Genomic DNA, 72,089 nt, shown 5'->3' on the forward strand with positions numbered 1-72,089 from the left:
AAAACTTTCTAGTTCGGTTCATCCTCTTTTAGGATAATTATATCCTAACAAATTAGATGAAGCAATTGTAATAGTAACCTCTTACCCAATATCAAATATTTAAGATATCTCATAGCCAATAAACCTTCTCAATTATTACTTAACGAGTAATCTAGAGAAAAAGTCTGAGGTTAAGAATTAGAAAAGCAATATGAAAAGTTATCACAAATATGTTCAGAGCAATTGAATAGACCTTTTTTTTTGGTGTCAATTGATAACAACCAAAATATTTTAATTTATTGAATCAAAACTTAAAACTACCTTTGTTCAAGTTTCCACGTAAATGAAATAGATATGATAGAGCAGCATGGACAAATAGAGGAAATGGTTTCTCGACGAATAATTCAGTCCATTATGAACGTCAAAAGACTTCAAGTTATGGTCAATAAGCTGAATACTCAAATAAAAACTATGGACCTTGAACAGAGTTAAAGTGACTAGAATCGCATAATTGGAAAATAAAACTGCTTCCATTACCAATAATAAGAAAACTAATAACAATTTCAAGAGCTTATTAAAAAAGAAGGATTTTCGATTCCATAACATGAATTAAATAATTCTAAAGAATTGTTTAATGCATATTAAGAGAAAGATGCTTTAGCATTGGAAAATCATAAGTTGAAAGGATTCATCTTCCCATATGTTAAAAAAATTGAATATTTGAAACAAGAGAAATACAAGGTTAAAAAGAGTATTTACTTGCAACGACAAAATTACAACAAGAGCTTAATGAAAAAACTTCATTCTGAAATTTATTATATATTTTCAATCTTTCACTATAAACAATGGTCTAAATATCTCAAAAAAAAGAATAATGTTGATATAATAATAAACATACTATCTACATTCAAATCTCAAATAACGGATTTGCAAAAATAGATTCATCATAAGAATATATTTTTATGAAAAACTTAACTCATTTGGAAAAATTGAATAAAAAGAAAACTCTTCATATTAGTAGTTTACGAACAAAGATAGATAAAAACAAAGCTAAGATTAATTCCCTGAAGAGAAAATCTAGAAAAAAATGCTTCAAGACGCATTAATTCAAGCTATTAGAAAGAAATATTTAATTGATTCCAAACAACAAATTTGATATCAAATTATAGTGAAAATAGATCGGTTGAGAATTTATTTTAAATTATTCCATTATTGTGAAATAATGACCATTATTAATTCTAAAATTAATATAGGGAAAATATTCCCTAAAATTATATATATATGCCAAGTGGATATTCAATTCTTGAATTCAAGTACAAGAAGTGACTTGAATCATCCGTTAAAGTTAAGGATAGAAGGGAGCTAATATTAAAAATAAAGAATTAATTCAAAGAAGAATTTTTTCGATAATTTCGTAAAGATTGGCCAAATTCATGGTTCACCATTTGCTTGGGTAAAATCGAACAACCGATGGTTACATTTAAAAAAATGATTATAAAAATGCCCCAATAGCGTGGAGAGATGATATTGATTTTATTAAGGAAATGTGGTAAGTTATGGAAGGGTTATTATTAAATCATTGGGGAAAGATTTCTCTATTTTGTTTTCTCTCACAAAGTTAATTAATGTACATGCATCTGTATCTTACCATTATTAAAATGAAATTGAAGTTTTATATAGAATAATGTTAGGGATATTTTATATGAGAAGACAGGGATGGAAGGATGTACATAATTGAATTCAACATTGTCACAATCAAAGATCACAATGGATAGCAACACAAGGAGTTGATACTCAACAGGAAAGTGAAGAAGTTGATACAGAGATGGTATATTAAAAAAAAAGTGATCATTTAAAAGTATGTTTCACTAATAATAAAAGAAATTTAGTTATTTAATATAGTTGTTATTTAATAATATTTGTTTTTAATAAATTAATATCATAATTTAAATATTATTGTTTAAATATAATTGTTTTTGAAATTATGATCTTTACACTATTTTTATTTAAATTTTTGTTTTGATCTGTCTTTTCATCTAGTTTTGATAATAAACCACATTTATTAATTCTACCCAATTTTTTTTAACAAAATAAATTAACACATTTTGAAAACTAAAAAGTCTACACCTAACCCAAAGCGAAGACAAGAAATGCATCATCAAATGAGAGTCATCGGTATATATTGTAAAGTTAGTTATAAAGCGGTTAATATGGAAAATGGGTATCACTGAAAAGAGCATATTAAGGAGGCTAGAACATTTATTTTTTAAAGACTATTACTATAGGATTTAATTTCAAGAACATTTTCAACACTAATTTTGAGTAGTCTATCTAATATTACTGTTCGATTTTGTTTCCATAATGTATTTTTATGTATCAATGAATGCAATTATAGATGATAGTTAAAAAGTTGAAGACAAGATATTCCAACAATTTTGATCTTTGTCATTGTTAAAAAATCCATGTTTTTAAGTCTAGGTCGATATATATTATTTCCCAAGTTGATATTCTAATGATATATTGTAATTCATTCCAATTATAGTTGCAATATTTAATATACACTATTATTCTCTAGTGTATTGGATAAGCCACGTGTACCTCGTTCATAGTTTATTTATAGTTCATATTTTCCTTTTAGTGAGTTTATATGTGAAGTTATCTTTATTTAAACAAATCCAATTTCTTGCCATTGGGATAACGTGTTTTAAGTTTTTTTTATTCATCTTAAAGTAAGAAGGTGTAAAAAAACTTTTATAGAGTGTTTTGACATTGTTTTAAATTAGGGAATAATTTTACGAACAATAAGTACACATGTAATATATGTGTAAATTAGTTAAACAAACATACTTGGTGCATATAAGTAGTACAATTATTTCATATATTAGTTATTAAAAATAGGTAATTAGTTATTTAAGTAATGATTTAATGATTGTGGAAATTAAATTGCATATACATAAATGTCGAGTAGGTTCTTATAATTCTCTTTCTCGATAGAGAGAAAAAGAAGACGGCATGCGCAAAGGAGCTTAGGGTTTGCTCGTTAAATTTCTAAAATTCGACTACCGCAACTCAGTGTGGCCTGGCGTACTCTTCCTTGGGCAAGCTGAACAAGGGGGATTCGATTTTATGGTCTCAGTATGGTTTTGGAAGAAAGGGGTAGCAGGTCATACATAAGGGGGTTTGGGTCGTCTGTCACTACGTTAGTGCTAGGAGAAGGCCCAAGAACCTAAATGCAGAACACCAGGTAGGGGATTTCGTCATTTCAGGCCCATTGCTATTAGAGCGAACTACGAGGTATGGATTTGAGCCCGTGATTTTCTCCAATTCTTTTAAAGAATCACGTTATGTCTCTTGGGATGTGTGTTAAAGGCATCTTCCAATTTTGTGCCCAAATGTTTTCATTCCTGTGAGAATGCTCTGCCCCGCTCTCTAGGGTGTACATAGAAAGAGAAATGGGCAGCTTTGGATTTGGAAAATTTTCAGATTTTCTTAAAAAACTTGGATGGAAAATCCTGCAGTCTATGGACGAGTAAAGACTACTTTGTTTATTCTTTGAAACAATTCATAGAAACAAAATGGTGTTTTCCTATGCATTATCAAGTTCTTTAATATGATAGGAAGGTCCTGAACGACACTTGCCAGATTCAAGACTATAATATTAGCATAAATTCAACCTTGATTCTAAACACAATGCTAAGAGGAGGGCCATCAGGACCTGGGGTTTCAGGATCCAGGAATCCAAATCCCAAAATACCAATATGAGCAACCCCATCCTTTAAAGATGCAGTAAATGGGAAATATTCTTCCTCAGCAAAATAGACTCAAACTACTCCAGGCCCATGCATTGTTGAACAAATGGAGTTTCCTCCAACCATGGAAGTTAATATTCCAGAGGTAGAACCCCTCTTTACTACTCTAAAATCAAAGTTGTTAATATGTAGGTTTAATGGCTTTTGGCAAAAACCAAAAGCATTACACCAATGGATCTTCTCTACTTGGACTACCAACTGTGATTTATTCTTATGTTCCAAAGCCTTCTTTATTATCGACTTTGATACTTAGATAGATTATGATTTTGTTTTAAATGAAGGACCTTAGTTCTAGGGGAATGTTGGGCTATTCATTACTCCATGGTTTCCATATCTTGATCCAATAGATATGGTGGTTTCAAAAATGTTGGTTTGGGTGAAACTCCCAAATCTTCCTCTACCCTTTTGGCACCATAAGGTCCTAGAGGATATTGAGAACACCCTGGGCAAATTTAAAAAGAGGGACTCAGAAAGAACGGAAAAAGGTATTTTCACTTTTGCTAGAATATATGTGGAGATTGACCCCATTAAAGAGTTATTAGATCACATTATGCTTAAGCACAAAGGGTTTCAGTGGTCACAACCTCTAGACTATGAGAACACAACATTCACATGTAGGAAGTGTTTTCAAACAAGACATTTGAAGAACACTTGCCCACTAATAAAAAAAAGCACCCAAACAAGAAAGTGACTCACAAGCCACGTGGGTGGTAGTTTTCACATTCATCTTTGGTGGAAGAAGAATAAATTATGGAGAGTTCAAACAAAGAGGAAGGTGGCATTCACGAGCCTAATGCCACTATCCACAATCAATGTGGGACAGTTACAGTTCTGATCCAGGTGACAAAGTTACAGTTAGAAAAGAATCAGATGGAAGAAGAAAAAGGGGGCACAAAGAGGGCCCATGTATCAGAAAGTTTACAGTCAAACAAAGATGACCATTTTGGGTCATCGATGGGAATTTTGGCCCTAGTTCCAGTGGTTCCCAAGTTCGGGGTTTGGCAGAAGATCTAGAAGAAGAAGGGGAAGACTAGTGATGTCCACATCATTGGTACTTCCTAATTCTATTATATTTATTTTTTTATATTTTTCATTTTGTTTGGAGATTGCAAGCTTACTTATGATAATATTTTATTTACTATTTTCTGCCACACAAAGATTTGGGCAAATCCTTAAGGAATGCACACAACATGTGTGTATATGAAAAATGTATTTTCACCTCTTTATGAATGAAAGTACAAGTTTCTTTTCGCAGGGAAAAAATGTCAAGTAGCATTAAATACCCTCATTGGATTTAATTATTGGTTGGTATGATGAACTAAATGGTTTTGGTGGGCTACCATAAATTTTGAAGAAAAAGGTCAAAATACATTAATGAGTTAGCATGACAAGAATTTGCATTATATTGTTATTATTATATTTCGACATTCATTAATTTTTATCCAATCATATTTTTCCTTAAAAATGGAAAGGGAGGTTGACAGCCTTATTAATGAGGGTGACTAAGAATATGTGAAGGGATGTGTACAAAAATTTGATAAACATAGAGGGGGGTGTTTTTTTAGAGGTTGGAGCTTGTGGATAATTTGGAGAATGATTCAAAGAAATATTTTCTTATGGAAAATTTTGCTAGAGTTGTATCATGCATTATTGTCCTTAAAGTCTTGGGTGTGGGAGCTAGAAAATCGAAAGGTTCACTGGAGCTAGGAAGCTAGCTAGGATCATAGTTGGCAACGTAGCTTAATCTCAACCTGCGCATTAGAAGAAGGATAAGATGGATATTTGTTACTACTAATTGCATATTCATTCTTGGACAAATTGGACATTCAAATAGGTAATTTTTAGCGAATGACTACTTAATGGATGTTAAACTCTAGCTATTTTATTTATTGATTATTGTTATAAGCATGTGAAAACATAGGTGTTGGAATTATAATCATCAAAAAAGTTATCAATTTATCATGCCTAAATCAAAGTAATTGCCCATATATACAAGCAATGACTAGTTCCATGTTTGTATTCTTATTCATATGGAATTTATGGTATATATTAAAAAAGTAAGGTTTAAGGAGCCTTGCAACATTAATGTTTAAAGAGTGTATTTCAATAAACCACAATTTATGTTTTTGATGTAAAGTTTCTTCACATGATGTTTTTGGAAAAGTAAAAGCTCATTCCTATGACTCTAGCAATCTTCCACTCAAATTGTACCTTGCATTCCAAAATCTCTCAACAAATGGTTATTAACCTATCAAATATGTCTAGTAATTGTGTAATTGATTTATTCATAGTGAGGAGCATTGAGGGCATTCTCAATGATGAACAACCATTTAGCTTAGGTTCCCTTTCACCTAAGAGAGCCACCCAAGTGGGACCTAACAATTGTCACTATGTTACCACTTTATGAATATGTACAAAGGGTTACCTTACCTCAAACAATTGCATAAAATTTATGATCTTGAACTTGTTTGGTGATCCAATTAAAACTTTACATTGATTTAAGCATTCACACTCAAAAGAGACTACATCCTTTTCCAAATGGGTTTTGAACCATATTTGGTAAAAATGATTTCAAGCTTCCTAGGAAAACAATTATGCTTTAGATGAGCAATAATTGTGGAGAGTTTTTTAGATGCATATCCTCACAAGCCTAGTAGACTATAATTTGTCTTATGACCTCAAATGGAGGAATTAAGATTGTTCAATTATTATGTTATATGTTTTTAAGGGTTTAATTTGGTCATGAACCAATAGAGTTGATGGAAGGTGTGTTGAAGGAGGTATTATAGCCTTATAACCTTTTCTCATTCACCAAGTCGTTTTATGTGTGCAAAGGAAATAGCATATATGGGATGAGAGAGTTTTAAAGTCCTTTGTTTGTGTGAGAGTGATAACATAAATGATCAAATTAGAAGTGAATGTTGAATTGAAAGAAATTGTTTAAAACAAAATGACTACAAGCAATGAAAGACTAATCATGGTATTTATTTCCTCGCCTAGCTATCTCATTTAACTTAGCTGAGAAATTTAACTAAAATTGATTGACAAATGATGTGTGGAAACTGATGAAATGGCAAGCTAAGAATTTAAGTGAATTGTAAATAAATAAATCACCCATGTAGCAAGTACTAGGAAGTATAATTTCATCCCTAGCCCACTAGATGTGTTGATTATGTTGAAGAATGTAACTAGTGTCGATTTCCATAATTGTATTTGATGAAAAGAATGAAAAAGAACTTTTGTTGTAAAAGAAATTGATTTATTAAAACATTGGTTTCATGTTGGGGTCAACTATTTTTAGCTAAAAACCTCCAATTAAGGCTTCTAGGTTTTGTCTTGAGTCAATAGATTCATTGTCATTTTTATTAGACCCTTTTTGGGCTTTTGTATCATGTAAAAATAATTACTTTTTGAGTCAAAAGAGTCATTTGTCACCTCCACACCAAGTCAGCCTTATCCTCATGAAGTTGGCCTAGATTAGGGTTATTCAACCCATTAGAAAGGCTATATATAGAGGCAGCTCAACTCATTTGAAGCACACGCACAACAAGTTCAATCTACAAGAGAAAGAGGCGGAAAAGAAGAGTGAAGTAGTAGGAGAAGGAGGGAAGAAGTTGGGAAGAATAAAATTGAGTTCTTATGCATCTCTTATTATTTTTTGTAGCATCGAATGTGTTCTACATTTGAAATTTTGTGGAGAAGCTAGAATACATGAGATCTCCAAAACACAGAAATCGTTTCTCGAAATTCCACCTAGAAATGACTTAATTAGATTATTAGTGAGTTTTTAAATATTTCCTAAGTCTAAACGTAGGGAATATGACTAATTAATCATAATTAATTAATTAATGGTGTGAATGTTCTAGAGACTCACACGGATCGACTTCAAGTTAATCCTAACCATCGATTAAGATCTAACCTTGGTCGTTGAAGTCTCAACAATGGATTATAAGAAGAAGTCGATGGGGCTTGGAGAAATAACTTGAGAGGTTCGATTTCATGAGCAAATCAATTTCCAGAGTAGCAATAGTGAGTTGTCGGAGAAAGAGCCAATGAGATCGAAGTAGTGATAGAGGGGAAAGGACAGTGAATCGAGAGGAAGGATTCCAGTTTTGGAGAATACATTTACAGAGAGGCAGAGAAGCCACAGTGAGGCTGACGCAGAACAGCGCAGTAGCCTCTAGAGGCAAAGTCGAATTGTTGGGGAGAAGCAAAATTTCAATTCCAAAAGATGGGCAGAGGTTCCAAAGGCTAGGAGATATATTTTATTAGACAGCAGTTGGTCATATGGCTTGAGGACAATTTGATCCAAGCCGAGAGGAACAACAACTACACTAAGGTGACATAGTGACTGCGCAGAGCAAGTTTGGACGGCTCAATTTGAGTTGAGGTTAGTGTCAGGATTTTCCTGTGGAGAGATGAATTTCTCCTCACTAGATTTTCTTGCAAGTATTTCTCTATAGGCTTTTCCATTTTGGCATCTAGTTGTACTTAGTTTATTTCACTACTACATAATAATAAAACCCTCAGTTGTTACACCGGTTTTCTCGAGTTGGGTTTTTCCAAGGACATTGGTCCAGAAATAATAATGTTATTTTATGTGTGTGTGCTAGCATTTCTTCCAGTATTTATTTATTCCGCAGTTTATTTGTGTAGGTTTTATTGTGATTGATTCAGTATTTGTTGTAGCAAATAGTAAATAAATTGTTAAGAATTAATTTAACAATTAGGAGAATTATTTCCAGTTTCTGCAATAAGAATCGAGTTTCTAATTTTTCACATGGTATCAAAGCACATATAATCATTGGGAGAGCTCAGTAGCAAAGGAAGAGGGAGTTGCTCTATTCATTGAGGGGAAACAGATCGAAACCCTAGAGGCAGCGCAATCACCTTGGCCAAGAGGTCGAGTTATTGAGGAGAAACGATTTTTCCAAGAGAGGGGCAGAAAAAATCGATCTCTTCAGATCGAGGGTTTCCAGAGGCAGAGGGAGCAACTAGTATTTTTCACACAGTAGATATCTAGCTGGATGAAACAGTTTTGCAGCATTTTTCTAAAGCAGAACTAGCATCGAGAGGAATAAGATCACACACTGAGGGAAACTTTTCCTCAGGGAACTTCTAGTCTCAAGAAGTTTGAATTCCCTTGCAGATTAGTAGTCGTTGTGAGCAGTTTTTCTCACTCTAGAAGGGAGTGTGAATAGCCTAGTAGCAGCTGAGTAGAAAAGGAAGAGGAGGTTTTCGACATCATTTTAGATGGCCACTGTTGGACTACAAGATCAAGATAGGTTGGATGGTGCTTCCAACTATGTCATTTGGAAGGCAAGGATGTCCTTCCTTCTAGATGAATATGGCCTAAATCCAATCATAGACGCAGTGGTAGTTATCCTCATGGATGCAGATCAGCTAAAGGAGTACAAGAAGGAGATGGCGAGGGAAAAGAGGTTGATTCTTGATGGTGTTCGAGATCACATTGTGTCACACATAGTGGGCCAGGGAACAACCAAGGAGATGTGGGATACACTTTCCACGTTGTACCAAGGCACTTCCAAGCAATGGAAGATGTACTTAGATGAGAAGCTTAGATGCACCAAGATGCATAAAGGGGAACGCATAGACCCCTTCCTCACCAGGATTCAGGAGATCTAGGATCAGTTGTTGGATATTGGGGCAACACCTCAAGCCACGGAGCTAGTATGATTGGCACTCAATAATGTCTCCAGGAAGTGATAGGTGTTCATCCAAAGCATTTTGGGTAGAGAAACCTTGTCAAGGTGGGACATGATGTGGGTCGATTTGCAGCAAGAGGAGTTGAGGCTAGACTTAGTAAAGAGATCCATCAATGGCAACAGCGGCGGATCGAAGCAGGTGAAGGAAGAGGAGAATGTGGCCCTCGCATCGAAGGGTCCCAGTCAAGGACATGGGGAGCAACGAAAGAAGAAGAAGGACCTTTCAAAGGTCAAGTAATTCAAATGTGGTGAGATTGGTCACTACAGTACCCAGTGTTCTCTCAGGAAGAAGGACAAGGAGGAGAAGTAGGATCATCAGGCAGCATCAACAGAGGTCGATATACTATCCTCCAGGCTAGAGGAAGACTTCACCATGTTTGCTGACATACCCCCAAGAGTGAAGTGGGGTGACTTGGTGTTGTATCCCAACAGTGCTATAGTTTGAAAGGATTCTTGAGGAGGTCCACCTCTTGAATCAGTAGCTAGCTACAGGGGGTCCACAATATTTCAGTAGCAAGATGGACCAGTGGCAGTAGATGCAATCAGATGCCAAAGTGACAGATACAAAGTCTAGTTGTAGCCAGATGTTGGGGAGCGTAGTGCAGAGTTGGTAGCATTATAGATGGCACAATACAGAGTCAGCAATAGTGTAGATGCCTCAGTGACAGCGTAGATACTCGTAGCAGTTAGAGAATCGGGTGACAGATGTATCATACTGATCACAGTTGATTCAATATTTAGGATTCTTTTTAGTTGCGGATGTTGCAAGTGCAGTAATAGCAAATGAAGAGGGAGTTGCAGTGTTGGAAGCAGTTAAGCAGAGTCAACAGCAGCACAGATGCATCACATATCAGAGTTGCGTAGTGGTTGGTGGGAAGAAGTAGCCAGACATCAGTAGTGTAATAAGAGGTGATGTAGAGACAGGGTGTCGTTACAGGAGGCAACAGCACCATAACACATTCCTCGCTAAGAGGGAGTGTTAGTTTTTGTAGCATCAGATTTGTTCTAGATTTTAAATTTTGTGGAGAAGCTAAAATACATGAGATCTCAAAAACCCAGAAATAGTTTCTGGAAATTTCGCCTAGAAATGAATTAATTAGATTATTAGTAAGTGTTTAAATATTTCCTAAGTCTAAACTTAGGGAATATGACTAATTAATCAGAACTAATTAAGTTATGGTGTGAATGTTCTAGAAACTCACACAGATCAAATTCAAGTTAAACCTAGCCAATGATTAAGATATAATCTTGGTCGGTGAAGTCTCAACAGAGGATTATAAGAAGAAGTCGATGGGGCTTGGAGAAATAACTTATGAGGTTCGATTTCATGAGCAGGTTGATTTCTAGAGTAGCAGAAGCCAGTTGTCCCAAAAAGAGCCAGTGAGATCGAAGCAGTGAGATAGGGGTAGGGATAGTGAAGTTGGAGGAAGGATTCCAGTTCTGGAGAGTACATTTGCAGAGAGGCAAAGAAGCCATAGTGAGGTTGACACTAAGTAGCGCAGTAGCCTCTAGATGAAAAGTCAAATTTCTGGAGAGAAGTGGAATTGCAGTGCCAAAAGTTGAGTAGAGGTTCTAGAGGCCAGGAAAGACATTTTCCCATACACCAGTTGGTCATATGGCTTGAGGATAATTTGTTCAAAGTCAAGAGCAGTAACAACTACGCTAGGGTGACGCAGTGACTGCACAGAGGCAGTTTCGACGACTCAATTTGAGCTGAGGTCAGTGTTTGCATTTGCCTGTGGAGTGAGGAATTTCTCATCACTAGATTTTCTTACCAGTATTTCTCTGTAGGATTTCCATTTTCAGCATCCAATTGTACTCAGTTTATTTCACTGTTACATAATAATAAAACCCTCAACTACTACACTAGTTTTCTTGAGTTAGGTTTTTTTGGGGACATTGGTATAAAAATAGCAATGTTATTTTATGTGTGTGTGTTATCATTTCTTCCAATGTTTATTTCTTCCATAGTTTATTTGTGTAGGTTGCAGTGTGATTGATTCAGTATTTGTTGTAGAAAACAATAAATAAATTGTTAAGAATTAATTTAACAATTAGGAGAATTATTTCTAGTTGTTGCAAAAGGAATCAGGTTTCCGAATTTTCACATCTCCCACTCACACATGCGAATTTTTTGTGCTGAAGTTGGGGCCAGAATTTCTAAAGTTACTATAGGTCCTAAATTCTAAAGTTGGGTGCCGAAATTCTGTAACTAGGGACCGAAATTTTGGATTGAAGTTGCATTTGAGAAGTTGACACTTGGAAGCTTTGGTAGGGATCATCTACTGGAAGGAAGGGCTAACTTGGGGACTAGAGGAGGTATTTGACTAGGTGTAAAGGGTCTTGTATTCTATCATCTTGATTTTAATCTATTAGTGGAAGAGTTGGACTGGGTTTCCCCTCGGGAGGAATTTTCCCTAGCTAAGTGCCTACATCTTATGTCTCTTGTCCTTGTGATCTTCATATACATTTTAATTTGGAAACTTCTTGATGAAAGATAAACTAAAAAAGAATTAAAAGAAACCGACATAAATCACAAGTAATTATCAAGAAAAAGGAATCAAACCCTAAGCATTGATTTCTCAAAATATTACTCATAACAAAAGGTGAGATCAAATATTAGAGATATAGTAGCTATTAGTTTTTTTTTTCAAACTAGGACCTACTAACAAGACTTCATGGGAACTACTTATTACCAAAAAACTATTTTTGGACAAATTTGCACAAGCTACCATAGAGATAGATTTGTTGGGTCCGTCATTATGAATTTTGAAGACAACCATGTTGCAACAAAAAGGACTAAGTGGCACAAAATCAACAAATAGAATAAATGAGATTTACCTCATGCATAACAAAGACTATTAGGAGCATTAAGTGGCCTCAACATTGAAAGGGGACTAGAAATAGAATGATAGTTGGAATGGTAAGAATAGAGAGAAAAATTTAAATGAAAAAGAATAATTATTGTATTGTTAAACCTAGTTTATCCATTAAATGAATGGTATTGTCTCCCGACTATGTTATTTGAATATTGTTATATCAAACCTATGCATATTTATATCATTGTGTACATTATGGTTCTTAACATAGTTGAGAGTCTATATGATAGAAACAATTTAGCAAAAGGACTTAATTGTGATCACCTAAAGAATTTATTAGAACTCTTTGCAAGCTAAAGTTAGTAGAATCACTACTTTTTGTAAACTATAGTTCAACCAAGTTGACCTTGGCCTAAAACCAAGATTTATGAAAACCTCAATGGTGTTGCATCTGAGTGGGCTCAGATGGTGGTTAATATAAACATGTATTGGTGGGGTTGTTAATTTGTTTACGAGAAAACTCCATCAATTGGACCAACATAAGCCTTATTTCCTTTATGTTATTTCATTTCCCCAATTGCCCGATGGTTTAGCACTCAATTAACATATGAAAATCAATCGATTTGTGGTTCCTAAGTTAAAATTCCATCAAGTAAAATGACATAAGGTGAAAAGGTCAAAATCTTCATTCCCCCATTGGCTGGGGGGGCCGATACCTAGCTAAAAGAACAAAAGGTTGATAGACAAATTCCTATTAACCAATTTCTATCAACATGAATGAATAGAAGAAATGAGTTCAAAGTTTTGGTATAGGCCAGTGGACAGATGACCCAGTTAATAATCACATTAACTAATGGGAAGTTATGTCATGATAATTAATGGTCTGTCAACTAGATTGAATTGAAAAGAAAAATAGAAGGTTTTCTAGATGACGAAAAAATAATATGGGAATAAGAACACTAATAGATAGTAAAGTCAATTGATGGGGATGTGAGAATGTGGCCCATGAAGACAAAAATGGGAAATTTGAGTAAGTGACTAAATTTGGGTCTGGTTGCACCATTTTTGGTATAAAAACAAGAGTATTACTTAAAATAAATGAAGATGGCACATCAGGTAAGATGAGCAGGAATCAGATCAGGAATACATAAAGCAAATGCAATTTTGCTAGAAGAGATAAGGTATATTCATAATAGGCTAGAAGCCATGGAAACCATCTAGAGGAGTGGTGTTGAGACAAGAGTGCAAGAAAGAAAAATCTTCTGAAAAGAAGTGGAAGAAGAACTCGCAGAGGAAAAATTGCTCAAGATGTTCGCAAGATTCAATGTCAGATTGAAAGTGGAGGTTCCAATGAATGAGGTAAACCTAACTGTTGAAGAAATTATTGGCTATATTAATACAGTGTGATGGGTTCCCAAATTGACATATTTTTAGCACCCGTCCAATATCATTTTGCACAAATTTTTCCATTTCCATGCCACCTCTTCACCCTTTTTTCCCGCAAGAATGCATTTTTTATTAAGGTATAACTATCTTTCAACTATGCCAATTTGATGTTTATTCTTTTGTATTTAGGAAAGAATTTTCCTCTTTATATTAACTTGTAGAAAATCATGAGAACATACTTCAGGCAAGATGTGCAAGTACAATTGTTGTAATACTCCTAGTGTTGGTGCAACACCTTCATGTTGCAGCATCACCCTCATATCGTTATAATGCAAAGTGCTACAAAACCGATGTGCTACTGCAATTCCCACAAGTTTCCATGACATCACTAAGAACCATTGTTGAAACTCCCTCAAGTACACTGTTGTGACATTGTTGTGAACTTATTGTTGGAACATGATGGAGTCTAGGGGCCTTGTTGCAACGCAAAGTTGCAACATGTTTAAGGCTACAACACCTGTGCTATAACATGCTTTTGCTTGGCATTACAGAATACTCATCTTGCACTACAACTTGTCTAAGGTTTGATGTTTCAACTTGTCTGAGGTTCATTGTTGCAACTCACCTAGAAATCATTGTTGCAACACACTGACAATTAGTTGTTAGAAAAAACTGTTGCATTTCTCGAGCAACTGACACAGTTGATCATCCTCTAGTTATTAATGGCCAATTTCCCAACAACTTGTGTACCCAATGAAGGAAAGTGATATAGATTGAGGATCATCTAGAAAATAAAAACTAACCACATCAGGAAAGTGACCCATCTGCCATCTATTGCACAAATGAGAGAGTCAACATTGTTTGGTATCTTATATATTTTTGGAGAAATAATTGTAAGACAACCTGAAAATCTAAAGATTTTCATTGTTGTCCCCCTATTTCGTGGATAATTCAATATATAAAGTAATATGTATAAAACCCAACTCCACTCGAGCCAAGGGATATAGAGAGAAGCTCTTGATTTTAATCTGCATTTTGAATTCTTAATATAAGCTTATGTTCCATTTCCATTTTATCTGCTTGAATGGTGTGTTGATTAATTAACATTATGCTACTCTTGTAACTAGCACCTCGCCTAAGAATGTAAGGCCCCCTCCTTAGTCAAGTATTATTTCTAACTACATAATTTAGTTTCCAATATTTCTTTATATTTCAAATTATCTCAATAGATGTTTTATTTTTCAATATTTACATTGTTGCAACTCACTAATAAAAAAAGTATAATACTATGTTTTTAGGATTAAGTTGTTTTATTTGTTTCTAGTTTACTCTGTTTTATAGGAATTCCAATTATTTCCAACTATAATTAGATTCCTTACATCGTAGTTATAGTTTGAATCTTCTACATCACATCTTTTGGTTTAATTCCTTTATGTTGCAACTTGCTAGCATTGCATCTCATGTGCAATTTTGTTATAGAATTCAAGATCATCTAAACCTTGAGAAAGTCACCTCCTTGATGCCTTGTGATTTACTTCCTACATGTGTGTTATGTTCTACCTATGTTGGTGGTTACAACAATAATCTTCCTATGCCCACCAAGTAGAGGAGTGATATTTTCTTTCCTGCAACTTAGATTAGTAATTCTACCTGTGTGGGGGGTTACATCAATAAGCTTCCTCAGTCCACTAGGTAGAAGTGTGTCATCTAAATTCCGCAAGTGTGGTTTTTATTTCAAGTGTGGTTTGGTTTTCTCAGTGACTTATGAAATATATTTATATCTTTCTCTCTGAAATTCATTTGGAATACTACAACCTCATTAGCAATTAGCAATATTATACTAGGATATGCAGTGCATGACAATTTGTAAGTTCAAATGAACACCGAATTAGAAACTAAATTAATAGTTCCTCGGTTATCTGATAAATAATTAAAAGGCAATTAAAGAGCACGTCATTTTTGGCATTGCTGTCGGGGAACTTCCAGTAGTAATTGTTGTTTTGTTATTTGATTTGTCAATAAGATCATTTTTGTTTTGTTGCTTGAAATGTCAATAATATAATTGTTGTTTTTCTATTTGAACTGTCAATAGTATATTTCTTGTTTTGTTGTCTGATTTAACTAACATATTTTTTTGCAATAATTTGTGTGATATCCTCCTTTAGAGTCTTTATTTCCACCAATTCTTTTTAGAAAATATGTCCTTTTAATTTTTTTCATGCACCAAGTTAGAGGTCGCAGGGTAGATTAGTTAGTTCCAAAAAAAACCCCCCATTAAACTAATAATGCAGTTCAATTTCAAGAGGAAAAAGGGAACAACCAGCCAAATTACTTGACTCCCATAGAAAGTTTCCTTGCCAAGAAGAAACCTGAAATTGTACAACCTTCATCCTCTGCACAAACAAAAATTATGTTCCCTCAAGGTACTAAAAGTGATAAGTTCCACCCTAGAGAGCTAATTTTTCCCTACTTTCTTAAGGAACCTTCAAAAGAGGAGAACAAATCTCAAGAGGACATGGCCCATGAAATTAAAGAAAATACATCCATCTTTGGATTCCCTATTGGAGAACATATGAGGAGACCAAAATGAAGAATATTTCTTCCTTAGCCCTACAAAAATTTCATGGTCTATCCAAGAAAGACCTTGAAAACTTCCTCTTTGAAATTAATTTACTCTACAAGAGCTATGATTATGTGTTGAATACCCAGAAATTGAAGATTTTCCCTGCTAAACTTAAGAATGTTGCACTACGCTAGTTCATGGACCTTGTAAAGGACAAGGTCTGCATTTTGAATCAATTGAAACAGAAATTCATGGAGAAATACCAAGATTATTGTAAGGACAAAGAAAGGGGGAAGGAATTCTTCATAATTATGCAAAATGAAGACGAAATTCTTGAAGATTATGTTGAAAGATTTAACTATAATTTGCATAGAGTAATGCAGGAAAATTTGACTCCTGATACACTAGATGTCTTGTTATTGAGAGGAATTCGAGATTACTATATTCAATTTATCAACATGAAGTGTGGATGAGATGTCTCTCAACAATCATATGATCATTGAGTTGTGTTGAAGATAGTCTACATGTACTTTAAAAACCAACAGAGGACCCAAAGATGTATTGACAAGAGTTAGGAAGACTGATAGAAAGGGGATTACAAGAGCATAAATTGAGAATACATTAAAATATCTTAAATATTATATACTTAAATAATTGAGATCCCAATTAAACACATTGCACTTGGATAAAAACAAAGGGGAAGAAGAATTAACTTTGACAATTTTCTATCGAAAGTGTAGAAGAAAGAAATCATTGAAGAAATGTTTGTTGGACCATATTAGGGCATGTGCAATATGTAGTGAGGACCATGCTACTAGCATGTGCTCTTCCCTTCTGAGATTGAAAGTTTTCTACCAAGAAGCTAAGGAACCAGAGTGGTTATATTTCATCTTGCAAAAACAACCATGGCAACCAAAACCTCAAGGTATGGTACAAGATCTATAAAAATATTTTAATTCATGTTGGACTAACCCTTCAATGAAATATTCTTCTCCAACATGATCCTTTCCTACTCAACCATAGATGGCTCCTCCTCGCTCAAGTAAGCTTTGGAAACAAGGGTGGAGAAATCCCACTTTTAGAGGCCCTCAATAGGTTGTAATGCAACCACCCATGCAATGTCTTCCCTCTCCACAAATGGAATCATCCGAATCAACCCCTACTCAACCCTAACTTCCTATTTCCTATTCCTAACCCCAATAATGATAAGGTAGATCAACCAACCCAAGCTTCTGAGCTCACTACTTACCCAACTTACTCCATCTCTTCCCTGGATTGTCATGATATCCACTTAAGATCAGGGAAGACCTTAATTAAAGAACATTTGTTAAGCCCTATAAAATCCACGTGTTAACCAAAAAAACCCTTATTAAGCCATAGATATTGAGTGATTACATTTATATTGTTATAGTTTTATGTAAACTAGAACCCCTCATGGTTCCATGTTATTATAATTGTATCCTTTGTCTCCTATATATATATATATATATATATATATATATATATATATATATATATATATATATATATATATATATATATATATATATATATATATATATATATATATATAGATATATATATATATATATATATATATATATACACCTAATCTTAGGATCATCAAATATTGTCTGATTCATTATATTTAATGCATAAGTAGGTTTCCCCCTTGAAGTAACAAGTAATTGACATAACAATTGGAGAAATATTAATAAGGGGAATCACCGATCAATCAAGAAAATGTGTCAGAAACATGGAGTAAGAAATAAATTTGCATCTTTTAAATAGTATAGCTCAAAAGAATATGGATCGATATCAAGATTAAAATGAAAGAAGCAAAGATTGATGAGAAAAATTTACAAATCATTATAACAAAATAAGTTGACTCGATAGGTAGATATAAGGAAAAAATTTGCAGTCTAATTGACACTATAAAAAACCCACTCGATGTTACATGGTCAGGAGTAGCACTTCAACAGGAAAAATGATCGAGAAAAGAGCACCGACTCGACATCAAAAAGTAATATCAGAAGGAAGCTAGAAATAAATTTTATTCACACGAGGTTTATTTAACAGGCCATAAAATGCAAAAATTAAAAATCAAGGCAATCAAATGCAACAGTCTAGTCACCACATTCCACGTAACCAAAAATTCACATCATCATCAAAAACACATCCTCCATCACCTCGAATCATAGCGAAATCAATTAACATCATGCAAAGCAAGTGGTTGATTTGAACTAAAACAGGAATGCTACAATTGATATATATGATCATAAACACAGAGATGCAGTAGAAAAACACTTCATTTAATTCATAGAAAAATATTGAACTATGCTTACAAACAGAATGGAAATAAGATAGCTCGGGCGATGGTAGCTTATTTATGAGAAGAGATGTGGCGGATACATGCCTCTGAACTAAGTTACAATGAGGCTCAAGGGCCTTTGAATTATTGAACAATAAGAGAAAACCCTAAACAACCAAAACCCTAACCCGAGGAGATGTAACACCAAGAGTTTATGGGCTTCGTTGGGGTTAGTTGGGTAGCCAACTTCTCGGGGTCGTAAGTTGGTCATATTATCTCTGTTTGACGCGTATGATACCTCATTGGAAAGCTCTCTCTCAGGAATACAACTTTTGAAGTGATTATTGAACAATAAGAGAAAACCCTAAACAACCAAAACCCTAACCTGAGGAGATGTAACACCAAGAGTTTATGGGCCCCGTTGGGGTTAGTTGAGCAGCCAACTTCCCGGGGTCGTAACTTGGTCATAGTATCTCTATTTGACACATATGATACCTCATTGGAAAGATCAATAAAGGAATTTTTCCAAAAAAAAAGGTCGTTTAGGGCCTCAAAATAGCTCCGGAAGTTCAAGACCTGAAAAACTGCCAAAAGTAGTAAATTGTGCTACAATTAAGGAAACTGAAAGAAACAATGGTGAGGGTCCAAGTGGAATAGGTGGGTGGCCACCAATATCCACCTGGATTAGTCCTCCCCCCTTAGGAAGCAATGGTCTCCATTGCGTTGAGTTCTTCCCTGAGATGAGGAAACTTCTGCTGAACTTGGTCCCTGGTGAGCCATTTTCCTTAGTGAAGGAGTTGGCCTGCTTTGACGACTCGATATAGTTGTATCCTCTCTTGCCAAGTGTTCTTGATCTGTGTGCCCATGATTTGATCAGTTGTGGTATGTTCCATGCAGTCCGGGTTGAACTCTATTGGTGTGAGTTGTTCTGCAATGTCAGATGTGTCCAACAATGGTGGAAAGTATGGTCGAAGGCGATCTACATTGAACACTGGCTGCATACCAAGGAATGGTGGGATGTTGAGCTTGAAGTCATTATCACCGACCACATTGGTTATGGTGTATGGCCCATATCGAAGCGGGCAAAGCTTGTGGTGGGGTCCAGCAAGGTGGTCCTTCTGCAAATGTAGCCAAAATGTGTCACCCACTTGGAACCTGTGTGACACTCGATGTTGATCATGTCATTTCTTGTACTTAGAATTATCTCTGTCCAATATATCATGGACCTATTGGTGGATGTGTTGAAAGCGCTCAATGAAGTTGGTATCCCTTTCAGCTTCGGACTGCACGTGAGCCAAATCTACCTGAGTGGCTGCAAATGGTATGGCCACATCAATGGGGCATAATGGCTGAAATCCTAGCCCTACCTGAAAGGGGTTGTGGCCTGTTGAGCTATGGAGAGCTCTGTTGTAACTGTGTTGCACATAGGGGAGACTATCATCCAATGTGCGTGGATTATTTGAGTTGTACATGTGAAAAATGTGTACGATCATCCTGTTGACAACCTATGTTTGGCCATCAATTTGGGGATGGAAAGTCTTGGACTTAGTAAGTTTTGTATCCAGCATCAACTAGAGACTTGACCAAAATGCACTCAGGAATCTGTTGTCTCAATCTAATATAATGGACTGTGGGATTCCAAAGTGTACCCACACTCGCTAAAAGAAGAGCTTATCATTGGCCTTTGTTGTGATACTCTTCTTGCAGGCTGCCATGATGGCCATCTTAGAGAATTTATAGATGACCACGAAAATGAAATCATTGTCGTTCTTAGTAGAAGGAAGGCCCAACATATAATCCATGGAGACAGATTCCCAAGTCCGACTAGGAGTAGGTGAAGGAGTGTACAGGCCTTGCTTCTTGATGGTTGGTTTGGAAATGGCGCAAGCAGTGCAAGATCTAATTTACTTCCCAACATCCTGAAGAAGTTTCGACTAATAAAAATAGTTCTGCAATATCACCATTGTTTTCTCTACTCTGAAATATCCAACGACCCGATTATAGTGCCCCTCCAAAATAATCTTGGCGCGCTCACTTGAATGAACACATATGTGTCCCAAGTGTCATAACAGTGCATCCAGAAGGTGAAAATTTGGAACTTTCTTCCCTTCCAGGAGTGTTTGATAAATGTTGTCGAATTCTGGATCGCTCTTATAAAGATGTGGCCACACCGATGTCTCGTGCCCACAAGAGTCGAGCATAGTGACTAGCACCATGACCGGTGGTCGACTGAGGCCATCAGTGACATTATTGGTGATCCCTAACTTTTGCAGATCGGTGGACCATTTTTTATGGTGATCATTGTGCAACTTCCCTTGTGTCTATATGAACTGTAGAGGCCAATGGTCTATGTGGATGATCACTTCCTTCCCCATAATATAATGCTTCCATTAATGGTAGGCCTACACAATGGAATAAATTTCTTTGTCGTAAGTGGGGGTACTTTCGAACTGTATCTGAAAGTGTCTCACTGTGGTAAGCCATTGGATGCCCATACTAGGTAAGAACCACACCAATAGCATAGTCGGAGGCATTTGTCACTATCTCAAAGATTGTTACAGGTCTGGTAATGTGAGAAATGGTGCAGAACAGAGGTGATTCTTCAACTCGGAGAATGCTCGTTGTTGGCCTTCCAACCAAAAGAACTTTTCTTTCACTCCGCCCTTGGTGACTTGACTTAAAGTGCAAGTGATATGAGAGAACCCCAACATGAACCTGCGGTAGAAATTGGTAAGACCCAAAAAGTTGTGGAGCTCTGTTAGAGTAGTTTGGGCTGACCAATCCAAAATGACTTGTATCTTGGATGGGTCCACATGTACACCTTACTCATCAATGATGTACCCCAGATATTGAACCTGGGTCAGACCAAAGGTGCATTTCTCCAAGTTAGCACATAGCTTGTGTTGTCGAAGGGTTTGAAGGACCTGTCGAATATGGTGGAGGTGCTCTTCCCAACTCTGGCTAAAGATTAAGATGTCATCTAAATACACCACCACGAATGCATTGGTGAAGGGTCACAAGATCTTTTCCATCAGTCTCATGAAGGTTGCAAGGGTATTCGTCAATCCGAATGGTATGGCCAACCATTTAAAAAGGCCCTCCTTGGATTTGAAGGAAGTCTTCCACACATCAGAGGGTTCGATAGGCACCTGGTGATAACCTGACTTCAAGTCAATCTTGCTGAAATATTTTCACCCCTTAAGCTAGTCCAGAAGGTCATCAATTCATGGGATTGGGTACCTATTCTGGACAGTGATCTTGTTCAATGCCTGATATTCAATACAGAGTCTCCAGGTCCCATCCTTCTTCTATACCAATACAATTGGGCTCCCACGGGGTGATGAGCTTGGAATGATGTGCCCTTTCTGCAGTAGTTCCTGAATCTGCCTCTTGATCTCATCGTTCTCTAGAACAGAGCATCGATAGATCGGTCCATTGGGCAGTGACGCGCCTGGGGTCAAATCAATGGAGTGCTTGACCTGACAGTGCAAAGGTACCCCTATGGGTGAGGAAATAATATCGTTGTACTCCTCCACGACCTTGTCCATATGTTGTTGTTGTGCAGAGGAGCCCTTCCTGCAAGCCATGGCCACAACATTCTTCTTTCCTCGGGGGTGAATCATAAGAAGAAGAAAATTCCTCATCTGGGAAATGATCTTACTGCATTGCTTTGCAATGATCAAATAGATGGTGGTGTAGGTTTTATCCTCGTACAGAAATTACATGCATACGAATTCTAAAACACAAAAAATAAACAACAGCAAGAGCATAACACATAAAATAAATATACACAGAGATTTTCCCCTGGATTCCAAAACAGGGACTACCAGATTGATTTTTCATTATGTTCTTTTCAATGTTACAATACATATATATGCATGCCGAAGCATCCAATACCATGGACCGAAAACCATCGCGCCCAAAACCATGTGCGAAAACCATGCACAAAGCCATAGGTAGGTCTACCCACCTAATATAGAGTCCAAAAAAAATTCCTCGGGGCACTGCCCTGAACCCTGTAGAGGGGGGCTTACCTCCCCCCCTCAAACCCCCTATGACCCCCCTGCTACACAACAAAGGGGGAGCTCTAGCCCCCCGATTCACTAGGGTAGCTAGTCGTGGAAAGAATATAACACAACCCAACATTTTCCCACTTGTTGTTTTCTTTCCACAGGGGACCACAGGAGAGCTTAGTCATTTATCCAACGCCCATTGTTTCTATACACCAAGAGAACTTCTCAGAGCTCGCAGATTTTGTCAATGCATCTGCAGTATTCTTCAAAGTGTCCAGCTTTACCAGCAACACCTTTTTGTCTTCTATCATATCCCTCACAAAGTGATATTGAACATTAATGTGCTTTGTCTTTGAATGGTAAGCAGGGTTCTTTGCCAAGAAAATTGCACTTTGGTTGTCATAGTCTATCCTTGTAGCTCCCTGTACTAACCCCATACTTGAACACAATCTCTGCAACCAAATTGCTTCCTTGCTTGCATGAGTGGCTGCCATGTATTCTACCTCTGTAGTTGATAGTGCCACTACAGATTGTTTCTTACTCATTCAACTGACTGCACCTCCAAATAGGTTAAACACATACCCACTTGTAGATCTTCTTTGATCCAGATCTCCATCCCAATCTGCATCAACAAAGCCACGAATATCCAAAACTCTGTCCAATCCTCGTCTTCCTTGGTAGCACAAACCATAATCACTAGTGCCATGCAAATACCTGAAAACTCGCTTCACAGTTGTCCAATGCTCCTTCCCTAGTTTTGACATAAACCTGCTCAATACTCCTACTGCATGTGCAATATCTGGTCTAATATAGACCATCACATACATCAAGCTACTGACAGCACTAGCATATGGAACATGGGACATGTCCTCTTTCTCTTCTTGTGTCTTGGGACACTGTTCAACAAATAACTTTACACCTACAGGAATAGGAACCTTCACTGGTTTACTATCTTGCATATTAAACCTCTGCGGTATTGTTTCGACATACTTCCTCTGGTTTAACTAGAGCTTCCTCTTTTCCCAATATCTTTTAATTTCCATGCCCAAAATATAGTTTGCAGCACCAAGACCTTTCATGTCGAATTTGGAGGACAATTGAGCCTTCAAATCCTAGATAATTTCTTTGTCATTTCCAACCAGCAACATATCATCCACGTACAAGACCAGATAAATAACACGGTCACCAATTAATTTAAAATACACATAGTGATCTGCTTTTCTTCTAGTGAAGCCAAGTCCCCGTATAAATGTATCAAATTTTAATACCACATCCTTGGTGATTGTTTTAACCCATACAGAGACTTCTTTAACTTGCATACTAGTTCTTTCTTACCCTTCACCGCAAAACCTTCAAGTTGCTTCATGTAGATTTCTTCTTCCAGATCCCCGTGAAGAAATATTGTCTTCACATCCATTTGTTCTACCTCAAAATCAAAAGTAGAAGCAACAGATAAAATTAATCTAATAGAAGCTACCATGGCAACAGGAGAAAAAATATCACCAAAATCAATTCCCGACACTTGGGAATAACCTTTTGCTACCAATCGAGCTTTGTATTTCTCCACCTTTCCTTTTGCATTTGTCTTCTTCTTGAACACCCATTTGCTGCCAATGGGTTTCCTTCCAGCCGGAAACTCCACCAGATCCCATCCCTCATTTTTTTGCAAAGATTCTATTTCATCAACCATGGCCTCTTTCCAGAGTTTGCCATCCTCTGAAATCTACTGCTTCCTTCACATTTCTGGGATCATCATCAGTAATAGATAAAGCAAAATTTGAACAGAAAGCAACTGGATTGTACCTTTTTGGTTTCCTTCTTTCTCGAACTAATCTTCTCACAACCAGAGTTTGTGGCTCTTCATCTTTTGATTCTTCTTCTGCTGTAGAGTCTGATTCTTCCTCCTTAAGCTCAAACTCTATCTTCTCAGGTTCCTTTGGTTGGACTTCATGTTTAATAACATATTTCACCTCTCCGAACACCACATCTTGGTTGTACACAACCTTCCTTGTTACTGGGTTCCAAAGTTTAAAACCCTTTAAACCATCCTTATAGCCAATAAAGATGTACTTTTCAGATTTACTATCCAACTTGGTTTTTTCTCCTTTGGAACATGTACATATGCATCACATCCAAATACCCTTAGATGTGAAAGAGAGGGTTTCTTACCAGTCCATACCTCTTGTGGAGTCTTATCCTCCAACGCTGATGAAGGCGATCTATTGACCAGGTAATATGCAATCTCCACCGCCTCTCCCCAGAATTCCTGTCCTAACCCGACACCACTGAGCATGACTATTGCCCTTTCCATCAACTTCTTATTCATTCTTTATGCAACTCCATTTTTCTCAGGTGTGTATGGAGTAGTCTTCTGTCATGCTATAACACACTTCTTACAGAATTCTTCAAATTCCTTATTGCAAACCTCTCCACCATTATTTGTCCTCGGCACCTTTATCTTCTTCTCTATCTGGTTTTCCACCAGAGCCTTAAATTCTTTAAACCTATTAAAGACTTCTTAAGAAAATATATCCATGTATTCCTTGAGAAGTAATCTATAAATGATACATAGTACATAGACTTACCCAGTTATGGGAACCTTCACAGGGTCAAACACATCACTGTGCACAAGCTCTAATATGTGTTTCGCCCTCTTACCACCAGAGGGGCAACTCACCCGATTCTGCTTCCCATATACACAATTTTCACAAAAATGATCATCTAGAGAGCTATTAGTCACACCATCTACAACACCTTTATCATGAAGTATTTGAAGGCCCTTCTCTCCTCCAAGCCTTTGATGCCATAGCATGGTATTTTCTCCAAAGACCACTATATTTTCTGCTCCAGTTTCAAGAACCACAGAACTGTTGCACCCATCAATAACGGTGCTACCCTGCAACTTGTACAGAGTTCCAATATGAACTCCTGGCATCAATACCAATGCTCCCCGAACCATCTTGCAGGTATCCTTCTCGAATATTGTTTTTACACCTGCATCATCTAGCTTGCTTACAGAAATCAGATTTCTAGCCAATGCAGGAATATGCAGAACACCCGGAAGTGTTCTAATCCTTCCACCTTGCAAATTCAACTTAACTTTTTTGTGACCAATGATTTTAGCCTTCCTGTCATCCCCCAAGAAGACATCACCACCATCATATTTCTCATACTCGCAGAACCACTCTCTATGGGGAGTGAAGTGAAAGGATGCACCTGAGTCAATCAACCGTGCCTCATGATCTACATGTGTACTTGAAGAAGCCAAGTACAGATCCCCATCTTCATCTGAGGTGGTTTTCGCCTCTGCAAAAGGAGCATCATCAGATCCCTTTCCTTTGTCAGGAGCTTTAGATTTACAGTCCCTTTTGTAGTGCCCTTCCTTTCCGCATTTCCAACACACCTTTACAGGTTTTCCTGGAGATTTAGATCTCCCTCTAGATTTAGATCTCCCACTCGATGACTTATTTTTTTTCTGTTCTGGGACCTTCCTCGTATAGACAAGGCATCACCATTCTGGCTCTCCATATTTTTCCGTCTCATCTCCTCCATCAGTAAGGATGAGACTATTTCATCAAACTGCAAGGCAGTTGCATTGCTACCTATTGCAATAACCAAACTATCCCACGAATCTGGTAGAGAACAAAACAAACTCATGCACTTATCTTCATTTGAAATTTTAATATCAACATATAATAATTGACTTACCATAGTATTAAATGCATTCAGATGCTCTATCGCTGAGTCTCCATCTTTCATCCTCAGGTTATACAGTGTTTTCTGTAGGAACAGTTTATTCACCAGAGACTTAGATTGGTACAAAGTCCCTAACTTGTCCCATAAAGCCTTAGTCGTAGCTTCCCATGATACATTCAGCAATACTGAATCTGAGACACACGATCGTATTGTGCTCTTTGCCTTCTAATCCAACTTCTTCCATTCGTCATCAGACACTGGCGTTGGTTTAGTACCCAGATCTACCGCGACCCACTGATCTTTATCTACCAACAGATCCTCCATCTTGAGTTTCCATAACTCAAGACTCTGACCATTAAATTTCTTGATCTTTATCTTTCCACTGCTCACTATCTTCTTTCACCACCAGAATCAATCCCGCAGATCTCCCACTGAACAAGGTCTACCATAGGCCCGAGTGAAACCCCTCAGCAATAAAGGCTTGAAGCCAAAACAGCTCCTATACCAAATGTAAGTTTTAACCCCGTACAAACATTACTTTCATATGAATTCTAAAACACATAAAATAAATATACACAGAGATTTTCCCCTGGATCCCAAAACCGGGACTACCAGATTGAATTTTTCATTATGTTCCTTTCAATGTTACAATACATATATATACATGTCGAAGCATCTAATACCATGGACCGAAAACCATCGCGCCCAAAACCATGTGCGAAAACCATGCACAAAACCATAGGTAGGTATGCCCACCTAATATAGGGTCCAAAAAAAATTCCCCAAGGCGCTGCCCCGAACCCCGTAGCGGGGGGCTAACTGCCCCCGCTACACAATCGGCACAATGAAGGTGGGGCTCTTCCCCCCCTCTAGCCCCCCAGTTCACTATGGTAGCTAGTTGTGGAAAGAATATAACACAACCCAACTAGTGGTAGGCGGGAATACCTTTAGTATCCTATACAACTTATTAGCGAAAGTAATAATCATAGAACGAGGTCTAGACTCATATACTATTAGTGTCAGTATCTTCATCCCTCCATCAGTGATGAAATTCTCTTTTTGCATGCATTTTAGGTGTCCCATCTGATCAGTTACATTCCATTAGGTCATGGATCAACTGATGGAAGTGGTTCATTATCAAATTTCCCTCATGGTCCTTACCTGCTGGCCTATTTTCACAAGTTCAGGTCATTTACAGTCATTTTTTATCATTTACATTTGCAAAAGCCATTTTAGGGTTTTAGGTCTCATTAGGTCTAGGTTTTGCCACCATGGTCTTCAAAAGCTCAATAAGAGGTCAGTAGGCACATAAGGATGTTTAATAAGTTTGTAAAATCACAAATTTCACTGATGATTTGCTTCATAAAGGGATTTTACCTCAAAACTCTGTTTTGAGGTGAAAACAGAGTTTTTCTATTTTCATGTACAAATTTATGTAATTTTAATGTTTTCATATGTAATAAAGCTTCAGCTACAGCCCTTGGTCACCTTGCCAACTCCAGCACTCCAGCTACTACAAAAGAAACAAAAACATCCAAGCATCATGTTCATCAAATGACAAAAAGAGCCAAAACTGTAAAAAACAGGGTTTTTAAAGCAAAGTGAATTCAACTTTAGGAAAGTGGGTTTCTAAAATGAAAAATTAAAGTCAAGATGATATAAAATTCTCTTTAGTGTTTGGAAGACCTTATTTTGTGCAAGTGAGAGAGAGCCAGAAGAAAAATCGCACTTTGAGGAGAAAGAGGGAAACTTGCAGCAAAAATTCTAGTTTTTGCCAACGCGACGCACCTGGGCACTGGCGCGATGCACCTGCCTGGCGCTACGCACCGGGCACAGGTTTTCCAAAGGAATTTCAACGGGCGCTACACACAGAAAGTGCGCTACGCACCTGGGTGTTGGCGCGACGCATCTGTTGGCCAAGCTTCAAAACGAATTTCATTGCTTTTCCAAGCCTCCAAGTTTGCAAATATCATCTCTTCAAGTAAGTACACCCTCCCATCTTCCCTAGCAAGAGAAATTTGTCATCCATCATAGTGATTTGAATGGTGAAAAATCAAACCCTAGTTGCTTCAAAGTTGTCTTGCAAAACTGTCTAGGGTTTTTGTTATTCTTGTTGTTTTCACTCCCTTGTATGATTTTCCCATATCCCATCCCCCTGCACTAAATTTCCCTAATTCCCTTCCCCTTTCCCTCTCCCATTGACACTCACCTTACCCCCTATCACCAAACCCTAAACCCTATACATATTTCCTACTATTCCCCAAACCCTAATTCCCTTTTCCTAAACCCTATCATTCCCTAAAAACCCTACTGCTATCATCAAAACCCTCCTTTGCACTTATACTATCAGTCAACCCTTTTATCCCCAAAAGAAAAATAGCAGTCACCCTATATTTAAGAAAATCTCTTCATACTCATCATTCTACACTCTATATTTGCAAGTATGGAAACAGATTCAGCTTATGAAAGGGATGATGAAACTGTCAGTGATTCTTCCCAAGAGGTTCATGCACCAAGAAAACCACATAAGGGAGGAAAACACATCCGCGAGGAGCCCACCACTCTCACAGAGTTGCTAGCTTTCCCTCTTGCAGTAACATGTTTTAAACATCGGCCTTGTTACTAGTTTTTTGAGATGGTGGAGAGGGTGAAATATCACCATGAACTTGCTAGGTTATTTGTTTTACAACTTTAAAATGGTCAGGTGAACCTAGCTGGTGTCTCCTTCTCTTTGACACCTGAAACTATTTCAGCAGCAACAGGTATTCCTAATGTGGGAGAATAGTGGCATAAGGGGCAGCATGTGGGCAAAGAGCATAATGAGCCATACATCAAGGCTAGTTATCAAAGGCAAATCAGTAGGGTCTTTCCTTTCAGATACCTACAAGACACTTATGCTCCACCCATGAAGCTTATTATCAAATAATTCACCTGTGAAGGGAGGTTTTCTCGCTTGTACACTTACCATGTTAGATTGCTGATGCACTTTACTAGAGTGAGGATGATGAACCTCCCCTATTTCATATGCAGAAATATTGAGAAGATGGCTACATTGATGCAAATGAAACCTCTTCCTCAACAGTTCATTAGCATTTATCATTTTTCATTGATCAAAATCGTTGTTTTGCATCAGCTGAGCTTGCTAAATATTTGTTGGGATACCTTCATTTCACATGAAGTTTTCAAAGGCCCTCAGGTGACCCCATCAATGTTTCAAGAGGAAAGAGGGCCTTCAAATCAGCCAGAGGTTCATAAGACACAAACTACAGGAGTGCCAGTATTTGTTACTTATGAAAAGGGGACAAGGAGGCTATTTGCAGCTGCCAAACGAGTATTATCTCCACCAGGGGTGGAAGGGGTCTCGTTCTCTTCACCGGACAACAGGAAAATGCTATCTTCACCCAGGGTGAAAGGGGCTTTGCCTTCTTCTTCAGTAGAGCAGGTACAGGACAGAGGAAAGAAACCATTGCATGATGAAGGGCCTTCTGAAGGCCAAGACAGGGATTTCATTTTGATTGAGGAAGAGGACACTGATTTGGGCTCACTCAAGGATGAGATCATCAAGGAGCAGGAAGCTGAGATCCAAAGCCTATCACTTAACATTGAGAGGGCTAAATGGATCATTAATTACCTTGAGCAACAGAACAAGCAACTGGAGGACAAACAAACAATCATGGAGCTGCAAAACATAAGGGAAAACTGGCAATTGGCAAAAAGAAGGAAGGTCAAGCTAACTTCACTAGAGCAAGAAATTGAGGCTGACCGGGAATCATGGTTAGAGAGGGAAAACATGCATTTGGAAAAGCTGTTGGAAAAGGCTAATAAGGAGAAGAAGATGTTGCGACACATGGCTTACCACTATTTGGCCCAGAACAAAATTTGCAAGACAAAGATAAGAAGCCTAAAAACCAAGTTAAAGAGAGCTTTGAGGAGTAAAAAGGAGCAAGATAAGCTCAATATCTTGACTAAAGCATCATTGGCCCAGAATAACACCTAAAAAATATCACTCATGCCAAATTTCAAGAAATTTGGTGAAGTTTTTGTCATTTTTGAATTTTTCAGGGAAAAAACAGGTTTTTCTGGCAGGTGCGTAGCGCCACCAGCGCTACGCTTTTGATGAGGACCTCCATTTGAAGAAAACTTTGCATTTTTGGATTCCTCCTGAAAAGTTATGCATACTTAGAAATTGCTAGGAAATTTTGACAAGTTTTGGGTCTTTAAAAGGGCCAAAAACACCCAAAAAATGCCCTCTCTGCCACTTTTTGGCCACACAGGAAGAAGTCTTGGGAGATTGCAATTTTGGAGGGGCAAATGGACCCCAAATCAAAAAATTCAAGTTGCTCCAGAAATTAGACTCACCAATCTTTCCAAAAAGCTATCCTGCACCTGATTTTGACCTCAGGAAGCCTTCCAAAAGTAGCTTGGAAAAAGCACTACACATAGAATGAAAAAGTGCCAATTTTGCCTGTTTGCTCAAAATTTCGCCTCGTTTTCTTCCAGTTTGACTTTTTCTCTCTTATGGGTAAATTCATGATGTGATATGATTTAAATTCATGTACTATGATGTAAAAACGATAAAAATTGACTCATGGAGGTAGATACATCAGTGTTAGGTGGTTTTGAACTGAATGAATCAGTTTCCATGGTTTTAGAGGCAAGTTGTTCCACTGCCTATTTTTTAGTTCCTAGTTTAGATCTTGTTGAAACAGCTCCTTAACTCATGGATTTGACCCCTGATGGCCAGCATAGGTGGTTTGAGGCCTATATCTTGTACTTTCTTAGTCATTTGTCAAGGTTGGACTCCTGTGGATGCATTGAGATACATTGTACATCACTTATGCAGTTTGGCAAGGAAATAAACCAGGGTTTTGCAGCATTTTGTGGGATTCTTGTGATAATGTGATTTAGCATTGTTTTCTTCTCTATAATTCAGTTGATCTTATGTTTATGTGTGCCATCATCTCTCTCTTTCAGCATAACTAAATGAATCAAGTTTAAAGGTGGAATTCATTAGTGTTTCAATGCTCTACCTTGGGGTTTATTTAGTTCTACATGTTTTCTACTATTTGAAGAGGACTCATGACACTTGCATGCCCTCTTCAGCTCCTCGCCAGTCTTTAGACTCACCATTACACTCATTTCAAAGTGCTAAAACACTTGCCTACCTCGCCCCACAGAAACCTCTGCAAATCTGTGTTCATTTCCCGAACCCAAAGCTGCCTCCCATCTGATCTAGCAAATCAACCATTAAATTCAATCAAATTCCTCTGAGCAAGCATACCTAGCCTAAAATTAGTTTTCATATCAGTCATCTCAAGCCTTCCTTGATAAATTTTCATTGAAATTGACAAGGAGAGAGCCTTCTCCCGACCTGTTAGGGCTAGCTACCAGGTTAAGCGTGGTTTGATGTTACCCTAGACCTGCCTTTCTCAGCCTGAGGTAGATTTGGGCCCTAACATATACAACATGTATTTTCCACAAGTATGGTTGTCCTAAAAATACATTAGAAACTTCAAGAGGAGCAACGTCACATAGTAGCTCATCCATGAAGGGCTCGATGTTGTAGGGAAGGCGACACTGCTAGTTGATGCAAACATCTCGTCCTTGGCGAAGCCACCTGATGGTGTATGGTTGTGGATGTGTTGTAGTCTTTAAGCCCAGTCACTTCATGATCTCAGTTGAAATGAGGTTCTTTTGGCTCCTGCTGTCAAAAATGAACTGCAACGGAGAACCTTTCACCCACATATGTGAGTGGAATATGCGTTCCCCCTCCTCTGGATCTTCAGGCTCAATTTTCTAGATCTTTGTGGTGGCCATGGTGGCACTGGGCTCTGCATCAATGATCTGCTTCCCTTTGTTAGTTCCCTTATCGGGTTCTGATTCAAAGTCAGAACCTGCGTCTAATTCGGAAGCCTTCAGCTTGGCCCCTAGTGACTGCTTGTCCCGACACTCACTTTTATTGTGAGTGGAGCTCTTATGGAACTCACACCATTTTCCCGTGTCATTTTTCGTCTTCGTGGAGTTTTTCTTTGCTTGTGGCTTCGGCGGGTTGTCCTGGGTAGTCCCACCTTGGCTTGGTCCTTTATTCTTTGGTTTGGGGGCACCTTTTCCTTGCTTTATATTCGCAGATCGAAAGTCTCGCTTCTTCTGTTTAAACTTCTTACTCAATCCTTACAGCATACCGATACGATGTGTTGAGCGAGGAGATGTCCAAGAACTCCATCTCATCTTGGATATACTTGTGTAGACAGCTGCAGTGCTTGAGCACCAAATGTCGCTCAGTATCCTTGATACCCAACTTCGTGCGAAGGGTATGGAAATTATTTGTGAACTTTGGCACATCTTGGTCCCTTCCCTACCGTAACGTGGTCCACTTTATGTATTTATCTTCATAGCTCCTGACAAGGTAATACTGTTCCTTGATGGCGTCTCAGAAAGAATTCCAAGTGGGTGTAGCTGAAAACAGCGAGGGTTCACTCTCTTCCTTTTGTTCACAGTAGGTTTCCCACCAATCCTTGACGTGCGGGGCGGATTTGAGAAGTGCAAAAGTAATCTTTTCCCGATTGGAAAAGTCACGAACAAAAAATATCCTTCCAACATATTTAACCATTTATCTACGCGTATGCATCTATCAGGCCTTCAAATATGAGAATCTCAAAGTTAACTTGTACCTTAAAAGGAGTAGCGCCTCTAGAGTCGCTGCTGGATGAAGATGCATCGCCTGTGGGTAGTCGTCGAAGGATCTAGGCAAATTTATCCATCATCGCATCCCTTTGTCGCTCGCGGGCTTCCTCGAGAAACATTTTAAAAGGATCTTCTGCCCCCTCATCTTTCTTTTCTTCCACCATGGGAAGTCATCAGGTTTTGCGAGACTGATACTGCAATGGTTCAACCAGATCAAGCCCTAACTCCTTATACCCTGACCTCGTTGGGGACATGTAAAGAAAAACAGAGAAAGAGTAGACCCCTCTGATACCACTAATCTGAACTTAAACAAGAACGCTACAATTTACAGATATTATCACAAATGTAGAGATGCAGCATAAAAAACTTCATTTCATTAATAGAAAAATATTGAACTATGCTTACAAAAAGAATGGAAATAAGATAGCTCAGGCGATAGTAGCTTATATATGAGAAGAGATGTAGTGGCTACATGCCTCTTAATTGAGTTACAATGAGGTTCAAGGGCCTTTTTATTATTGAACAATAATAGAAAACCATAAACGACCAAAACCCTGACCAGAGGAGATGTAACACCAAGAGTTTATGGGCCCCGTTGGGGTTAGCTAGGCAGCCAACTTCCCAGGGTCGTAACTTGGTCATATTATCTTCGTTTGATGTGTATGATACCTTGTTGGAAAGAGTCTTCGAGGACTACAACTGCGGACACAATTTCCATAGCAATCACCAAAGAAATTTTGCTAAAAAAAACGTCGTTTAGGGCCTCAAACGGCTCTGGAAGTTCAGGACCCGAAAAACTGCCAAAAATAGTAAATTGTATTACAATTAAGGAAACTAAAAAACTGAAAGAAAAATTGGTGAGGGTCCAAGTGGAATAGGCAGGTTTCCACCAATATCCACCTAGATCAGTGGTGGACATGTGGGAAGCACGAGCAAAGTGACGTTGGAAAATCTAATCATGATTTGATGAGACAATTCATGGAGGTAGATGCAAACAAGAATTATGGCGTATTTAATTCAAACTCTATAAAAATGAGCGAACTATTGAAATTTCCTAACGCTTTTCCAAAGATTTCATTAAGTTCTCATAGTGACCTTGACGAAATACTAGACATTCCTAATCCTATAATTTCTTACTCTAAGTCGTTAGATTTCTTGGGAACAGAAGAATTCAAGAAATATTTCAAAATGTTGAAGAGAAAAATTCATTTTGAGGATGAAGATATCATATTCGAACCCAAAACGAAAGCCAAATTCGACTTATCTGGAAAAATGGAACTTGAAGTGAAATGTATAATATCAAGCAGGCAAAGATGGATGAGCCTTTTTGGGGGAAAAACAATGAATCATTCCTCATGTGGAAAAAACCAAATGATCAGTGGAATCTAAGTAGGAGCTGCTACAAAAATTTGGAATCTGTGATTTTCTTGGTGTTGCATTGGCCGCGAACATGCAAGGAAGGAAGGAGGAAGCTGCAAAAATTTTGGTTAGTCATATCATAATGGGAAATTGTGGCTCAGAGAACCTATGTCAATATCACCAATCGCCATCCATATGGTCACTGGACTTCCATTCAAGTGTGAGAAAGTGCCCAAGACAGTCGACAGTAACAACTAGTTTCGCAAATTTATAGGAGGAATTACCACAAAGAACTCTAAAGGTTTAATATTTGGGAGGGTCCTAGACCCATTGGTTAAGTGGGATTGCATTATTGTAGCCATGTGCCACACACCGGTACATAAAGCATCAGACGCCAAGTTAACAATTCTCTAAGCCATTAGAGAGATGAAAAAGTCAGGGAAAACATATAACTAGGTAGAACATGTCATTGACTTGGTCAAGACCAATTGCCAAGAGTGTCAAAACTCTGGTAAATACATAAGTTTTCCCTCCTTTCTCCTTTGGTTAGTTATGAAGCTTATTCCACCAGTTGGGGATATTGATTCCCCTAAGAAAACGAGTCCCCTAATGGATATTCAAAAAAAAAAATCGCATGGATGGTCGGGGAAACCATAGTCTTTGGGTCTCGAAGAGTTATTTAGAAATTGGCTTTTAAACGTCAAGAAAACTTCAAATAAATGGAGGGTTCCCCAACACATTCAGCGGTCATTTTCACCCCCTCACATATACAACTATGCCTTGATGTAACTAAAGTGTGGTACAACAATACTGTAGAAGTAGACCCTCAAGAGATACCTTATCAGCCGACGGTCGACCAAATATTTGAGGAATTGCGTTGAAAGTCCAACTCATTAATTTTGATTCCTTGGGGGGTTCTCCAACAATCTATATATATCATCACCCCACTCTCTGATGCAAAACAAGAGGAAGAAAGAGAGGTTTCATAGTACCTACAACCTTTAAAGGTTGATTTATCACTCCCTTTGATAGATTTGGCTAAGAAGACTAGTCGTAAGGAATCTATGAGTCCCAAAGCTACCATGACTTCCTTGCCAAGAATCAACTGGCAGGAAGTCTTGTCAGACATCAGACCTGATGACCCATAGCAGCAACAACAACTTGATACAGTTGTCCAACAAATGTTGGAAATAGTTAAGACAAAAGGAAAATCAGTCAAAAATCCCAGGAAAACTCAAGTCTCAATTATTCGAGTATGCCAAAGAAGTTTTTACTGAAAACGTCCAATAGAAGATGAGAGAGGTTCAACAAACTACCCCACTATGTACTTTGACACAAAATGGTAGTTCCTCTTAGGCACAGAATCACCCAAAATCGGGGTCGATCACCAAGCAAACTACCTAGATCCCGTAGATTGATTTAACTTCAAACTCACCTCCCATATATCCGACACATGTCGAAGAGGAGTAGGAACAGTCTGAAAATATCCCTTCAAATTAGTCTGGCACACAAGAAAATTCATCAAAATGAACAAGGTCAGATGAAACAATAAGAAGGGATATTGTACACACATAGGACATGACAACTACATCGATGTCTTAGCAGCAAGATGCATTAGTTCAAATGACCTCGACTAGCATGCCAACGACTAAGTTCAAGAAATAATTTGTAGATATCCCAAGTAAGTTTCTTGATTTGAGGCTTGCGGATGGAAAATAAATTTTTGAAAATTTAGAAAATTTTGTAAAAGAATCAAAGTTAAGAATCAAGAAAAGGAAAAAAGACACTAACAAGCTTCAACAAAAAGAGGAGCATGAAAGGGAGATCTGGTTGGACTTTCAGCACCAAGCAACAAACAAATTGAATATTGACATGCCAACCAAGGTTGGTGATCATCTTATTGCCATTCAAAACGTAGTGCATCAATTTCATTGACCAAAATAAGAACCTCAATGCTCAAATAAGTGAGTTGCAGTTGAAAAAAAAAATCCAGGAAGTCAGCAGTTGTCAAAAGTAATATATAAAGCATATCAAGAATTTATGCAAGCTAAATAGCAATTAGAACAAACACTCGATCAGGGAGCTACTTTGAGCTCAATCCTAAATAATTGGCCCACATACGTATCCTTGACCTATAGTCAAATTAAAGCTTAGGACATGCTTGTTCGTGATTTATGCTCTGTAAAGTCATAGAACCAAGAGAAAAGTTGGCACTGGATAAAAATATTGCATAGGAAAGGAAACTTCCAGCCCATCACACATGGGAAGAAAGGAAATGGCTAAGAGAAGGGAAGAAAACTCAATTATAAGCAACCAATGCTGCAGAATTTCTATAGGGGATCCTGAATTGAGTGCAACAATTGGGACAACAAGGCCTTGTCGACCAGAGGATATCAGAGAAAAATTCATTGGAAGACAGAGTACAATATCTTGTAGAAATAAATAATTGGACACACAAGCAAGGCTAGAAATTTGAGAATGGTCGACCTTCAGTGATCATCCTTGATTGCTTTCTCCAGGCATACATTAGACTGCTTTTCCAAACATGTTGCCACAACCACTAGTTCACTCGTCACCACCAGAATTACCACGACCTACCCATAAATTTTTTGAACCAAGCATCTCCAAATGTGTTGCAACTTTAGAACAACAGTCCCATGAAATTGAAGTCGACCAAGCAACCAATAGTTAGCAAAACCAACTCAATATGTGCCCACCGATCATTCTGCAAGACCTGTCAAAGATCTAGAAATTGCACAAGAATTCCTATAGTTTATTTTACATCTTTATCTCTAGTTTCATATTGTAATGATTTTCATACCAATTTTATAATATTTTCAAAGTTTTCAACTAGCCAGCAAGTGAACAAGAAGTTGTATAATTTATTTCACATATGATATATATTGTAATAAGTTTGTACAATTGTTTTAGTAAGACACCAGATCTCCCCTTCAAGTCAGAAATCTATATTGTAATTCGGTCGACAACCTAGTCAAGATAACATTGAAGTCAGCTTAGTTGAGTTGGTTTAGATAGTTAAATTGTTGTGATTGTCTAGACAAAATATATATCAATGAATATATCAATGTATTAGTTACATTCAGCTTTAAGAGATATATAATAAAAGTGTGCTTCCATTAGTTCTCCACTACTCGTATCTCTTCTTTTCTCTATTTACTTATGTGCTTTCCTATGTAATCGCTTGTTTTCCTTATGGTAACTATGCTTACTCTCCCCTAGATTACAACAATATGAGAGCTCTTGATCCCAAGGTTTTGCTACTTCAAACATGTCAGTTCATAATTTTTGCTATAACTTTTTTTCTATGAGGCTTTAGACCATGAAACTTGAACCATGTTGAGACAAAATAGTGGTGAATAGATGGTCCAAGTTACAAATCTTGTTTCACTATATCTTCAGTGATATTCCTCCGGGAAGTTAGGGTTTATATATGCTCCATAATTCAGTCTTAAACATATTAGTTTGGAATTTATGATATACATTTGTTTTCTATAAGGCTTCATAAAGTGAAACTTGGATCATATTAATATGAAATCTTAGAGAATATATGGTTCCATTTTTATAATTTATTTTTCTATACTTTGGGATTTATACCCTATGGAAGTTAGGATTTGTGAACAATCATGAACTAAATTTTAAACGGACCAACTTGGTATTTTTGTTATATCTTCTTGTACGGATATTTTTAGACTGCGAAATATTCAAGAAATTTAGGATAGATATAGAAATATCTCAGTACAGGATATAGGATTATATTTCAATAATTGGACACATGCCACACTATACAATTTTTGCTTGTGGGAAGAGCCCAAAAAAATCATCAAGTTTTGGGAAAGTAATTATAACTTTTAGTCGGCACATCAAATTTAGCTCACACTTATGCAATCATAGAAACTACATGTCAGAGTATTTCATGACAAATTTGTATATCCATAAGACCTCAAATCTTAGATATATATCAATAAAGCTTCATCCAATATGATATTCTCCAAATTAAGGTATGTAACTTAATAGTGACCCAACTATTCATTAGAAGGTCCCATTTCATTTTGGTTGTAATAAAGAGGATGGTTATCATTATTTTCCAACATGCCTCTAAAGAAATCTATAACACCAATTAAATCTAATGAAGGCCCTTCCTTGACTCACGAAGAAAGTGAAGAATTAAAATTTAGGTTATCTCAATTATAGAAGAAAGTTAATGAACAGGTGGTAGTATGTTGAAAAGGTGGAGTTCACAGGTTCTCAAGAAAAGATTAAAAGATAAATGAAAAAGAAGATGAATAAAAATAAGGAATAGAAAATAATATAGAAGGAATAGAAGTGAATGTGAATGAAAATAAGGAAGGAATAGAAATAAATATGAATTAAAATAAGAAATATAAAAATATATGGTTTCCATGGAAAATTTTCTCTTGTAGAGGTTTCATAAAAGGGATATGGAAATCTAAGTAAATCATGAACATAAGGAGAAGCATGTTGTTGTGAATCAATCTCATATGGGGAGTATGCTCATAATTAGAGAACAAAAATTTTGAATAGCAAAACCATAATCATGAATTCTCAATCCAAGGTCCACATCAACAGGGCTTCAAGTTAGTACCAAGGAACTCCTACATTCTAAAGATTGATTTGAGGAAATTTGATGGTAATGATCGTGTAATATGGATATTTCAGATGGAGCAATACTTTGACCTACACCAAGTGGCATCCTTACAAAAGATAAAATTTTCATCCTTGTTTTTATAAGGAAGAAATAAAAAATTATATGATTGCCATGGAAAATTTTCTCTTGGAGAGGTTTCATAAAAGGGATATGGAAATCTAAGGAAATCACAAACATAAGGAAAAGCATGTTGTTGAGAATCAATCTCATATGGGAAGTATGCTCACAATTAGAGAGCCAAATTTTTGAATAGCAAAACCATAATCATGAATTTTCAATCCAAGATCCACATCAGTAGGGCTTCAAGTTAGTACCAAGGAACTCCTACATTCTAAAGATTGATATGAGAAAATTTGATGGTAATGATCCTATAACATGGATATTTCAAATGGAGCAATACTTTGACCTACACCAAGTGGAATCCTTACAAAAGATAAAATTTGCATCCTTGTTTTTATAAGGAACAAATACAAAATTATATGATTGCCATGGAAATTTTTCTCTTGTAGAGGTTTCATAAAAGGGATATGGAAATCTAAGGAAATCATGAACATAAGGAGAAGCATGGTGTTGAGAATCAATCTCATATGGGGAGTATGCTCATAATTAGAGAGCCAAATTTTTTAATAGCAAAACCATAATCATGAATTTTCAATCCAATATCCACATCAGCAGGGCTTCAAGTTAGTACCAAGGAACTCCTACATTCTAAAGATTGATATGATGAAATTTGATGGTAATGATCCTATAACATAGATATTTCAAATGGAGCAATACTTTGACCTACACCAAGTGGCATCCTTAAAAAAAAAAAAAAAAAAAAAAAAAAAAAAAAAAAAAAATCCATCCTTGTTTTTATAACGAGACCAACATGTATGGTATCAATGGCTTTGGGAAAGAAAAAAGTATTTTGTTATATCTTGGCCCATTTTTACAGAAGAATTGATAACACATTATGGGGATATTAAGAGTAACACTTTCTTTAATAAATCGGTAAATATTTGACAAAAATGTCATGTTACAGAGCACATTCAACAATTCCAAAAGTTGAGTCTCAGAGTAAAGAATATTTAAGACGATAACTTGTTATACATATTTAAGGGAGCTTTAAAGGAAAGCATCCAACATGAGGTGTGTCTCTTTGAACTTAAATCTCTAGAGCATGATTTTAGTCTAGAAAGAAAAGTTTAAAGTAGAAATATGACCACTGGAAAATTTGTCACTAATAACTATAAAGAAAATCATGCTCCATTTCTTAAACCGACAAGGTTGACTCCTTAGCAAATGGATGAAAGAGGAGCAAAGGGACTATCTTTTAACTGTGACAACATTATAGTAAAGGGCATATATGCAGTGAGAATAAATTATTCTACATATATTGTGAAGATGAAGAGGATCAATAAGTCAAAACTTCATAAGATCTAGAGCTAGAAGAAACTACTCCAATAATCTCTTGCCATGCATTAGCTAACATCAATACTCCACAAACCCTCAAGATAGAAGGATATATCAAAAGGCAAAGGGTAACAATATTGATTGATTCAGGTAGTACCCATAACTTCATCAATTACAAATTGGAAAAACTTCTTAATTTCTTTATATATCCAGCATAAGAATTTCAAGTGATGATTTCTAATGGAGGTACCATAAATTGTGCAAGGAAGTACAATAAGATTAAGCTGAATATGGGGGAGTGTTTATTGGTTAGTCCCATGTTTGCAATCCAAATGGGTGGTGACGATGTTGTATTCTAGGTATAATGGCTATGTTGATGGCATTGGACTCGCCAACATGTTAATGGGATCTCCCCAGTAAGAAGTCCCAACTAGACCTCAGACCATTTGGAGTAGGATTCCTAGAAGTGGGTGGTAATGTAGTGCCTTGACCGCGGTAGCGCACAGAGGTAAGTATGATATTTGGTCGGAAGTAAGTGTGTAACCTTGTAACGAATCAAGTGAGATGCATGGGGGTTCTAACACACAGAGGGGAAAAGGAAGTGTGCCACTTAAAAGCCTGTAATAGCACGCAACCTAAAAGGAACACACAAGCTAAACAACATCACAAGCTGGAAGTAGAATATTCCACAAAGAGAAGCGACTAGTTATTCCAACAACACGCCTTCAACAAGATTCATACAATTTCTTACAAAATAGTTCATACACAAATGCGTAAGTTAAACAACATACATTGCTAAAGCAACTAGAATAGTCCAACTACAATAACAACATATGCATGAAAATGTGTTGGCTCAGTTATATTATTAAGTGAAAGTTCCATCCATACATACACCATTGATAGTTATTATCCCCAATAGTGTAACATTACAGTCAACACCACCTGCTCCTCCAAAGAAGTGTACTCTCTCTACGTTGTGGAGAAGCCAAGGCTCATCACAATACTCCCAAGCCTTCTCTAAGTAATGCCTAGCCAAAATCTTGGCTCCCAAAAGCCCTTTCTATGAGTTATGAGTTTCTATTTATAACAAAGGGTGGGGTGACCCTTGACATTCCCCTTTGTGACTCTTTGACTACCCTCATGACTCTTCAACTTATTTACAAATAACTCATTACATTACATAGTGACTGTTCACATTCCACTAATGACACTTGGAATTTCACTTACAATATATTCACAAATAATATACAATTTCCACATGTACCCATGTGAGACAAAATAGGCTAGAGACGGCCTCACAAGACAAAAACTATGACTCAGAATTTTGGGGAAAGACCAACTCGGCAACATCCACTTGATGACTCTCGGCGACGTACTAATACCAGGCTTAGTATTGTGTTATGGTGTCCCCAAACTGCTTGATGATGTGTTTCTTATAACAGAATCTTGCCTCCATAGCTTCTAGGTATATGGTCTTGGAACCCTTGTCCAACTCATCCTGAAGCATGTGCAGCATGGTCTTGACTACAGCAAGACCACCAATGTACATCTGCATGTTTTTTATTTCAACTCCAAGTCATTGTGGGTGGCCTCTCACCTTAGCTACTCCATGTACCTATCGATCTCTAGCCGGACTTGACTCTTTTCCTTAGCTTCGGTGAGGGAACCGATTGATGGGATCGTGTGCATTTTCACCATGACATCCAAACTCTTGTGAAACCATGAATATGAAGCTCGTATGTTGTTGATGAACAAGGCAAGCTACTCATAGTTCTGGATAAACATCCAGACATTTACTTTCTCTAGCTCTACATGCAACTTCATCATATTTGGCAAGTGAAGCGGGCCACTTTGTACTACATTGTCCACACTTACACATAAGTGATAGCAGCATGTATGTTCCTAAGAATTTAAACAAACTCCTTCCTCTGTTGTTACAAGCCGTGCACATGGAAAACTGCTTTTTGTATGGTGACAAATTCATCATAGTGCTTTTGCATGGTAGTCTCAAGTGTTAATACTACATCTAGTATCATTTTCCTCATCTTTGCCATTGCAAAAATTGTGCTCTGCTCTTAAGATTATTTAGCCTCTTGCCTAGCTGCCTGTAATTTCTTTGTCAATGTTCATTCTCGGCCAACAAGTACCTGACACTTGAGTTTGTTGCTCCTGCATAGGACAAGCTAGCTTGGGTTATGGCAGTTGGATGTTTCATGGTATCCGACACTATCACCCTTTCCTTAATGAATCTATGCACTCTCCTTCTTTGTTGCTAGTTGTTCCAACTCTTTGACCTGTATGGACATTGGTTGCTCTGCCATTATGCCTTGCCTTTCTTCTTCCTCCTGTTTATTCTTTTCTTCTCTTTCTCTTCTTCTCAGCTCTTGTTCCTCGCTCATCTTCTTCCTTGTCTCCTGCAAATTCAGTTCTACTACCTGCAAGCTCTTTTTTTCTCTTCCTTTGCTCTGTTATCAGTGTCCTCTGCTTCCTTTTGCTTTTGTTGCCTAAATTTTCCTGCATGAAGATTGAATACACTTTTACTCTGCATCTTTGTTCTCTTTGTACTATGTCAACAACTTCATCTTTCTGTGATCTTGTACTGGATTGCTACCCTCTGCTACTGTTGTTGTACTTGTTTCCATGTTAGTGTCGACTCCTTTTCTATGGATAGTTGAGTGTCTGTATATACTGGCAAGTTAACTCACACTTGCTCAACTGCTTCCCCAGTACTTCTTCCAGTGTTCTCTCTTAAATCAACTCTCTTATGTGCCATGGTACAATCACTACTAGAGAGAAGTGCTTCACGAGTGTGGTACCTGTGGGATAGAAAGGACACTCATGGAAAGCAAACATTAGCTCTTACAAATCTAACTTCACAGAATGATCAATCAACAACCATGGCATCTAATGAGAGGGATTATACAATTTTAACCAATAGGGATGACTGACTGACTGTGGGAATTGCACACTACGTAGTCCTAGTAGTTAGTCTGAAAGCTTGATGACTGGAACTATGCAATGTGTAATTCAGCTAGGGGCGGAGCTTGGGAGAGACTGCGCATTGTGTAGTCTCAGTAACCAAGTTGGGTGATTGGCTCCTGGAACTATGCATTACGCAATTGGAGCCAGGCTAGGACAACCTTTGCGCAATTCCAGAAGCCAAGGCAAAGGCCTTGAGCTGCCATATTGTGCAATGTCTGCAAGTGAATGTGAGATTTGCAAAAGAGGAGCCCAAATCTGCCTAAGGTGAGTGTGCAATCAAGTAGATATGAAGGATGGTGTGATGTTGATTGCATATCTGATTGAGTGATGATGTGTGCAAGTAAAACAAGTATATGGATCAATCAAACAGAAGGAGAATGAAATAGGTGGAGAGAGTCGTCCCAATGACGACCGTAAGTGAAAAAATAGGGTAATGCATGTGACATTTGGGAAAGGCAATGCAAAACATGAAGCAACACTTCTACAAGATAAAACAAGTTCAAATGCCAGCAATCACTCAACAAAACAAGTGAAACAACACTCTCACAAGCCAAATAAGCAACAACGATAGAAAAGAAGGCAAAAGACTGTTGGAAATAATACTGAGAGGGGGGGTGAATCAGTATTATCAGAGCAATAACTTAATTTTCAAAAATTGATTTGTATACGCTACTTCATCTCAGTGAACTAGTGTGTATACGCAACTGTACTTAATGCAACCAACGTATATGCAGAGATCTTTAGATTTACCCAAATTATCATGTATTGAACTTTAATCAGTATATCAGGAATTCATTAGACAGTGTAGTAAAAGCAGAATAAAGCATCACACATAAGCAACACACAAGAACACCAAGATATAAGGTGGAAACCCAATGTGGGTAAAAACCACCTGTTGTTGTCGTCTCTGTCTTCTTTTAATAATAAGAAAATTCTGTTTACAATTTTTGTACTGGTGCAGTCTTATACCAGTACGCAGGCTTCTACCTGCAGAAGGCTACAACCTTCTCTCGTTCTCCAACTTCTACTGGAAGGGAGCTACAACCCCCTAGCTCTTGTATTAGCTAATATGTTTACTAGTACATAGGTGCCAGCCTACAGAAGACTACAACCTTCTCTTTTCTACCAGGGACCACGTTTCATAAATTTTCAGATTGGATCCATCAACAACATCATTCAATCATCAAATACATCTGCATCAACCAAGCTCCTTTTGAACCAACCACAACCGAATCAATCAATCACTTTGACAACCCATCAGTCTGATCATTCAGAATGTTATCACCAGAATACAGTAACCAGAACCCAGAACACTGCAACAGCAAAAAGAAGAAACTAAAACATATTTTATAAGGTATACGCTACTTCCATGTGTCAAACCTGTGTGCATACACGCTTTCCTCAAAGCGAACCAGCGTACAGATCTAAAAATCAAATTTATGATGTATACGTTGCTTTGATATGCAAAACTAGCGTGTATACACTCCTTTTCTGAAGTGAACCTGCGTTCAGATCTATAAATGATGATTTAAACATTACAACTAATCCAGACTTCAGTCATACCCAGATCATCATATTTACAGACTACAACATGCGCAAGTTATTCAGATACATGATCAAACCACATAAAAATAATTTACTTCAAGCCTTAAGATAATGATACATCATTAGATCTTATCCTTCATCAAATGCTAAGGTCCATCCTTGGTTTAGATCAAGTACAGCACCATAAGCCAATAACCTACATATTAGATCTCACACTTCATCAGATATTCGATACTTTCACACCTTGGCCTAATGATCTTCTCCTCCTTTTATAGTTTTAGGCCTTTCTCAATACCATGGACCAAAACCACTTAGGACCAATACCTTGGACCAAATACCTAGGGTCAATACCTCGGACCAGATACCTTGGACCAATACCATGGACCAAATACTTCGGACCAAAAATTTAGTTTTCCAAGGTATACGTGCTTTTCCTTCTGTGAAAGTGCGTGTGTACGTATACGCGACTTGTATACAGTGAACCTGTGTGTATACATAGCTTGGTCAATGGTGAACCTATGTATACCTCTCTTTCTTCATTCTGTGAAGACTGATCTGTCATTCTTTGATGTTTACCTACTATATTGTGATCTTTCATCTGAGTGAGTTGCCTTCTGAACTAATTCCTTGAAGTTGCCCTACATATCATCACATCTGTAAACACTATTGTCATTCTATCACATCTGATATCTCTTCAGAAGTGAGTTGTTCTGCTACAAGAGGGTTGCCATCAAGTACAACACATACATCATAATGCCAACAATCTCCCCCTTTGGACTTGATGGCAACAACCACACCAAGTCACTCTCCCCCTTTGACATCAAGGGCAAAGGGTCATGCTCCCTCTGAGTGCATGCTGAATTCTCTGATATGCTGAAGTGTGTTGATTGAGCTCCCATGATCGAGTCCATGCTCCCCCTAAGCATAAGCAAATTCTGCAAAAAGATGTTCTAAAGGAAGAACATGACTCTATACATACATCACAAATGACCTTCCTATCACCAAATGACTCATATATGCATCCATCTCCCAACCAAGTGGGGATATACCAAATTTGACTCATCCACCCAACCTGTAGTGCCCACTCTAGTTTTCTGACCCTAATATGACATTATCTTAGATACTTTAGTCTATGAGGAACTCAGGTTGAGGATCTAGAAACGTGACTCTATTATTAGTGAATGTGATGGTTATGTATGTTCTCTATTAATCTTGTGATTACGATATAATTAATGGTTATGTGTACTCTCTATTGATATCATGATGATGATAGTAGTAAAGGATAGACATGTTTTCTATTGATGTTATAATGATGGTAGCTTTGATCTATATGTATGGTTCCATTAAGGTTATGATGATGCTAACCATGATGGAGGTATCCCCTATGTTAGCTACTTACAATAGTTATGGTTCACAATGAACAATGATGTGAATGACCAGGTGATGGTAATAATGCTATTATGACAATGACTAACACTGAGAAACCTGGTTACTAATTATTATTGAGTATGGCAGGAAACCACCAGAGGCACTCGCACATGACGAGTTGATGACACCTGGTTTGATGAAAATTTATATTATTTTATCTTTGACATTCTAAGTCGATTTCGAAACCTGCTATATATGTTTATCTATATTCTGATAATATGTTAATGGTTGCAGGCACATATTAGTTGCTTGGCCGAATGACTCACATATGGGTGATGGGGTTGTACAAGTGGATGGAACTACATGGGAGGGGTGGGACAAAGTCCCTGATCTCACCCACTAGCACTCCCGCCGTGACTTGGGCTGGAAGGGTTGAAACACCTTCGCCTTGAAGATCACGATGCCATGAGGGCAGGTCCCAAAGTTGGGTCACTCATGAGGATTTCACTGGGGGGCGCACATCAGGGCGGATTCCTTGATCCCCGGCACCATTAGTCTCACTATAGCAGGCAACATAAGAGATGATAGTGGTCTATGACGTTGCACTCCCCTCGTAGTCACTGGATGCTTGAAGGGCAAGTGGTGTGGCACCCTTGGAACTTCAAGGGAATTTCTTGAAGGGCACGACCAACATGGCACCCTTGGCATCACAAATAAACTATTAGGTGTGGCACCCTTGGAACTTCGAGGGAAGTTCTTGAAGGGCACAACCAAACTTGGCACCCTTGGCATCACAAATAAACTATTAGGTGTGGCACCCTTGGAACTTCTAGGGAAGTTCTTGAAGGGCACAACCAAACTTGGCACCCTTGGAATCATTAAAAATAAATAATAATAAATAAATATAAGGAATGAAAACTAGGTAAATTTACATCAAGGGTAAATTATGATTAGAAACCAAGGTAATTAAATCAAAAAAAAAAAAAAAACTTGGAATAATGAGGATCATAAGAAGAAATAAAATAGAGTACCTTAAAAACTCTACCCTTCCCCTGTTGGAAAATACTAGGTAGATTAGGTGGTTTAATTAGGTAAAAGGGGAAAGATGAACATAATTGTAAGGATAAAGATTAATCCTAAACTAATTAAACCTAATTAAGAAAAGAGGAAGGTGAATTAAAATAAGAATAGTAAATTAAATTTAGAGAAATGTAGAGAAGCTCCATGTGGCATCAACCAACATAAGAATATCCATCTAAGAGATAACCTGAGTTAAATTAGGGAGTAGATTGGGGATAAAATCTTGACTCATTAATTGACTTCAAGTAATAAACACAATTTAAGGAATAAAAGGGGGGAGAATAAAGAGACAACCAAGAGAAGAAATAGGAATCTTGTGAGGTGAGGAAAATATTAGTTTTAAATAAAAAGTTAAGTAAATAATTTTAGGTGACCCTTGATGAGAGAGTGACACATGGGTAGGTGAATAATCAAGCTATTAAATAAAAAATATATATATATTATAATTATGCATGACATGCCAAGTGTCATCTATGAGGACTCTTATAAAAGAAGGGGCAAGCCATGGGAGAGGGGACTTTTGAACCCTATTGTTGGATGGAGGATATGATGTCAGAGCAGTGACTACGAAGCTATAGTGAGTTTGGTGAGGTAGAGGATTTTTAGAGAGGGGACTCTTGAGCCAAGGTGTGCTCTCCTCTGCCAGCTAGAGCTTTCCTTCATTGTACAACCCCATTGCAGCTCGGGGGTCCGCGGGGAAGAAGAGTACCCAAGGAGTAGGCTGGGAGGTTAACCGGTGGGTCTTCGCATTCGGATCAAGTGCGTCATCATTCACTCGCAGAAGTGACCGGCAACAAGGGAATACCAGTGACAACAGAGCAAGCGGAGTCTCGCCTTCTGGTGAACGGTACATATGTATTTCATTACTAATTGATCTTAGTTAAAAGTATGTAAATGTTATGTTATGTTTCCTAAAATGAGTGTCAGCAATGTGTGTGTTGAATAAATTTGAAACCTCAATGCGTTTCTTTTCTGGTCGTATTGCTGTTAAAAAAAAAAATGTATATAGTCATAATCAAGTCCCTACACAACCAAGTGGGGATATATCAATTGTGTATACATGTCAAAAACAAGAAACATTACATCATCCATCCCATGCATAGTGGGGTTACAAACTAGGTCTTTTCATGACCGCTACATTAAAAGATATACATGACATATATAACACAGACCAAATATCTTAAACAATACCATGATAGTCATCAGCAACTATCATATGATCTGCACCGTCAACAGCATTTGTCAACAACATCCAAACCAGCAACCTATGTATGTCCATTATCAGTTCCCAAAATATCATCAACCATTTTCTCCCCCTGAACCTGTTCCACCTTTTTACTGTCAGATCTAATCATTGCATATGTCTGTAAGAGATATCAAAGCATCATCATCAATTAGATATACATCAAGCTATCAACAACTTTATGAGGACCAATATATTTCCACATGTTATCAGCAGAGTGAAAACATCATCAAATAGAACATAATTGACAGAACCATAACATACCCCTTTGAGTCCGGGCCACTGCTTTTCTTTAAACCAACATATACACGACTGTGCCCACAGAAACCTGTGTATGTACGCGACTATGCTTCATGAAGCTCATGTATAACCACCTTTCTCAAAAAAAAAGGATTTAACAGCAGGATGATGCAACAACTACTCCCAGCTTTTGTCTAAGATATTCAAATGTCTCTCTGGGTAGTGGTTTAGTGAATATATCAGCAACCTATTCTTTGGAGGGAACATATTCCAGTTTGACCTTTTGTTCAATCATTTGTTCACATAGGAAATGATATTTGATGGGTATGTGCTTGGTCTTGGAGTGCATGACTGGATTCTTTGAAATACTGATGGCATTTGTATGATCACATAGAATGGAGATGGGTGGAGTACATGTGATCTGAATATCTTGCAAGGTTTATCCAAAGTAGTTGTGTGCAACAAGATGAAGCAGCCATGTATCCTGCTTCAATTGTAGATAATGCAATTGAACTTTGTTTCTTGTTGAACCAAGACACTAACCTGGAACCCATATAGAATGCACCACCACTAGCGCTTTTTCTGTCATCAACACTTCTTGCCCAATCTGCATTTGTATATGCATGAAGTGTAAGATCTGTATCTCTAGGATACCATAAACCAAAGTTCTGTGTTCCTTGAATATATTTGAAAATCCTTTTGACTGCCTGAAGATGTGATTCCTTTGGATTTGCTTGGAATCTTCCCACTGCATGCATGATGTCCAGTCAGGTACCTGTTAGATAAAGTAGACTGCCAATCATGGATCTGTAAGTTGGTTGATGTCCTGCTGGTGATTCATCATTTGAGCTAAGACTGCATCCTGTTACCATTAGGGTACATACTAGTTTAGAATCTTCCATGTCGTACTTTTTCAGGATCTGTTTGAGATATTTGGTTTGTGAGAGAAAAATACCATCTTTATTTTGTTGAACTTGTAGACCAAGAAAATAGGTAAGCTCACCAAGAAAAGACATTTCAAATTCTTGCTACATTACTAAAGCAAATTTCTGATTCATGGATTCTTCATTGCTACGAAAAATGATATCATCAACATACACAACAATTATTAGCAATTTATCAGTGTCCATCTTTGTATATAGATTGTTATCTGCTGACCCCTTTGAAAAACCATGTTGGTGGAGATATTTGTCAAGACGATAATACCAAGCCCTTGGAGCCTGTTTTAGACCATAGAGAGCCTTTCTAAGTTTGCATACAAGTTTTGCATCATTTCCAAGAATGAATCCTTCTGGTTGTTCAATATATACTTCTTCCTCTAAGTCTCCATTAAGAAAGGAAGATTTTACATCCATTTGGTATACTTTGAATTTCTGAAAACTAGAAAGAGCAAGAAACATTCTTATGGCTTCAAGTCTAGCAACAGAGGCAAAAGTTTCTTCAAAATCTATACCTTCTTATTGAGTGTATCCTTTGCAAAAGAGTATGGCTTTGTTTCTGATAACTTCTCCATTTTCGTTCAGCTTGTTTTTGAATATCCATTTGGTTCCTATGATATTCTTATCATGGGGTCTAGGAACTAATTCCCAAGTATTATTCTTTTCACTTTTCTCGAGTTCTTCATTCATGGCCTTGACCCAACATTCATCTTTGCATGCTTCATTTACATTTTGAGGTTCGGTGGAAGATAGTAATGCTAGATAGCTTGAGGCTTCTGTAATAGTTCTTCTTGTCTGCACACCTGCTCCTTTTTCCCCTAAAATTTGAGTTTCTAGATGATTTTTCTGAACATACCTAGACGGAGTCTTTTCTTCTACCGTTATCTCTTCTTCTGGTGCTTCATTGGTTTTTTCTTCAGAATCAGTGTGATTTGATGAGGGAAATTGATCCTCATCTTCTTCATTGTCATAATCTTCGGTTTTTATCTGTTTTGGATTTTTGCATGTTTCATCAACCATAACATCAATACTTTCAATAATTTTCCCAAGTCTTTTATTATAACATTTATATCCTTTACTTCGGGAAGAGTAACCAAGAAGAAAACCTTCATCTGCTCTGGGTTCAAAATTACCAAGTTTTTCATCAGTCCTTTGATGTAACATTTGCTTCCAAAAACTTTGAAGTATTTAATAGTAGGAGTCTTACCATACCAAAGTTCATGTGGAGTTTGAGTGTTGTTTACCCGAACATTTGCTTGGTTGATAATAGTGACGGCAACGAATGCAGCTTCACCCCAGAAGATTGCAGGAGTTCCATATTCATCTAGTATAGCACGAGCCATTTGTTGAACAGTTCTGTCATCCTTTCTACCACTCCATTTTGTTGAGGAGTCCTTGCGGTGGAGAACTGCCTTTTTATTCCATGTTGTTGAAAAAAGTCAAAGAATTCATCCGAGGTAAATTCCCCTCCTCGATCAGATCTGAGGCATTTGATTTTGCGATCTGATTCATTTTCAACCAAAGCTTTGAAGGCTTTGAACTTTTCAAATGCTTCATATTTATGCTTTAGAAGACCTATCCAACACATTCTGGAAAAATCATCAATGAACAATATAAAGTATTCTTCTCCACGAGGTTACTTTTTCCTTGATGGTCCACATAAATCAGTATGAACAAGTTCAAGAGGTTTACCAACTGACCCTTCCTTTTCGATGAAGTGAGATCTAGTTTTCTTACCGAATTGACATGATTTGCATATAGTATTTTCAGGAATGTTGATATCTGGAAGATCACGAACAGCCTGGAATCTGCATGCTTTTCTTATTTGAGAAAAGCTTAGATGTCCCAATCTTCTGTGCCATAGCCAATTTTCATCATTTTTGCTTAGATAGCATTGTTGTTGTCCTCCCTTGAGTATGTATAGGTTGTTTGGAGTTCTTGTACCTTTGATCACAGTTTCTCCTGTATCAAGCTCACGAACAACACATCCATTTGATCGAAACACTACTTCATTTCCTTGATCACACATTTGACTCACACTCAACAGGTTATGCTTTAAGCGATAAACATACATAACATTCCCAGCTTTAACTTTTTCTTTCAAGAAAACAGAGCCTTTACCTTGTATGATAGCAGGAGTGTTGTTTCCAAATGAGACACTCTTTTCTTTTTCTAAGGCATTATATGAGTATAGTTTTTCTTTGTCACCTGTCATGTGTTTTGAGCATCCACTGTCGATGTACCACTGGTTTTCTTGTCCTTTTGCATACAAGTCTATACCGCATCTTTCTATTTGCAGTTCATTCTTTCTCCATATTTTGGGATTTAATGGAGATTTCTCCTTTTGAGATATTTGCTGAAATTTACTCCTGCATTCAGATTATTCATGGCCAAAGTTATTACAGATTAAGCATTCTATTTCATTTTCAAGAAGAGAAAAGTTATTATAGGAACTTTTCTTGATCCCTGTCACGTTCCTTTGATTTCGTGCTTCTCTAGTCATGATGGTTTTGTAAGCAACACATTGAGCAACTTTGTGTCCAAAATTATGACATGAGAAATATTGACAATTAAAGAAGTTCCTACGATTATCGAATCTACTGACCTGGTGATTGTAGTTTCTATTGATATTCATCTTTGAAGAAAATTGAATACGATTTACCTGGTGATCTGCTTTATGCCTTTGCTGACGATTGTCAAATTGTCCACTACTCTTTGTTGCATCAAGATAGCTTTTAGTGGAGGTTGACGGCTTCTGTGATTGAGATGCTTCTTCAGTATATCCAAGACCTATGTTTATCAGAGGAGAATGTTGCACTTTGAAAATTTCATTTAAGATTTCTGATCCTTTAGCAAATCTAAGATTGAGAGCTTTTGTTTTCTCAAGATCCTTTCTTAGACCCACAATTTCACATTCTAGTTTTTCATTGTGTTTTTCTGTTTCAGCAAGTTGGTATGTCAAGATATCTATAATCATATTCTTTTCTTCTAAACAGATTTTGAGTTTAGAGATTTCTTCATAAAAGTCATCTTCATCTAAAGCATCCAAGAAATCATCATCTTCATAAGCCATTAGAAGTCTATAGTCATTACTACTTTCATCTTCATCACTATTTGATAAACCATCGCTATCTTCATGAGTATAGTAGCTCTTTTTACTTACACTTTGTTTTCTATTCCATTTTGCATATTCTTTTCCTTTATCATTTTTATCTTTATGAGGACATTTGGCAACATAATGACCGACTCTACCACAGGCAAAACATTTGAAAGGTAGTTTACCTCTGAATCTTCCGGAACCCCGTTGAAGCTTCTTGACAAAGTTTACTTCCTCTTGTTCTTCTGAAATATGTCCAGATTCATTAAGTTCTTCTTTTCCTTTTGTTGAAGCTTTAAATGTGGCTTCTCTCATATCTGATGGACCTCGTTTTCTCATCTCAAAGGTAGTTAAGATTCTGTGAAGTCGTGTCATAGTAATAATCTGTATATCGTGCTTTTCTTCTATGGCAGATACTTTCAATTCAAATTTAGCAGATAAGGATCTTAAAACTTTTTCAACTAAGGTAACTTCCTTTATCTCTTCACCCAAATTCTTCATGCAATTAACAACCTCATCTACACATAAGAAGTAACTAGCTATACTTTCATCATTGTGCATCTTGAGAGTTTCATATTGAATTCTGAGAGTTTGCAGTTTAGCACGTTTTACCTGAGAGTCTCCTTCGTAGCTTAGAACGATTTTTCCCCATATTTCTTTGGCTAATTTGAGCTACATAACTTTGACAAACTCTGATTATGACAGACTTCCCAATAATGTATTGACAGCCTTGGCATTAGTTTCATATTTCTTTTTACCTTCCGTATCTGTAGGAATTGCTGATGGAAATGTATATCCTCCTTCCACAATTTCCCAGACATTTGTTCCAAGTGATTGAAGATAGGTTGTGGTTCTTACCTTCCAATAAACAAAGTTTCTCCCATCAAAGATTGGGGTCTGATGGATCCCCCGTTTTATTGATTACTCATGATGATGGATCTTCCTTCAAGCGATCAAGCTTCTTCTGAAGGACCTGCTTTGATACCAGTTGTTGGAAATAATACTGAGAGGGGGGGGTGAATCAGTGTTATCATAGCAATAATTTAATTTTCAAAAACTGATTTGTATACGCTACTTCATCTCAGTGAACTAGCGTGTATACGCAACTGTACTTAATGCAACCAGCGTATATGTAGAGATCTTTAGATTTACCCAAATTATCATGTATTGAACTTTAATCAGTATATCAGGAATTCGTTCGACAGTGCAGTAAAAGCATAATAAAGCATCACACATAAGCAACACACAAGAACACCAAGATATAAGGTGGAAACCCAATGTAGGTAAAAACCACCTGCTGTTGTCGTCTCTATCTTCTTTTAATAATAAGAAAATTATGTTTACAATTTTTGTACTAGTGCACTCTTATACCAGTACGTAGGCTTCTACCTACAAAAGGCTACAACCTTATCTCGTTCTCCAGCTTCTACTGTAAGGGAGCTACAGCCCCCTAGCTCTTGTACTAGCTGATATGTTTACTAGTACGTAGGTGCCGGCCTACATAAGGCTGCAACCTTCTCTTTTCTACCATGGACCACGTTTCATAAATTTTCATACTGGATCCATCAACAACATAATTCAATCATCAAATATATTTGCATTAACCAAACTCCTTTTAAACCAACCACAACTGAATCAATCAATCACTTTGACAACCCATCAATCTAATCATTCAGAATGTTGTCACCAGAATACAGTAACCAGAACCCAAGCTAGAACCCAGAACACTGCAACAGCAAACAGAAGCAACTAAAACATATTTTATAAGGTATACACTACTTCCATGTGTCAAACCTGCATGCATACGCGCTTTCCTCAAAGAGAACCAGCATACATATCTGCAAATCAAATTTATGATGTATACGCTGCTTTGATATGCAGAACCAGCGTGTATACGCTCCTTTTCTAAAGTGAACCTGCGTACAAATCTGTAAATGATGATTTAAACATTACAACTATTCCAAACTTCAGTCATACCCAGATCATCATATTTACAGACTACAACATGCACCAGTTATTCAGATACATGATCAAACCACATAAAGATAATTCACTTCAAGCCTTAAGATCCTGATACATCATTAGATCTTATCCTTCATCAAACACTAAGGTTCATCCTTGGTTCAGATCAAGCACAACACCATAAGCCAATAACCTGCATATTAGATCTCACACTTCATCAGATATTCGATACTTACACACCTTGGCCTAATGATCTTCTTCTCCTTTTATAATTTTAGGCCTTTCTCAATGCCATGGGCCAAAACCACTTAGGACCAATACCTTGGACCAAATACCTAGGGTCAATACCTCAGACCAGATACCTTGGACCAATACCATGGATCAAAATACCATGGACCAAATACTTCAGACCAAAAATTTAGTTTTCCAAGGTATACACACTTTTCCTTCTGTGAAAGTGCATGTGTACGTATACGCAACTTGTATACAGTGAACCTGCGTGTATACGTAGCTTGGTCAATGGTGAACCTGCGTATACCTCTCTTTCTTCATTTTGTGAAGACTGATTTGTCATTCTTTGTTGTTTACCTACTATACTGTGATCTTTCATCTGAGTGAGTTGCCTTCTGAACTGATTCCTTGAATCTGTCCTGCATTTCATCACACATGTAAACACTACTGTCATTTTGTCACATCTGATATCTCTTTTGTAGATTCATCTAGTTTCCATATACAAGTGAATTGTTCTGCTACAAGAGGGTTGCCATCAAGTACAACACATACATCATAATGCCAACAAAGACAATAAAAGCAAAACTCACCCAGAAAAGTGACCATGGTCCTCCAAAGGTTCCTTGATTTCCTCAAGCATGTTATAACTTTGTGATTGAGTATACAAATGAGCTCTAGAGGCATCCATTACATAGAGTTGAGAAAAAATGGAATTTGAGACATGCATACCTAAGATCAAGGACAACAACGACACTTGACTAAAACTTCTAAAGCTAACATTGTGCCACCTTCGAAAAACTAATAATAGATCCCTACCCCCTAGGGATGCTTTTGATTTTCCAGGAAAATCTGTGATGCATTACCTGAAGAGATTGCGTAGTTCTTGGAAGGACCATGCAACCCCTTGGCTTATGCACTAAGCAACTTCTGAGCATAAATACTTATGTGCAATTTCTAGGTTGAGTGACTTTGGGTTGCCTCTCATGCTCTGCGCAGTTTCCCAGCTGAAGGTTGGCTGTCAACCAGCTCTAGACAATTCTGGAGTTGAAGGATCACTGTTGGCTTAGACTGCGCAATTCTCGAGAGCAAAGTTGGTTGCCCTCAAGGATTGCGAAGTTCACTAAGGCAAGCCTAGAATTGGATTGAAAACAAGTGAAGAGATCAACTTATGGGTTAGACAATAAAGAAAGTAAGAAAACACAAGCCAACATGTGAAAGATAAAGCTCAATGGAAGCACAAGTACTTGGGAAGCGTAAGATGAGTTACTGTGATTTGAGGTGGGAGGCTCCAAAACGAAGCATAGGAAAAATTTTGGAGGGCGGTTGTAGCCTCTACAACATTAGCGACCAAATGGTAGAACTCCAGCTCTCTATATGGACCTCGTCTCATGTAAATCGATTCTAATCCTTCCGGAAGTATTGTTTGATTTTTTGATCGTCATGGTTTCTTCACTAGATTGAGTTAAAGATATAGTCCCTACCATTCTCTTTATCGACAGCACACATACCTAGCCAAGTCAATTGAGTTGTTTCAATTGGGGATGAGGGGTATATTGATATACAAGTAATATAGACTTTCAGAGTTTTAGTTTCATCTCTGGTGTTCCTCTGTTAGAAGTAGGCTTGGACAGCACCCCGACGGAGTCAATTTAGGAACACAAGCATTGCTCCGCTGCCAACGAGCCTGGACAGTACCCCGTTGGAGTTACTTTCTTCACCTCTCTATGCAGGACGCCTTTCTCTTCTTTCACCTTTGCTTTATTCTTTTCTTTTTTTTCATTTTTCAAGGAACTGTGCATAGGCACTTGTTTATTTCATGAGGTGGAAGAGGGATCCCAATTTATTGATAGTAGAAGAGTTTGTCCCCTTAGAGAAGCATGTTTATATATACCTATGACACACTTGTTAAGGTTTTCCCCTAACCTTACTCTACTTGACTAAGTTGACAAGGGTTAACCGAATATAGAAAACTGATTAGAGTAAGTGGTACTAGTTAAAAGTGCAAGTGTTGTGATTTCACCAATAACTCACTTTGAAAGGAACATATTTTCCATCAAGGTATCATCGCCTAAAAGAAACACAAGATCTTCATAAAGAGAGGGAATATACAGATAACCAAATGTTGATGGTTGTACACGTCCTCTTGTATGTCACCCTGCTTGTCTCAAGAAGCCAAACACGGTTTCATGGGAAACTAATCCTACAGGTGCATAACAAGCAAAGGAAAGTAGTAAAATAAAGGCGAAAGCAAGTAAGAAAAAGCAAAACAAGAAAGAAAAAACAAACAAGAAGGCAAACACTACTCCTACTCCTAGGCTAAACAGTCCATGCGCCTTCTCACGTGAAATGATACTTCAAATGCAGTTACTAGCGCATTGGTTGGTTGATCTGAAATGGAGCAGATTAGTAATGTTGTGCTAATTCCCCATTCAGAATAAAACCAAAGATGCTTATCATTTTCTTATCAAGTGCTTAAGGATTCACCATGTTTGCTTAATTAACTAATTCCCATGAGAGTTTCGTATGTAAATGTTATAAACAACTTAACATAAAACATATGCTAAACAACAACAAAATAACAACAAACAATATCAAATTACAACACATAACACAAAGATTTGATGAGGAGTTCACCCCTTTTGGGATATGTCTCCTTGGTCCAACTTCCAATTCTTGGGCCTCTCTATTATACTCAAAATTACAATACAAGTTTGTTTACAATGCTCAAATGCCTCTGAAACCTGTCTCAATGATTTCAAAATATCCAAAACTGCTAGCCTTTACTCTTTTTTGCATCCAATTTGGTTAAGAAATGAAGAAGTTATGACTTCTCCCAGTTCTCCCACTATTCATTCCACAAAATTCTCCAAAACCAGAATGATTCTACAAATTAGCCCCAAAATTCGTTAACTGTGCGACAATTCTGCCGCATAGGGGGCTATATTATGTCAGTTGTATCGCAAATCACAATTGGCGAAGTTTGGCAAGCTGAAGGTCTTGTTAACACAACAGAATGTTGCGATAGCAATATCACAGAACCGATGGGAGAATAAATTGTGGCTCATAAAATCATGCGTCCGAGAACTTATCGCTCATCGCAATTGGCAATCTGTGTGGGAACATAATTGGTGGTATCGGCGGACCTGACGACATATAAATTGTTATGCTCTTAACCTGCGAGAAGATACTAGAATACCAAATATGTGGAGAAATATAACCCAAAACATAGAACAATGAGAAATAGCAGCATGTATTTTATTATTCAGAAAGGAAAGCAATGTTCACTTGCCTCTTCGAGGGGGCAACCTCCAATAGAGCAGTGCTCGATTACAAAATAAGACATGACTCTCTTCAAGGGGAGTCTCTATCCTTTATATAGGATTCAAAATGCAATACCATGGTTCTTATTAATATCATCTATCTAATACCATGGCCCATTTACAACTAATTGTGGTCCCTTCTTTAAATGCGGGTCAACCACTTACAATTATTAATATTAGCTTTATTGACTCTTTAACTAACTATAACTATGACTCGACCCGTCGTGCGTGAGATTTTGAACCGGAGCTCCCGCGCCCCTGCAACCTTGCCTCCTGCGGCCCTTCGCAGGTCTCCCGCCTGGCAGCCCCTACTGTTGGGCCTCCAGTCTTCCTCCCCGACACCCTCGCAGTCAGGCTCTGCCCTCCTCCTTTGGCCAGTGCTGCGACTGGCTCCCTTCTGGCCTTTCCATGGCTGGAATCGACCCCTCTCAGATGCAATACAATGAAGACCAGGCTGAGATCTTTGCCTCTCTCATTTTTGAAAATGCTACCATTCGAAACAAACCCACAGCTTCAAAGTTCGTCAAGAAACTGGCTGACATCCCAGAAATATCCCTTCCCCCTAGTCTCCCAAGGAAGGCAGCAATCTCTCTAGCAGAGAGAGGTCTGGTTGGAAAATTTACTGGCCTATGGCCCTCTCCCAGAGCTGTTCAGAAATGGGTGGAGTGCAACTGGAACGCGAACATCCAAGGAAAAATCACAATAAGATTCTATGGAAGGGGTTACTACACATTCCTCTTTGAAACCAAAGAAGACCGAAATCTCATCTTCAGAAATGGTCCCTACTTCATGGATTTGAGAGGTCTCTATCTGAATAGATGGTCCCCTGACTTCGACCTAGAAATGGATATACCTAATGCAGTCCCGGTTTGGGTTCGCTTGCCCCATCTCCCTCTTCATTGCTGGGGAGATGAATCGGTCAAAGCCATTGGGAACGTTGTTGGAAAATACATCGACAGATGCGAACCAAAGGACAACATGCACACATGTGCAAGGATCTGTGTTGAAGTCGACTTAAGAAAGGGCCTTCCAGAAGCAATCAAGATCAAAGTGGACCAATGGACCCATATTCAGCAGCTGGACTATGAACAAATCCTGTTCAAATGTAAGGCATGCCATGAATATGGTCATTTTTGCTAATAGGTGTAGTAAACTAAAAGAAAATGAAATGAATGAAAATGTTGAAGCCAGTGAAGACACATGGGAACAAGTCAAAAAAAAGAAAGCAAACCCCAAACAGTCTGGCCCAAAACCAAAGTCTCCCCCAGAAATCCAAGCTACATCCTTCTCCCCCCCGCCCATATTGACTCAGCCATTACCACATCAAACCCCTTCGAATCCTTGGAGGAAGAAGATCCTTCATCCCCCCACTCTCCTCCTCCAGACAATGCTCTAGCAGTCATTCACTCCCCTTCTCAGATCCTCCCTTCACCCCCTCCCACCATAGACCGTATACTAACAAGAAACAAAGTCAAAGAAGCAAGCAACAACTCAGAGCCACCAAAAAAAGCAGGCAGGAAATCGAATAAAGAAATAAGAGACGAAACAGCAGCTAAAGAAATGGCCACAGGTACTCAACAACCGATGGACTCTTTTTTGGCCAAGCAAAGAGGAAGCGGGGAAAAGATAAAGGAGAAGAGCGGGGCTCACCAAAAATCCAATAAGTAATGATTTTGGTCTCTTGGAATAGCAGGGGCCTGGGCTCCTCTCTAAAATCCAACACAACCCGGGATATCATCAGTCAAGAGCAGCCAGATATCTTTCTGATCCAAGAGACCAAAATGTCCAACCAAGACTTCCAAAAATTTACAAAAAGACAGCTTTGAAGGAACAACAACAGACTCATTGGGTGCCTCAGGAGGAATAGGCACACTGTGGAACAAGAAGAAATGGGACCTCATCAGTCAAAAATCAACTTACTGGTGGGTCAGAACTGATCTCAAAAATAAAATCAAAAATAAGAATTCACCGTGCTGAACATTTATGCTCCAAATCATTACAGGGACAAAGCATACTGTTGGGATTCTATTAAATCAGAGTTGCAGGAATGTCAAAAAGGAAGGCAGTTCTGGGAGGTGATTTGAACTTAATAAGAAACATTGAAGAAAAGATGGGAGGAAAATATCTTGCTGACCCATCAAGAGCTGCTCTGGAAGAAATAATAGAAACCCATAAACTCATCGACATTCCACCATGCAATGGGAAATTTACATGGAGCAATAAGAGAGCAGGAACTCATAATATCAAAGAAAGACTTGACAGGATTTTAATCCATGAAAGTATAGCAGCAGGATTCTCTTCCATAAAAAGCAAGATCGTCCATGCCACAGCTTCAGATCATAAGCCAGTGGTCTTGATTCTAGATAGAATAGGAAATCTTGGCCCAATCCCATTCAAATATAATAAAACTTGGGACAGCAAGGAGGATTTCCGCAAGATCATCAAAGACAGTTGGGAGTTGGAAGTCATAGGATCCCCCCACTATGTTTGGGAATCCAAATTAAAATTCTTAAGAACAACAATCAAAAAGTGGGCAAAAGAGAATGCAACAATAGAGAAAAATAAAAAAATCGAGCTGCATAGAAAGTTGGAAAAATGGAATCAGGAAAAGGAGGACCAGCAAACATCAAAGGAAGAGCAAACTCAGGAAAACGAAATCTTCATGGAATTATACAGGCAAAACAGAGCTGAGGAAGAGGAGCTGAGACAAAAATCGAGGTGCCTCTGGCTCAACGTGGGAGATAAAAACACATCTTTCTTCCACAACAATCTCAAGCTCAGAAGAGCTGGAAATCAAATAGACAAAATCACTGTTGAGGGTAAAGAAGTAAGAGAGCAAGAGGAAATCAAAGAAGCAGCCCACAACCACTTCAAATCTCTCTTAACTGCTGACTATCAGCCTTTGGACAGCGTGGACTTCCTCCTTCCAGTGGAATGTAAAATCAATGGGCAGCAAAACAACGAGTTGGAATAGGAAGTCTCAGAGGAAGAAATTAGAGATGTCGTGTGCAGTATGCAGCTGGACAAGGCTCTCGAGCCTGATGGCTTCACAATTGCTTTTTACAGGACTCATTGGGACATAATAAAGAAAGATTTTATCAGGATGGTTAAAAATATTTTCAAAAAAACCAAGATGGGAGAAAATACAAAAACTTCCCATTTGGCGCTTATCCCCAAGGAACCAAACCCACTCTCCTTTGATCGCTTCAGACCCATCTCTCTCTGTAATGTATCCTATAAAATTGTTACTAAAATCTTGGCAAATAGATTGAAAAAGCTCTTGCCCACTCTCATCTCAGAGAACCAAGGAGGATTTGTCCCTAAAAGACAAATAACAGATAATGTCATTTTGGTCCAAGAAGCAATACACAGCAGTTTGCACAGAAACGAAAGAGGTATGGTCATAAAACTTGACATGGCAAATGCCTTCGATAGGGTCAATCACCAATTCCTAGCAGTTGTTCTCCGGAAGTTTGGAATCTCTAACAAATTTATAAACATCATTATGGAATGCATTTCAAATCCTTGGACAGCACCCCTAATCAATGGAAGGCCTAGTCGCTACTTTCGAAGCTCCAGAGGACTGAGACAAGGTTGCCCTCTCTCACCTTTCCTTTTCATCATCATGGCGGAAACTTTAAGCATACATCTGGAAAATCTAAGGAAACAAAGGGAGATAACAGGCATAAGTATAGCGAGAGGAATAAAAGAAATCAATCACTCGCTCTTTGCCGATGACACTCTCTTAATAGGAGGAGCCTCAAGCTTAATTGCAAGGAGATTCAAGAGAATCCTGGACACTTTCTTGGTTGTCTCAGGGGGATTGCTTAACAACTAAAAAGTGCAGAATATATACTTGGAATGTCTCGCTTCAAGTAATGCAAAGAATCTCTTTAATCATGGATATCCCGGTCCAAAGGAACTGGAGTCATTTTTCCTATCTTGGTCTTCCTTTGCAAAGGAAGTTGTCAAGTCTGAGATTTGGAACAAGCAGATAGAAAAAATGAGAGGGCATCTTCAAAGTTGGGGGCTATCGTGGTTAAACCTAGCGGGCAGGACCATCCTCATTAAAGCTCTTCTTTCAGCCCTTCCTATTTATCAGTATGTTGTCACTTTGGCTCCAGCTAGCATTCATAAACAAATGGAGCTAATTATGAGAGGCTTTCTCTGGCAAGGAGGGAAACAAGACACAAAAAAATTCAGTCTGGTCCAATGGGAACAGGTGATTCTTCCCTTCGAAAAAGGAGGCATATCTATCAAAATTCCAAGCCTAACTAATAAAGCGATGGGCTTTAAACTTGTGTGGAGAATGCTAATGGAAAAAGGCAGCTAGTGGGTCGAGGCTCTTAAAAAAAAATACCTTAATGGGCAGCACTCTAAGGTACTCACTGATCTGATCGTGGAAAGACCATGCACTCCAGCATGGAGACTCATCAAAAAAGTCATTCCCCAAATCAAAAATCATATCTCAAAGTCCCCTGGAAATGGAAAAGATATAAATCTCTGGACAGATAGAATAATGGGTTCGGAGCCAAGAAACCATTATCAGCAGTTCAGACCCCTGAAAATATGGATGGAGGCAAAAAGCATGTTGGGATCATAATAGTTGGTCTGCCTGGAGGGACCTTCCTCTCCCAAATCACCTAAAAAATCAGTGGGCAGATCTGAAGAGAACGCTGATGGGAGCTGCCCCAACAAATAAAACCTCTCAAGACAGCTTCGTTTGGGATCCAAGCGGAGGAAAGTTCACAGTGAAAGATGGGTATCAGCTCCTCCAATCTAGAAACGACCTAGATAACCAGAACCTTTGGTCAGCAGTCTGGAAGAATGAATGCCTCCCAAAGATTAAAAAAAAATTGCGTGGACCCTCCTAAAAGGGAAGATCCTCACTGTTGAAAACCTCAAAAAAAAGGGATTCAAGGTCCTTCAATGTGCTGCCTTTGTTGTATGGAGGAGGAGAGCAGCCAACATTTATTCCTCGATTGCTCCTTTGCCCAACACTGCTGGCACCAAATTATCAGCCCTTTGAGGTTACCTAGAGAAAACTTTGATCAGCTCACAACTCTAAACAGAAATTGGGAAAAAGGCTACCCCCATGCAAGAAAAGGTAAATCCATAATCACTCGAATCTAGAAATGCATTCCATCTGCTCTCTATTGGCAAATTTGGCTCTCCAGGAACAGTTGTATCTTCAAAAATCAAAAGCCAAACCCAGCTCTCACTCTGGCCAAAACTCTGGGCCTAGTCGCGGAAATGATAAGCGCCAACACAGTAACTAAAATCGATCACACCAACTGGCAGAAAGAAGAGGAAGAATGGTTCAACAAATTCCCATTGGTTTACTCAAAGAATAAACAATCTTCAGCAAAGACAGGTAAAGGAAAAAAAAAGATGGAAACTCAGGGGAACCCAAAATGAAATAGAACAGTGGATTCAAGATCAAAAGACCTTCATTCTTCAGTTTGATGGCACTTCCAAAAACAACCCCGGACAAGCAGGAGCAGGGGGAATAATCTCTGATCAAAATGGGCAAGTCATCACCACCTACGAATGGGGACTGGGAAATATGACAAACAACATGGCTGAGGCCTATAACCTTTTACTAGGTACCTGCATCCTAAAAAATCTTCAAGCTAAAAATCCAGTCATAATAGGCGACTCGGCAATAATGATAGCAGCTATGGAATCAGGGGGTGATTTCAAAAACCAGGCCCTCAATAGAATCAAGCACAGGATCGTGGAAAATTCAAAACAGCTGGGGATCATCCAATTTAAACACGTCATGAGAAATTATAATACCAAGGCATATTCTCTAGCCAACAGCGCAGTCACCAGACCTATAGGGCAGGTCCAAGAGAACAATAACACATATGACAAACCAATTCCTTAAGACGCCCCTCCTCACAGTCGGGCACGTGATCCAAGGCTCCAACAGTCATCTCAATAAAAATTCTGCCTCTCCCCTCAGTCCAAGCAGCTGGACGTCCGATCCCCTCTGCACTGACATTATCCATTTCCACATCCTCAGCACTGTCAAGGAAATCTTCAGGCAAATGGGAAATCTGTATTGGATAATGGAGCGGGAAGAGTCCCATGGGAAGAACACTCAGAAGTTAGGCAACAGTCACTTCGTAATCCACAGAGGCTGCTCAAGAAATATTCGAATTGACATTCAGGACAGGATCAATCCAGAGCAGTCCGATCCGCATCCTGAGGCTCTGATGAAAGAGTGGGCTTATAAGTAGCCCGTGGTGCATTGGTTCAGCCAGTTTCTCTTCGTCTGCATGGTGGTTGCACTCTGCTCTCTCGGCAAAGGCTTGAGTTCTCGTCGTTCTCGCTTCAGGTCATCCCCTGTGCACTTCAGTCGATGTAGTTTCTCAATGACAGCTCTGCGAGGTATAGATTCCGCCTGTTGGTATTGTGTTTTCCTTTTTTTCGCTAACTCTCAATCTGTTTTGGTGAACCAGCCTCATACGACTTCGTTGGCTTCCGTTTCGCTGCTCTTTGTCTCTTATTCTCTCTGTTTTCATCCCCACGCTCTCTCCTCTATTCCTTATCCTCCTTTCAGAAGCTGCCTCCCCCCACTCTCTGTGATCCTTTGCCTCCCTTCCTCTCAAATTTCTGGAGCTTCGCTTTACATCCTCTCCCCCCTGAACTGCCCCTCTGTCATCAACTCTCTGACCTGCCTGCCTTCATCTCCCAGAATCTCTGTTAACCTTCATTCTCTCTTCTGGAGTAAGCTAATCAAACTCCACTTCAAGATAATCAAGCTTACCCAAGACACTTCAACAATGTCAGAAAATCCTTTGGACCGTGTCGTCACCAACAACAGTTGCACCCTCTGCAAGGCGCACTGCTTCATGATTGCCCGTTTCATAAAGCATTTCAATGAACTCAAAGAAGAAGTCCAGTCAGAGAACAAATCAAAGAAGAAAAAACTTGAAAAACAGAAGGCGGAAATAGAAGGCCTCAAAGAGAAATGCAATCACTTGGAAGAAGCAATCAGTCACATAAGATCTATGAACCAAAGCATGCAAGGGGAGGCTTCTACCAAGAACAACGATAAAAAAGAACAGTCGCCTGATGACTCGGTCAACCAGTTCTGGTGAAAATTTCATATGCATTGTAAATACTGTTTGCTCCTAGGTCAGTTCATACGGCAATATAGCCGTTTTGCCTTCCAAGTTTTAAAAAACAAGCCTAGTGAATTGGATCAAGGGACTGCGTGCCCATTTTGTATCACTATGCTACCTCTAGTATTTGTAATGGGACTTGTCCCTCTACTGAAGTTTTTATAATATAATAGTATTCGACCGTGTTAAAAAAAAAACTATGACTCAACCCTATTACATAAATAAGGGGGTTAGGGTTGGACCCTAACATGCCCTCCCCCATAAAAATAGCCTTGTCCTCAAGGCTAAAGCTATGAAAACTGCTGAAGAATAGTGGCTGGTTCCCAGGTCACATCTTCTAGAGAGGTGTCTTTCCACTTGACGAGGACTTCCTTTATCGTGCGACTGCGCAGGTGTCGTTCTCGCATGTTAAGAGGTTGGAGCCAGATTGAACCTTCTTCATCCAATTCCAATAGACTGGTTTGAATTCTGCAATTGTTCCCAACCACTTTCTTGAGGCATGAGACATGGAAGACGGGATGGATTTTTGCAGTGGGTGGCAAGGCTAGCTTGTAGGCTACTTCTCCGATGCACTGAAGTATTTGATATGGTCCGTAGAATTTTGGAGATAATTTCTAACAACCCTTGTCTTTGAGTGATGTTTGCTTATATGGTTGCAGCCTCAAGAATACCTGATCCCCTTCTTGAAATTTGCGCTCTGAACGATGTTGGTCTGCCTGTTGCTTCATGCGATTTTGAGCTTGATGGAGATTCTCTTTGAGGTGGGCAAGCATGGTTGCATGGTTCTGTAGGAGTTGATCCACTGCTTGTACCTTAGAGCATCCCTGGATATAAGAAGTAGGTGAAGGGGGGAGTTGACCATAAACTGCTTCATATGGAGTCATCTTGGTGGTGGCATGATAGTTAGTATTATACCACCATTCGGCTAGAGGTAACCACTGTACCCATAGATGTTGCTTTTCTGAAGTGAAACACCTGAGGTAGGTCTCTAGACATTTGTTGACTGCTTCAGTTTGACCATCAGTTTGGGGATGATAAGAAGTACTGAGTTGTAGTTGGGTACCTTGTAGCCTGAAGAGTTCCTGCCAAAAGTTACTGGTGAAGATCGGGTCATGATCAGACACAATGGAAGTGGGCATGCCATGCAATTTGAAGATCTGGTCCATGAAAGATTGAACCACCAAAGCAGGTGTAAAAGGGTGGGCTAGGGCACAAAAATGAGCATACTCAGAAAGTCTGTCCACAACCACCATGATGAATGACTTGTTGCCTAACTTCGGAAGACCAGTAATGAAATTCATAGAAACCTACGTCCAGATTGAGGCAGGGATGGGCAATGGCTGTAAGGTTCCTGGGGATTTGACTATTTCTCCTTTGTGGCGCTGACACACATCACACTCAGCTACAAAAGTAAGAATGTCCTTTTTCAGGCCTGACTAAAATAAGGAACGTTGAGTGCGAGCATAAGTCTTCTGAAAGCCTGAATCGCCTGCAGTGGGAGATGAGTGCAACTCTGCCAAAATGTGACTTTTGAGGGTGGATGTTGGTGATATCACTACTTTGTCCTTGTAGCAAAGAATTTCATCCTGCCAAGAGTAGCCCGCTGTGGAATTTGGATTTGCCTGCAGTTTAATAATGAGTTGGGAGAGTGAAGGATGTGAAAACCATTCCTTGCGAGCCTCTTCAATCCATTTTGGAATGGGAAGAGAGATTGCTAGCAAGGTGCTTTCCTCCTCAAATTGGCATGATAAAGCATCCGCTACGACATTTTCGTGCCCTTTCTTGTAAATTATCTCATAATCATATCCCAACATTCTGGCTAGCCATTTAATTTGTTGTGGCGAGGATAGGCATTGCTCCAAAAAATATTTAAGGCTTTGATGGTCTGTGCGGATTTGGAAACGTCACCCTAATAAGTATGGTCGCTAGGTGTCCACTACATGTAAGATGGCCATCATCTCCTTCTCATAGGTAGATTGTCCCAAATTTGTACCACTTAGTTGTTGGCTAGTAAAGGCCAAGGGTCGACTATCCTGCATTAAGACAGCCCCAATACCTGTACCTGAAGCATCACATTCAATCACAAAATATTTGGTGAAGTCGAGTAGTGCCAATACGGGAGTGGAACACATGGCATGTTTGAGAGCTATAAATGCCTGTTGCGCTTCATCATTCCAGAGGAATGAATTTTTCTTGAGAAGGTGAGTGAGGGGTCTAGCAATGCAACCATAATTGTGGACAAATTTTCGATAGTATCCAGTGAGTCCCAAAATCCTCTCAAACTCTTCAAGGTCTTTGGTTGAGGCCAATCATGCATTGCCTGGATCTTTTTGGGATCCACCTTGACACCTTCACGCCCCACAATGTGGCCCAAATACTCGACTTCTTTCATGCCAAAAGAGCACTTGGACAATTTGACAAATAACTTATGCTTCCGAAGAAGTTGCAAGAGCAGGTCTACATGTTGAAGATGTTTTTCCCAGGTGAGGCTATAGATGAGGATGTCATCAAAGAAAACAAGGACAAATTTTCTGAGATATGGTTTGAGCAGGTGATTCATGAGGCTCTAAAAAGTGGATGGGGCATTACAGAGGCCAAATGGCATGACCAGGAATTCAAAGTGGCCTTCATGAGTTCGGAAAGCAGTCTTTGGAATATCTACTTCTTTCATGCGAATTTGGTGATAGCGCGAGCGAAGGTCGAGCTTAGTAAAGAATTGAGCCCCATTTAGTTCATCCAACAAATCATCAACAACCGGGATTGGAAATTTATCTTTGAACATCAACTTGTTGAGGGCCCTGAAGTTTGGACACATACGCCATTCCCCATCTTTCTTGAGCACCATGACCACATGCAATGAATAAGGACTAATGCTAGGACGAATGACACCGACTTCCAGGATTTCCTTGATGATTTTTTCAATTTCATTCTTTTGGGCGAAAGGATATCTATATCGGCGCACATTTGGTGGTTGTGCCCTTGGGACCAAAGTAATGCCATGATCATGTTCCCCTCTCGAGGGTGGAAGCTCATGAGGCTTGTCAAAGACCTGCAGAGCTCTCGAAGGCCTAGATGGCATTAAATGGGGCTATAACTCCATGGTGGCCCTTTTTTAACAACTTTTCCATCCTATGCGAGCTGATGATAAAAGGAGCACCTGCCTGGAGCCTGCGGAGGGTATGCGTGTGGTCATTATGCTTAAAGCTCATATATAACTCATGGAAATCCATTGTGATTTGGTCGAGTGTGCGGAGCCATTCAGCACCCAAGACAATGTCACACCCACCCATGTTGATGGCAAACATGTCGGTCTTTACATGATAATTCCCCATCTGAAGTTTGACATTTTCACAGTGGCCTTCACATTTCATTGTCCCCCCATCAACAATCTGGACCTGGAAATTAGAGATTGCTCTGACAAAACAATGCACTGCTTCGGCAACTCTTTGATGGATAAAGTTATGCGTACTGCCACTGTCAATCAAGATTATTACAGGGTGATGTTTAATAAAACCTCTAATTTTGAGAGTTTGGGGAGAAGAAATTCCTGCCAAAGCATGGAGTGAGATAACCGTTTCTTCTGGTGTAGCTGGGATCTCATTGTCCAGCTGGTTGTCCTCATCTTCCTCCTTTGGTCCCTCAAATGGTGGGGCTTCCTTAGATGAACTGTGATCAGTAGCATCAATTTGAAATAATCTGGGTTCCTTGCATTTATGCCCGGGGAGTATTTCTCATCACAGTAGTAACACAATCCCTGCTTTCTTCTTTCCGCCATTTCCACTGGTGACACCTTTTGAACCTTAAGTGTTTGGGTAGTGCTCGGAGCCTGGGTGGGGCGTCCTTTGGCTATGTGATTTGGACAAGTCGACTGGGCCGCTAACGCATGTTCTACTTCACCAGCTATCGTGAAAGCTACCAACCATGAGACTGGGTGGTGCATCCGGACGTGGGCTTGTATGGCGTCTTTGAGACCACTGATAAAACATTCCAAGTAGAATTCATCTGCTTGACCTCTTGTGCGGAAGGCTAATACTTCAAAGGCTTTAATATATTCTTGCAATGTGCCTGTCTATCGGAGCTTAGTAAGACGTCCCAAAAAGTTAGATTCATGGTCAAAGTGATCAGAAAGGGTTTTTGAGAATATCTTCCAAGTCATTGGCCTTGCATAGCAGCGTTGATGCCACTGCCACCATTGCCATCTTTCTTGGTCCAAGTACAGGCTTCCCACACTTAACTTAGTCGCATCATCTCTGATGTGATTCAATGTGAAATATTGCTCCATTTGTGATAGCCATATGGCTGGATGAGAGCCATCAAATTTATACATGTCCAGCTTGGGTGGTCGAGGCTGGGACTGTTGGTGGTTTCCATAGAAGTGAAGAGAATGGCTAGATTCGCCCTCAAGGATTTCATTAAAAGAATATGCCTCTGAATGTTCCTCTGACTTGCCCTTGGTGATTGTATCATTTAAGGACTGGATCTACTCCGTTAATTCCTCCAACTTGTGTTCAAGGGTGTCTATCTTCTCATTGGCCATAGCTTGAGCTCTGGTTTGTACCATGCACAGATCCGATGCACTTGTCATTACAATGAAAAAAAACTGGGACCACCCGAAATTTTGATGCTGACAAGTGAATGGTACCATCTTGCTCAGCCCGTCAACCTGATTCTTATGGGCTAAGTCTCCTATAAGCGTCTTGGGTGGGTCTCAGACTCCTTTTTCTTTTCTTTTTTACTTTGAAAGGAGTTTTACTCCTTGCTTAGGAATACTGCAGTCACCGATTCCCAGAAAAGTTAATTCTACCCAATGTCCTACGAGAATCATGCCCAGGTATAGGAGCCACAAGCCTCCCTGCCGAAATAGTCAGATATGTCGGTGAAACCCTTAATTGCATAGTATGAGTAGGAATGTGGCAGTGATCGAACCCCTGTTTCTAGATTTGAGTGGCGGATCTGATTGTTGCGGCTGCGACAGAACCTAACCTGCTAGATCTGATCTAGAAAAGATGAGGTGCGATCTAGAGAGAGACAAGGGAACTATGGTCTCAAGGAGTGTCAGGTGCTACAGATCGCAATATACATAAGGGTCCAACAGTAGTACTCGGCCCAATATTTTAGGGCACTAACTAAGGAGGATCAACCGTACCCTTAGTCGTACTACCCAACTACCCTATCATACGCGCGAGTAATCTCCCCGAGTGTTGTTCTCGGTGTACTGTAGCAGCAAGATGGCTGACGGTTTATCTATGGCAAGGTTTCAGGTGAGCCTAGGGTGCTTCTGATATACCCAAAGGGTACTTGGAAGATAGTCCGTGCACGGTTCTGTCTAATGTGCTACTACTCGAAGGGGTACCCACAGGGGTTACAAGGGAGTCTAACAAGCTTGACCACCTATTGTATTTCCTGCATGCATGCCTCCCCAAATCCGCAGGTTTATGCGCTCAACGACAGATCCCATGGTTTAAAGACGCCAAAACACGTCTCTAGCCAGAAAAAATTCTACTAAAAATGGAGATCCTACTGGCCCTGAAAAGTGCTCTGATACCACTTGTTATGCTCTTGGCCTGCGAGAAGATACTAGAATACCAAATATGCAGAGAAATATAACCCAGAACATAGAACAATGAGAAATAACAACATGTGTTTTATTATTCAGAAAGGAAAGCAATGTTCATTTGCCTCTTCAAGGGAGCAACCTCCAATAGAGTAGTGCTCGATTAAAAAATAAGACACGACGCTCCTCAAGGGGAGTCTCTATCCTTATATAGGATTCATACATGCAATACCATGGGTCATTACCATGGTTCTTATTAATACCATCTATCTAATACCATGGCCCATTTGTAACTAACTATGATTCCTTCTTTAAATGCAGGTCAACCACTTACAATTATTAATATGGGCTTTATTGACTCTTTAACTAACTATAACTATGACTTGACCCTATTACATAAATAAAGGGGTTAGGGTTGGACGCTAACATAAACTGCAACACATAAACGTATCGTGTCCGGGAAATCTATCGCAATCAGAACTTTATCACATTTTGCTATCGGCGAATAATCCCTATATCATATATATATCAACGGGTACCAGGTGTGATATGAGATTGCGATATATCACATCGCAACCCTGACTGTGTCAAGGGCCGATTCTATAACTCCTTTCCTGCAATTTCTATATGTGATATCATAAATCGCAATCGGAAATGCCTGGGGGTTGATTCTTAACTCGATCCACTTGCAACCTACGATATGTGATATGTGAGGGCCAATGGTGACCTTCCACTTGGCGCTTCCTCATTCGCTGGGACCTTTGCCACATCATCAAATCCTGCCATATAGACAAGTCAAACTTGAACTTTGACTTGCTCTAAATTTTCCATACGAGCTCGGATTTGAGTATCATTCACACCATTGGATTCATAATGGTGAGCTCTTCGATCTGAAGCTGATTTTAATAAGATTATAACACTTTGATTTTTTAGCATAAACTTGAGCACCTAATCAGTCCTCCCCATTAT

The sequence above is a fragment of the Pinus tabuliformis genome, chromosome X, assembly GCF_031772625.1.
Source record: "Pinus tabuliformis cultivar Carrire ecotype Pingquan chromosome X, CPIR1, whole genome shotgun sequence".
Lineage (NCBI taxonomy): Eukaryota > Viridiplantae > Streptophyta > Pinopsida > Pinales > Pinaceae > Pinus > Pinus tabuliformis.